This window comes from Streptopelia decaocto (genome assembly GCF_964273445.1).
Source record: "Streptopelia decaocto genome assembly, chromosome: 2".
NCBI lineage: Eukaryota > Metazoa > Chordata > Aves > Columbiformes > Columbidae > Streptopelia > Streptopelia decaocto.
The window spans coordinates 19,487,177-19,559,265 of record NC_138655.1 but is presented as its reverse complement, the minus strand read 5'-3'; the positions used below and the strand labels follow the sequence as shown (position 1 = coordinate 19,559,265).

Genomic DNA, 72,089 nt, shown 5'->3' with positions numbered 1-72,089 from the left:
ATCTAAGAATTGCAGAGAGGTGACCTGTGAACTAATTAACACAAACCTAGGAACTGGGTTGTCAAGGTCATTCTAGCTCAGTGTCAGTGGTCTCCAAGTGGATTTGGAGTGGATGTAAAAAGTAAGGCATGCATATATGTGGTTCGTGGTCTTTATTTTCCCCAATCTACTTACACAGTGAAACTTTCCAAAGGAGATGTGTAGATATATATGTGTGTGTATATATAGAGAGAGAGAGAACTTGTTGCAACAGAAGCCATAATTTATTTTAGTGGAGGATGTTTACTGGCAACAGGAGTTCTCCAAGACATATAGTCCCCATATCCACTCTAACTTCATGTGACAGATTATGTACCATAGACAACTGAGACTGAGACATTTTGTACTAGTGGTATCTTTAGGCTACATAGTTACAATTTTTTGATGCAGAAATAAAAAGTGTGTCACCACTCCACAGATCCTCCCAAGCTGCAATGCAAGGGAGATATCAGACTATAAGAGGCAGGGGAAGTCTAACAGAGGTGTTAACTACACCTCTGTGAGGACTCCAGGAACTGATCTCCTTTACTGTTTCCAGGTCTACAAACCCATAGTCATTGGGCTCTGAGACTACAACGGTCACCTGGAGATGAGTCTTGGAGTCTCTTGTGTAAATAGTGGTATTAGGACCTCCCCAACAATACAACTCCATTTCTGGATGTGTCTCAAATGGATAAAAGCATAAACAGATTTTCATACAGGTGCCCTGCTGACACTGAAGATGACTGAGGTCTCTCAAACTGCAGCATTGGGTTTCAGGGGAAATAAGTCTCGATGTTTCCCTAGTTCTTAAGGAAGGATAGCTTGGGCTCTTTTGAAGGTCTCCCAGACCTGCAAAATGAATATGAGGAAAGTGTCTCCAGGTGAACTTCCCAGCCTTTGAGAGCAGGAGTAAGCCTCAGCATGGAGTTTTTCCTGTATGCCAGAGGGGAGGCAGCAGCCCAAGTGGGAGACAGCTCTGTGGAGGACACCTGCAGTCAATGCTTCAGGAACTGACTGGGATTTCAACGTTCAGTTTGAGCCAGGCAGGACTGACCACCCAGAGGCAGCCCACACAGTACCCGGCAGCTCTAGCCATGGGCTAGCATCCTATCATGCATGTCAGTACAGGGCATAGCTACCTGCTCAGGACTGTTTCACATTATTTGTGTCAAGAGACAGCTGATGGGGAACATCTCCAGACAGTGAGACACTGTTGGTCTGTTACAGGCAGGCAGCTGAGCATGAGTGGCATTTTCAGGACTTTGGTAGGAATCACAGCCATTGCAACTTTAAAGGACTATAATTTGGATTTTTTTTAGTATCTACCAAGAGCTCTTTCCAAGCATGTTGGGCTTTTAAGGTGATAGTATGAAAGCACTTTTATGAAAGGTCCAGAAATTGAGTGATGGAGACTTGCATTCTGGATCAAATTGTGATTGGACGTAAACTCTCAGTATTGCATGAGATGTGATAGGCAAGAAGTGCTTTCAAAGAGAAGTCAGGCACCTTATGCTTCCTATTATGAGGAAAAAATCAATAGAGGTGTGCAGGGAAAAGAGTATTGCAACCAAACTTAATGGCCAGGAACACAATGCTAGACAGACAACAGGCTAAACCATAAATAAAAGTCACAGAATACCATGTTGCAAAAAGCAAAATATTTAGCAAAAATAATCTGGATGATAGTTTTGACACTATGATGCATGGGAAGTTAATGTTTTAGAATAGGTTGCATGGAAGTAATAACCTTCTCTCTAGATATAGACTAGATATAGTTTAGTTGTCAAATCTGCAGGTAAGTCTCAGGTGATGACTAGTCACCATTACAGAAATAATGTCTGAATTTGTATTTTCAGAGAAGACTACTCGGAGACAGGGGGTAGAAGGAGGAAAGAAGAGATACATTGAATAAACTATCCAGCACCTGTAAGGCAGCTGCAAAGTGAATGAGGATCACCAGGGGATCACCTTTGGGTGAGGTTCTGAAAGATAACAAGAAAAAAAGGCTGAGAAGAATAAAAAGAAGCACAGAGCTAATGGAAGACAGGAATACAAACACATGGCTAGCTGTTTATGATGGTCAATAAATAAAGAAGAATGAAGACAACTTTGAGATATGATTAAGACATTAAAGTCATTAAAGATTTTGGGAATCATGTCAGTGGCTCAAGAAGCCAAATCAGAGTCTGTAGAGCCCAGAGCATGTTGACAGTCAGAGGGAAAAGAGTCAAAGGCTTGAGAGATTAAAGAGCAAAAGAAGGAAAAGTACTGGGGTGGGTTAAGTAGGATGTGGCAGACCTTTGTGTGTGCAGTCCCACTGACATCAACAGAGAGGCATTCACTGTGGGCACAGCACTGTGTGTGTGCCACCGTGCAGGACGGGGCACTAATGAACTCTGCACACATCCTAGGGGGGAATTTGTTAAAGTGAAGAACTGAGAAAATTATCTAAGCAATAATGTGTTGAATGAACATGGTCATAGAAATACTGCATTAGTCAAAGCCAAATAAGATGATGTGGTGATGATTGAAAAAACAGATGATGGGAGTCTGGGCCACAGCTTCAGCTGTGTTGATAGCTAGGAAGAGGTGTATTCTAGATACGCTATTTAAAAGTCTCAGCAACCAAATTAATGTCCTTGAACAGTGATGAGATGATTAATTATACACTGTTCTGAAATCATATTATTTTATAGAATTACAGTTCTGTTCATTGAAAATTCAGTTTTGTGTGTTGTGCTCCACAGAGGATTCACTGGCTGTAAAAGATCTTACATTCTGCACTTCAGCTGCATTAAAGCCAAAGCGTTGTTGCTTTGGTAATATGCAGTAATTGAACTTTTCCATTCTTTATTGGGCTCCATAGGATGTGATCTGCAAATAACCTAACTTCATCATGTTGCAGAGAGAGATCTTAACATGAAGAATAACAAAGTTTATTAAAAAAAAAATATCTCCATATTCTTATAGCTGTGTGGCTCATCTCTTCTACACTGAAGTAATGATCTTTTCTAAGACCAGAGCCTCAGCAACAATATATGTTTTGGTAGCTTTACACTGAAGTAGAGAAGATATGTCTTTATTTTCAGTGAAAGAAATGAGAGATCCTGACAAGCTTTACATCTAAACTTAAAAATATACACAACCCAGCTTCCAACTCTTTATTTCCACATAAATCTTTACCTCTTTTAAATTCTTAAGATACAGTTAATTCATTATTCAAAATCTGATCTACAATAATAAATAATAGCAGACTATTGTTTGGGCAGCAGTTTTGGGCCGAGCAAAACCACTGGTGGTCCACAAAAGTGTTTGGGGGCTGGAGCCCTTGAAGGGGAGGCTGGGGGAGCTGGGTTTATTTGTCCTGAAGAGGTGGTTTGGGGGAGATCTAACAGCTCTTTCACCCACCTACAAGTAAGCTACTGAGCAGGTGGAGCCAGACTCCTTACCAAGTTCAGGTACTGAAACAGGAGAGGTTCGGACTGGGTATAGAGAATATAATTTTCCCTGCAAGGATGAATAAGCATTGGGAGAGGTCTGCCCAGAGAACCTGTGGACTCACCTTCCTTGGACAAGGCCTTGAGCAACCAAGCCTGAACTCTGCTCATCTTGCTTTCAGCAGGAGGTTGCACTAGGGATCTTCCAAGATCCCTGCCAACCTGGATGATTTGGCAACCTTATAAAAAACATGAGCTCCCAAAATAGGGGGAGAAGACTGCCCCATGCACCTTTTAGGAACCCATGTAGCCTCCCTTCAAACGCTACCTGGCCATCTGGTATCTCTGCAACATCCACAACACATATGAAACCTTTCATAAAATTGTCTCTGGTTTGAAGAAATAAAATAATTGAAGCAATTGTTCTATTTTTAATTTTAAGCTTCAATGTTCTTAAAAAATTATTATCTGTGTAAAGCCAATGAAGCAAAACTCTCCCACATTCTTCTGATGGGCTACAGAGATTTCAAACTAGGCTAATTTTAAAAAATGTCTCAGCAAAAATACCTGATGTCTTATGAAGGAAGACGGTAGATATTAAGAGACTGTGATTAGAAGCAAATTCAACTAAATTCCCTTACATATTGAGTAAGGGATCAAAGATTGTCTTCCTTCTGACTCTCTTCCCTCTCTGAAATACGATCAAACTCCACAGTTTTTGATCTACTTGTGCAGGCTTTGCTCATGCAGCACTTCCAGCAGTCTCCATGAGCATTTTGCCTGCAGAAGAACAAATTCATTAAAAATGTATGTTTTCATTAAGGGCTTGGAGAAGCAAATGGAAAGAAGAGGTAGCATCTCTAAAACTCTTGATTCCCAGATCTTTCTGAAATAAAAAAAAAAAAAAAAAAAAAAAAAAGAGAGAGAGAGAAAGTAATAAGAAAAATATGCTCTAAATGATGTGTATCCTTCTCTCCCAGTTTGAACTGGCACAAGACAACCAGTTCCTGCCTGCCAGCTGTGGACACCATGTTTCTCTTGGAGTGTGCAAATGCCAGTGGCAAATGCCAGTGTGCTCATGTGTGGATATCACTTGCTGAAGGTGAGAGCTCAAATTCCAGCTTGGCAGCTGCAGATAACTCACTTCTTTTGGAGAACAGCAATTTCAATTTGCTAGCATATGGATCAGAATATGACTACAAAATTAATGTCTTCCAAGCCAGCTCAGGCTCTCTGTTTTACAATACTTTTCATCACACTATTAACTGTAAAGCAGAGGTTTGCAACATGGATAGATGAGTTTAAATTTGCTCTAATATGGCTTTAGAAAAATGGCATCACAAGGACCTGTGGAATGCAAAGATGAAATGTGAACTGTTTTTTACATAGTTTTTATATACTTTTACGTAGATTTTACATCTTCTGCCCTAAGCTTTACGCAATCACTGCTTTATCTCTCATACACATACAAACCCACCCACATAAGATCATAGAGTAACGGAGTTTGGAAAGGGACCTTGGAAGATCATCTGTCTAACCTCTTGCTCAAAGCAGAGCTGACTTCAGAGTTAGGTCAGGTTGCTGAGGGTCTTGTCCAGCTGAGTTTTGAAAATGTTCAAGATGGAAGATTCCGCAGCCTCTCTGGGTGACCTCTTCCAGTGCTTGTCCACCCTCATGGTGAAATTTTTTTCCATATATCCATCAAGAACTTTCCCCATTGCAAACTGTGACCATTGTCCCTTGGCTTTTCTCTGTGCACCTCATCTTCTTCTAAGCTCACTTTTATATGTGAATATGTATTGTTTGTATATATATTTATTGAATTATATTGACTCACAGAATGGTTGGGATTGGAAGGGACCTCTGTACACCATCTACTCCAATCCACCTACTAAAGCAGGTTCACCTAGAGTAGAAATATATATTGCAGCTATATTATGTTTTAAACATATTTTTAACTTTTATTTCTACATTTTTACTTCCTATGTTTCTTTATCACTCACACATGAGATAAAGTATTTAAGATATTAAAAAAAAAAAAAAAAGACATCCTTAATATTGGTCCTAACCCTTCGAGACACCTACCTTGTTTTCCCACTGTTGCTCTTGATTACAGAAGGAAAGAGGAGCAAAGATAATTGGATACCTGTAAACACAGAACTGTTATCACCACGAGCACTGATGATCAGAAGTGGCTCTCAAAATGATCCCCTATTAAGGGGAAAGTTATACAATGGAAGCTTTTAAATTGAAATGTCAGAATTTGTAGAATATTTTCTTGTAACAGAAGCCTTGTTCAGCAGAGACATATTCCATGTTCAACATTTTCTCTGAATAACCTTCTAATTTAGTAACTGGTTTTGGTGATACCTTCCAAGAGCAATGTAGAGACCTTTACTGCTTAATAAAGGCTGTGTTAAATGTTGTGATATTAAGCACATGCTTTCTCCAGCATATCTATTTAGCAATAAAGTGATTGCAATATTTGTTGGAATATACAAGAAGTATATTTGCCAAATTATAATAAAGAAGGGAGTTTAAAAAAGAATTTTGGACAGCTAAGAATCCCCAGAAAAAATCCTAACAATTTGTGCAGTTAGTCTGTAGTGAGTTTCAGAAGTTAAATAATGTCCATTAATATAAAAACATATGTTCAAGACACTTTTATAATCTGAAAAATACTATACTTCTCCACCATCACATCGTTGATTACCCCTTGACTTATATATCTAACAAACAAAGCTCAGGAAAACAAATTAAAAGAGAACTCATGAGCATTCTGTCTGAAAGACTGCCACTTTGATCCAGCTCAGAAGAAAGGCTGGATCATCAGATAATACGACCCCAAAGGAGCAACAGACAGTGACACTTGTAGGAGCCAGGTGTATGATCTCACTGAGCTCAGGATGCCGGCTCTTGACTTGCTGTTGTAACAAATATCTAAGCACAAAAAATAGGGTTTTCAGTGAAAGGGCAAGAAAAGAGTTTACATTCAGTTTTGTCTGAGAAATTGCACAGGTGCACCTGAGGACGTATTTTGAGAATGTGAGAGACACAAAATACAGCTTTTAATTTTAAAAAGTGCATAAAACACACTGGAATCCTGTTTTGTTTATGGGACATGAATGCCAGCTTTTGCTTCATTGCGGATTTTGGAAAGGTGTATCATATCTTTCTTCTGGAACAAAAAATTGACTGATTTATAGTAAGATAGAGCTAAACTATAAAGGAAAAAAAGTGCAAATTTAAGGCCATCATTCTTCAGAGTAAAATGAAGTCAGAAAATAGGGCAGAGAAACTGTGATGCCTGCCATTTCAATTGTACCCCAGGGGCTGAGGGGAGCACTGAAGCCCAACGCATGAACCACAGTACATAAGTAGCTTCAGACTTCAACCATGCTTATCTTCTGTTGATCAGCAGAAAGCCCATAAATCACGTTCCTTAGGGACTCGAAGGCTTAAATAAGTATTAAAGGACTCAGTCCTGCACTGCCAGAATAATACATATGGTAATTTTGAAGACATTGTCCTCCTTTAATTTCTGCTTTCCTTGGGACTCTTTTTTCTTCACTGAGCCCTTTAAAGCAGGAGAGTAAGTGAGGCCATGCCAAACGCAGATACTTCACCTTGCTTTTCCCGAACACAACACTGAAGTTTTTAACATCTCTTTAATGGATATTTTTGGATTGGCTGGAACTCAGTGACGATTTTAATTATTTAATGTCAGCTCCTCTCTCTGGGCAAAACACAAGGTTTGGGTTTTTAGCGGCATGACAATTAACAATTAGCCAAGTCTAAAAACAGCTACTGATGATTTGCAATGGCCTCATGACACTCTCAAACCCTCCTTCACCCCAATCCTGGTTTGGCCTACAGCTGGTAGCTGAATATTTTCTGACTGATAGCTGGCTTGGTAAATAAAACTAATAATAACACTGGGCCTAAGTCCACACCCCACTGTTTAGTACTTCTGGGGAAGAGCATCTTGCACAGTAAGCAATTGCTGCGGTATCCAAATCCGTATTTTATCTGCCCAGCATGAAGGACACAGAGGGATATGGCTGGGACAATTTCAGGCAAGGGATTTTTAAACGTGAATTCATCTTGTGCTACTGCTGTTCCCTTAGCAAAGTGTCACCTTCAAAGCCTAAGATGTTTTTTTAAATATTAGGAAAAAGACACCTTATACCATATATCTCTGTGGGGTAGAAACTAAGGGCTAGACACCTGAAGAACTTTAAGGATCAATCAAGTGGAACATATTTGAATGTCTGCAACTACATTTCACCTGAATCAATGGATCTGAATCCAAAATGGAAATAACAATAATAAAAACCTCTCTCTTGGCTTGCTTCTTACTTGGAAGCTTTGAACTCAGTGGCACCATGTATCTCAGTTTCAAAGATCCTGGAGAAACAGAGCTTTGCTTCTACCTCAAACCAGCGAACATGGAAAGCTGAGACCCTATCTGTCAGAAACATTCTCAAACCTTAAATGCAAAACAAGCACAAAATGTGTATCAATATTTTCAGTCTGTCCCCCTATCCCTGACAGTATGATCTGTCAGATACTTTCTGATAGAATCTCTGGGAATGGCCCCCTCCCAAACCAGGGCTGTTATGACTCACTTGTGAAAGACACAGCCAGCAACAGTACACTCAGGCTATGCAACAAATGACTATTTTCCCCTCCTTTGCCTGACGATACCAAAACTTACATCTCAGAATGTATCCTAAGGAATTAGAAGGGGAAGGCAGGGTGGGGAGAAGGCGATCTCTACCATCCATATTGCAGCTGGGCCTCTATGCAGGAAGGAAATCTGAATTTGTTAGACTAGAGAGAAGTAGGAGGAAGAAACCCACAGCCTAGGAAAAAAAAACATGTTTGTGTTTCTGGTTTCTAGGCCTCAAAATATATACATTTACATTCATCGGTTACTGCATAAAATGTTACATGTGTCAAGCTACAAAAACATCTCAGAAGGGGAGGCCAAGAGCCCACAGATATACATCTCCTTTGGAGCAACCAGCCCATGACATGCTCCATCTGCGATCAATAAAGACAAAGTTGCTGTGAGTGAAGGAAGAAATGCATCTCTTGCTGGTTTCCAGTTCGGAAAACACCCGACCACCAGCATCTGGAGGGCAGGAGAAGTGGATGTGAAGGAACACTGAGGCTAAGGACGGGTTTGAGTATCCATCTCTAGCTCCCTGTCTGCGTGGCCTAGCCTGTAAATTACTGCATAGAAGAAAGACATAAACTTCCCAGGCTTGTTTTGAAAGAAAATGGTGAAGTTTGGTCTGTTCTTTTACAGAATGGCTGTGGGTAAGGGCAAGTGGTTACCATATTTTTCAAAACTCTTTGTTAATGGGGACAGTTATCTCCTTCATGGTGGCCTTTTGGAGATCAGTAGGGACACTGTGATGTCTCCTCATACTATGATCAGAATGTCACTCTAAGGCAATTGTAATCTGCACTGGGACTTCAACAATTTCCTGAGCAGCTCCATGGAACAAACACAGGTCACCTTCTTGGCATTTGTGAGGGAAGCAGAGGTCTCTGAATGGCTGGCTGGAATGACTTTTAATGACTTTTTAAAATGACCTTTACAAGTCAAGGATAAGAAAATGGCCAGAAAGAAAACCAGCACTAACAGTGTTTGCTGAGCCTCGCTCACCTACTCTGAAGCATCCCAGGCAGGCCTCAGAATGTGGTGTGATAACCCACAGCATGAAAATCACCCATCATCCACGCTAAAGGAAGCCCAGACTAAGATGCTTTGTATTGGTATCTGCTTCTCTAATATCATTTGGTACACTGATACGGCAAGGTGACTGCTTGCTGGGTCAGCCAAGGAGGCTGCTATTCTGTGAAATGTTAGGTGAATATTGCTGTGGTACCTCAGGTTAAAATTCACATTTGTTACTCCAAGTGTTTTGTCAGATGTTTGATGCTTAAATTTTGATCACCTGCAAGGAGGGGGTAGAAAAAAAAGGCAGGGAACAGCATATATAACCAGCCTAGCTAGATAATCTCATCTCTTCTCTTCTCTTCTCTTCTCTTCTCTTCTCTTCTCTTCTCTTCTCTTCTCTTCTCTTCTCTTCTCTTCTCTTCTCTTCTCTTCTCTTCTCTTCTCTTCCTCTTCTCTTCTCTTCTCTTCTCTTCTCTTCCCTTCCCTTCCCTCCCCTTCCCCTCCTCTCCCCTCCCCTCCCCTCCCCTTCCCCTCCCCTCCCTTCCCTTCCCTTCCCTTCCCTTCCCTTCCTTCCTTCCCTTCCTCCCTTCCTTCCCTTCTTTTTCCTCCCCTTCCCTTCCCTTCCCTTCCCTTCCCTTCCCTTCCCTTCCCTTCCCTTCCCTTCCCTTCCCTTCCCTTCCCTTCCCTTCCCTTCCCTTCCCTTCCCTTCCCTTCCCTTCCCTTCCCTTCCCTTCCCTTCCCTTCCCTTCCCTTCCCTTCCCTTCCCTTCCCCTCCCCTCCCTCCCCCCCCCTCCCCTCCCCTCCCCCCCCCTCCCCTCCCCTCCCCTCCCCTCCCCTCCCCTCCCCTCCCCTCCCCTCCCCTCCCCTCCCCTCCCCTGCAGGGCCATGTCATACTTTTTTATTAAATATGGGCAAGATGCAGTGTTTGGTACCGGGACATTTCCATTCATCTGTCTCACGTACAAGGGCATTACGACTAAATCAGAGTAGAGCTGAAGTTGGAAAGGACCTCTGGAGGTCATCTGCTCCAAGCCCCCTCCTCAAGCAGGGACATCTAGAACTGGTTGCCCTGATGGCTTCTGCATACCTCCACAAACTGTCTGGGCAACCTATGCCATTGTTTTAACCATCCTCAGAGTAAAAAAAAAAGTGGGTTTTTTTGTGTTCAGATTGAATTTAATGTTTTTTAAGTTGTTACCATTTCCTCTCACCCTGTCACTGGGCACCACTGAAAAGTCTGGCTCCTTCACCTTCATTCCCTCCAACTGGGTATTTATTTATACACATGGATAAGATCCCCCTAAGCCCTCTCTTCTCCAAGCTGAACAGTCCCAGCTCTCTTAGCCTGTTTTCATATGTGAGATGCTCCAAACCCTGAATCTTTTTTGTGGTCCTTCACTGGACACAATCCAGTAAGTCCATGCCTCTCTTGAACTGGGGAAATGAATGGCGGTTCTTCTGAGCTGGCACAGAAAGACCAGGTGAGGTGGACACAGGAAGCCCAAGGACAAAAGATCTGGGCCTGACTATGGACAGTCTAATCAGGCTGACAAACTCTCATGAACATACAGTCTCAGATGCAGCAGAGCAGAGGCCGTATCAAAATTACATGACAAATATTATTTTAACATCTAACCTGATAGAGTCTGTTTATACTGAGTCAGAAATTTGGCAGAGGTAGCTGCAGCATGTTTAATTAAAACCCAAATTGTCTGCAACTGTTTTTGCATTTGGCACTGTAATACATACAACATTGAATGAGAAGTTTACTCACTTTTATGATTTGCTTTTTCAATCTTCCAGCAAGATACTCTGCATGTGGAGATTTTTCATAAACGCAAGTAGTACCTTAACAGATAAAATGTACCAGAGCAGTTAATGAAAATAATGTAATATTTGTATTTTATATATATGTATATATCTAAAAAGCCCAAACTATGTATGGCACACATGCCCAGTATGAGACTGTGGACATACAAGAAAAATCCTGCAATACTGCGTAAATAAATTGTTTAAACAAGTAGTAGAAGAAAGCCACTCTTCGAGCCAGCCACCTGAACTTAGAAATTAGCATAGCTATGCTAAGAATGATTCTCATTGCAGGTGTCTCATATGTCTCAGGTATCATCAGCTGATACCTCAGTCAAAATAAATCCACTCTGTTTATGCTGCTGGGGATTTTTGGTTAAACCAAAACCTTTCCATAAACAGCACTGTTTTGTATACAACGTATATAAAGTATTTGTGCCTGGGTTACTGGCTTCTTTTTCTTAGAGAGACCTGGTTTGCTTTGAATAAAGCACTTCAACATTGATTATAAGGGAAAAACTTTCAAACTTGCTAGGGCAGACCTGCTCCAAAAATCATTTAGAAGTGTAAAAAGAGGAAGAGGAAAAGCCACCTTGGTGCTTTCTTGAGAGGTTAGATATTGAGGTTCAGGTCCTTGTTCTAAATGAGGGAAAACAGGGACTTAAGTCTCCTGCTGGGTGTCTCAGGCATGTGTCCAGCTCTACAGCAGACACATCCCTCTTCATCTTTTGTTTGTTTTCCTGCCAGGCCAGGTCTCACGGGTACATTCAGAGGGTGCCCACCATGCAGGATGGATGCTATTGCACACCAGGCAAAGGAACACACCGTCAGCTCTTGCAAAGCTCAGCCTGCATGCACAAAATCGGGAATCTAGCCGTGTGGGGAATTTAGAAGTCTCAAGGGTTAGATTGCAGCTGTGGAAGGCATCTCAGGTTTACATTCCAGATGTAGCCACCTAAGAAGTGAAAGAAGGATCTTCTGTCACTAATTCTTCTTGTGGGGTCACTATTGGTGACAAACGGTATAATAATTATCAGAAATGTTACCAAATTACTGTGATCCCACTGCCTGGTTGAAGAAAGATGGAGGAATGCTGGTTGGTTTTACACGTCTCACAGCCTAGTGTGTTAACTAACATGTGTCTTCCTTCTGGTTTCTTTATCAACAGTAATGATTGAAAACAAAAATTAAAAGTGAAGGGAACATCATATTCTAAGTCTTACAGGATCTGAGTAAAACAGTGCAGGAAATATCCCATAGACTTGATGCCAGATGTACAAGTATAGTTAGCTATGCTGCCCACCCGAAAAAGGGACAGACAATTTGGGGAATGCACAGTGTAGCTGGGACAATACTGCTGTACCAGCCATGGCAAGTTGTGCTGGTTTGACTGAAAGTGAACTAATTTTTCTTCATGCAGTTGGAAACCTTTCTTTTTCATAGCTAGCATGGTCATTGTTTGGAATTAGTTTGAAAACAAGATGATAACACCCTGGGACATATTTAAAGTTTTTAATTGCTGTAGTCTGAGAGCCAAGAACATTTCTGAGCTCTGCCCATGGGTGTAAGCCATTGAGGAAGGGGGACATGGATGGGGCAGATTTTGACTGACATCCAGACTGATCAATGAGAGGATTCCATCCCATTGGTGTCGTGCTTCATATTTGAAGAGAGTCAGGATCTTCCGGCTAGCTCTCTCTGAGCCAGGACAGAGACCTGCTCAGAGTTTGGCTTTTTGCCATCCTGCCATTTGCAGAGGCCTCTGGGCCTTTCTGCCTTCTTCTCTTCTCTTCTCTTCTCTTCTCTTCTCTTCTCTTCTCTTCTCTTCTCTTCTCTTCTCTTCTCTTCTCTTCTCTTCTCTTCTCTTCTCTTCTCTTCTCTTCTCTTCTCTTCTCTTCTCTTCTCTTCTCTTCTCTCTCTCTTCTTCTTCTCTCTCTCTTCTTCTTCTCTCTCTCTTCTTCTTCTCTCTCTGGGATTGGCTGTTGTGACCAGGCACTGCTTCCTGGGACTGGCTGCTTGGTGCAGACAGAGTTTGTGAGGAATTGCATTAAGTATCTTATACTCTATTTTTGATTTTTTTTATAGAGAAGGACTACTAGTAGTAGTATATTAGTATTATTTTGTGATTCTATTAAACTGTGTTTATCTCAATCCAGACATTTCTCCCGTCCCTTTCAATTCTCTCCTCTATTTGGGGTGGGAGGGGGGAAGTGAGCGAGCGGCTACCATGGTTTTATATTGCTAGCTCAGGTTAAACCATGACACATTCTTGCTTTTTGATATTTACAGGGCAATCCTAACATTGCTATAGTTTTAACACACAAATTAAACCCGTGCTGCCAGTGAAGCTGCACGTGTAAGCCAGCAGGCAGGTAGCGGAAGAGCACCAGTGGTACGGCCATCACTGTGGGCTGTGCACACCTGCTGAGGACACTGAGACCTTTCTGAGATTCTTATTGTGCCCCGAGTCCTGCAGAACAGTATCCCCATTGCTGCTGGGATCTAGATCAGGTAGCTTCAGGCTCGTATCGATACATCCTCTTATGCAATGGTCACACCTCTGTTTTGTGGCGTACATCCTTAGCTCTGTGAAAGCCTTAGATTGTACAAGCCCTGTTCGCACACAGCAATTTATGAAAACTTTTACAGGCAGTTCAGGTGGATCTAAAGAATTGGCTTAATGCCCTAATTCTTCAGTGAGCTTTGTAGCTTCTCCATTCGGCAGTCTGACCGATGCATCTGGAAGGGGGCTGATCTGAAAGCAGGTCTTGGAGTTGGAAACTCCTGACTAACACAAGAGCTACATTTCTAGTTCGATATTCCAGGCCATTTGACAGCATTAAGACACACGAGCCACCTATAGTGCTTGGAACAACTATGCTCTTTAACTTTTTATCCTCGTTTTAGATCAATCTAGCAATAATAAAATTATTCTTATGGTTCCTGGCAGGTTGCCCCAGTATGAGAAGTATTCTCTCCCTTGTTTAAACTAAGGATCGTTCAGCCAAATTTCTCCACTAGCTCTGGGAGGTTTGGACTGCGGTGACTTCTTGCTCTCGGCCATCCCCACATCATGTTATTTATTTCTGACATTTTGTATAAGAGCTCCTATGCAAATTTTAGCTTGGAGCCTTTGTTGGATGGAGAGTGAGAGCAGCAGTGTGCCATTGCCCCAGTGGCAAGCCTGCTTTGGTGTCACTTTATAAATCACCCTTCCAAATACAAGAGAAAAAAAAAATAAATACATTGGAAATTTAAAATTGGATCTTTTCTGTCATTCTTCTCTCATCACAAATAAACCAAAAAGAAAAGAAAGATGCTTGTGGTACTAGAAGCCTTTGGATTGTTATAACTACTAACCAAAACCTCCAATAAGCTGCCAACCAGACTACTTTCCTCAAGCTTATTATTCCTTTTCTGTTTCTGCCATTTAACTCCTCAACTGTAATATTTCCATACAAACAGCACGGTGTGCCCAAAATATCTTATCTTACATTAGAGAGAAAACAAAATTTTTCAGGGAGGACACTGTATCTCTTTTCCCCCATATGGCTGTAACTATGCAAAACCAAAATGGTTTCTCTCTTGGCAGGCAGGCAGGACTCCTAATGAGCCAACACACACATAACAGATAAAATTGAGAGACAAACACCAGAGCCTATTTTATCCTTGTTCTTTTCCCATCATGCTTTGTCCAGCTCTTACATCCCCATTATTACCACTTACTAAAGCAAACAGTTATTTAGAAATCACATTTCAATAAATATCACTGGCTGATGAGCCCCATGAGTTCATGCAATTTTAACACTTCTCTCCCATATTCATGGTTATCAACAATTTTATTTGTCCGTATCTCTGCTCTAATTTCCTTCTAACTTTGCCTAGTACTTTTTGATTGTTCTTAGCCGACAGCTTCTTTTCTCTCTGTTTTCCATAACATGATTCATGTTGGTTTACACTGGGTTTGTATTTTCCCCAGGCTTCTCCTCGATTTGCTATGCCCTGTTTGTTTGGACATCTCTTCCAAACACTCTTCTGGGGTGGAGGCTTCCCTCCATGACTTCCCTTCACATCCTTGATCTTCAGTCCCTGATAAAATTCCATAAGAATTCCTCAGCTCCAGAATGATAGAGCTGAAAAACCTGCAGAGGTAAAATACTGCATCTTAGATTCCCTGCTGCTCTGGGACTGTCAATTTTGGGTTGGTGCATCCTGCACAAATCAGTGGACACTGGTAGTTAAATAGATGGATCCTGCCAGCTGACAGATATTCTCTTTTGTCCTTTCTCACAAGTGTAGGGTTAACGCATAGAGGGGGTGAAAGAGGTGGGGGCTGTGTTGGCTCTCTACAGTATGAACTCAGAATCTGTAGAGCAAGTGAAGATAAAGTGGTGGGGTACTAAAATATGTGGGTTTAACCTAACACAGCGTATACCACTGTGGCTCCCCCTGCCCACATGTTCAACAGTCCACAGAGTCTGTCTCTACATGAGTAAAGCCTCATAGTCTGTTAATAAGCACATATAGGATAGCCTGTTAATAATGTTTAACAGAATTTTACTTTTTTTTTTTTTAGGAAATTCTGTTTTTAGTATTTTATCAGCTTTCAATTCTGCTGACTTCTAACGTGCCTTTTTAGGGATTTTTTTTATCGGAGCTGGTCTTGGTAGTGAGTAGGAGTGAAGAAAGAAATTCAATAAGCCTGCAGGCAATTGCTGTACTGGCAGCGTGCATTGCTTTTCATTTTGGAATTGGCATGAAGGCCCTCCAAGTAACACAAGCTCTCCTTTTTGACAGAATTGACAGCTAAATTACATAACAAGATGCAGTCGGATAGTTTTTTGGGGGGATGAGGGCTGAGTGAAGTCAAAATGGAATGTTTATTTCACATCAGGGGTATTTCTTCACCGTATTACTCAAATAAAGCACCTCTGATCCAAAAGGCTCCTAGAACACTTCACAAAAGGCAGCCAAGATTTGAAATGACATAGCTGGCTATACCAGCTTAATCTATAGTTGCACATATCAGTAGTAACCCGATAATCACAAGTGTTTGACCTCTCACAAATTCTGATTACTTGGCAGGGGAGGGTGCTGCCAATTTTTAGTACCTTTAAGCTGTGTAAGTACTTTAAGCTGAAACTGCATATTCCTTGAAAATACTGATTGAATTTGTGCAAGAAACAAGTATCTAAGGATGTCAAAAGCCAAAACAGATAAGTGCCCTTGTTTCTTCTAACTTAATTTGAACCTCCTGGAGGCCTGCATAAATTCTCTGACATTTCCCATTCTTGGTAACACTTGCTTTATATTCAAATCATACAACACATTGGATTATATTTTTTTTCCTAATAATTTCCAAAGAATGTTTTCAAAGCTTTGGAAGTTGTCTGTCCTGGGTGATTTTCAGTTCCTTCAGGCAGATTTATAAGGCAGCATGAAGTGAGAAATGGTGAAGAAAAGAAGTTGAAATAAGCCTTTTCCTATATATACAGTAAGAAAAGCGGCATGGCACTGCACAAATAGTCCTAGTTGGGTCAAAAATAAGCCTGAAGAATAGAAATAGGTTACTATCTACTCTATATACTGCTCAAACCTCCAAGTCTCCTGTATTACAAACAAAATTTCTTTGTTCTTTTCCAAAAATCATTACAAATTATTTTTTTTTACATCAAGGAAATTGTACAACACCAGGTTCACATACGGGAGAAGGATGAGCTGCATTTTTATGTAGGATAAACTCTCATCACCTTTTTGCGTCTTCAAAAATATATCAACTGGGTATCATGGGAGGAAAAATGCTTCTTAAAGCAGAAGAAATAAGGGAAACAAACCCAAATTAAGTATCAACTGAACAATTATTATCAAAATGCACATGACATTTCTGCATACAAAAAACATCCTGAAATAATTAATGAATACCCCAATACTCCAAAACACAAAGATAAAGTTGTGGTTTGGGTTTTTTTTTGTGAGATTAAACAAGAAATCTGTGTCCAAGCCACATGTAGAATCTTAATCCTTCGGTCTCGTTGTTCAATCACAACGTGGACACCTCTACACATGCAATAAATGGCTCTTCAGCACAGCACCATTTATCCTAAAATCATACAACGTCCTGAGTTGGAAGAGACCCACAAGGATCAAGTCCATCTCCTGTCCCTGCACGTGACAACCCCACAGTTCACACCGTGTGTGAACCACAACCTCTGATCGCTGAGGGACAACAATAGGTGTTCCCAACATAGGTATAAACAGCCAGTTGTCCTCAACAGTTGCTTCCACATACCCTGCCCAGGGTCATTATTAGAGGAATATGATCTGCATTCCCACCTCTCAAATACTCCTGCAGTGCATTTTCCAACCTGTGGCTGTTTCAGCCCAGCCAGCTGTAGCCGAGCAGCAGCACCAGCACCTTTCCACGCTTCTATTGCAGAGTGTACAAGCTCTCACAAGCATCCATTTTTTTTTCAGTGATAAATTCTTCCATGTACATTGGATGTTCACTGCAACAAGCTCAACAGACTGAAACAAGCTTATATTTTTATCTTGTTCACATTAAAATTTTTCATAGTGGCCAACTTAGTATATTCAGGGTTGCTTAGCCCCAGGAAGACAAGCTCCAGCACCACAAACATCTAATTCATACATGTTTTCAAACTCCTTAAGCTATGGACTATGTTTACAATGCATTATGATTTTGCTTGATGCTAAAGATCAAACCTGTGCAGTGGTCACAATGAATGTAAGGTGGCAATCCCTCACATAGCGATATTTTGGGACTCGGCGGATAGAGAAGTTCTGTGTGTACCCCCAGCGCAGTGTGGGTGGGTGAGCCGTGCTGCAGCTGGTCCAGTCTGCTATACACAGCTTGTGCTTCTACCAGGGGAGGTAGGAATTGCACACAGTCTGAATTCAAAATGCCCTCCTGTCACTGAGGATGAACCAAGCAAGAAACAAATGTGGTACTTCTGAAGATGCGTGGACTCCAGGAAATTGCTGAGGTATAACTTAGTCCCTAGCCCAGGCAGCTAAGAAACCACAGCCTTCCTCTACTTGAGCAACTTAATGTGGCTCTGGATCACTATAATTCAATGATGTTTTCGCTCTTTGAAAAGTATTGCTCATTCTCATACAGAATTAAAATATTCAGTGAGAGGCTTGCAGTTTTGCATTTCCCTATCTTTAAATTATAGCTCATTTAATCAGGGCTGCATTATACCAGTAAAGAAGAAAGTTATTTTACAGCCATCAGCTGGCTGCTCGGTCATGGTGATGAGTTGGTTTCACAACTCCACTCCTATTGCCAGTCATCGTCCTTCTGACAGATGCTGAATTCACAGACCCCTCTGCATGGAGCTTAGACACAGCTCCAGTGCAGTTTACCAGTGGTCCCATCTCAGGACTAGACACCCTGCAGCGCTGTTACCCACCAGGCCCACAGGCCTCTGCTGCAGTATTTTGATGGTAGGTAGGTATTTGCTACCATGTTGTTTATTTACAAAGATAGGACAGACACCAAATCCTCTGCTGACAGCTACAAAGGGATCAAGGAAAGCTGAGGTCACTCTTTGGCCACGCTGCGCTCCTCGCTTCACCTGGTCCTGGCTCTGACACGCAAGCTCATCAGCCGGTGCCTCCTGATGGCACAGCACAAAACCTGCTGGTCACCTGGAGCAGAGAATGATGCATCTGCCTTCCCAAACTGCTGGTAGGATTCTGTTTAAATATTTTAATGTAATATTAACAAGCATCCAATTTTGTTTATAATTATTATTTATAAGCTAGTTACGGTCAAGATGAGGAGCTTCTCACATCATTCTTCCTCTTGTACACACTATAAAAGGAGCCCATTACCAACAGGCAGCACTGGTCCACATAGCGCTACGTTCCTCTTTGAATTAAATTTTAATTTAAAAAAAAATCCTTGAATGGCTTTTGCAGGCTTAATTTTTGACAGCATTTCAACAGTAAGAATTGAGAAGACATTTACAGGAACTATTAGAAATTTTATTTTAAAAAATTACAAATATAACACCGTGTCATCTTTAAATGAGATTTTAGAATTGAAACATTTTAACCCCCAGAGAATCATAACCTTGCATGTTACATTTGCTTAAAGAGAAAACTACAATCTTTCCTTTTTTTTTTTCCTACAGAAGTAGGAAAACTTAACAATATAAATTGTAACTCATTCATTGTAAAAAGAAACCAACTTTGGTCAAAGAGTCCTTGACAGCAGGGGAAGTACAAGATTTCCCCCTCTTCCAAAAAAAAAAAAAGAAAAAAAAAAAAGGAAATCCTAAAATGTTCTTCCTTTCCCTTTTCCACAGGGACTTCTTTTAGCAGTTACTAGTTTTTGTAAAGGAGAAGCCAAAACAAAAGGCACAAAATGGATCTTATCTCCATGTAATTTAAAGAGGAGAACAACTATTCTTGGCTGTTTATAAAATATTGCTACTAATGAGATTGCTAAAGCTTAGTCAATGGAAAGTTATGACAGAATTTGCCTAAGAGAAGTTTAATCTTCTGCCAATCTATTGCAATCTCATGTTCTGGCCAGCTTCAGCTGAGAACATGCTCTGCCTGCCCTCTTTCGCTCTCCCCTCCCTGCGTAACTCAGTCATTCTGTGAAGACGTCCTCGATTCACCATGCAAGGAACACAGCGTGTTATCCACATCCATGGCGACAAACTCTGCTGAGCACACACTGAGCACCATTACGTGCATCCCATGAGAAGGCTCGAACTTCAAGATTTAGGTTCAACAAAGCTCTCCTCTCTGAATAGCTGTGCTGGCACATAGAGAAGAAAAATTGGGAGATAAATTCTTACTGGGCCACTGAAAGCAGGCAGTAGATGTACTTCACCAGAGTCACCTGGAATTTGAATGATGCATTACCCTTTCACCCATCAAAACCAGACCAGATCTCTGCAATTTAAGAAAATTATTTTAGCAACATCCATGACTACTTAACAGCAGATAAGCTTCAGAACACATGCACTCCTCTCCAACCATACAATCATCTTGGTTTTGTGGGTTTTTTTGGTTTGTTTGTTTGGTAGAAGAGCAACACAAACACTTTCACAACTTCTCCGAGGCAGAGACAATCCCAGGTGGTTGACAGAAGAACACAATTTGTTTTTAAAAAAAACCCTTATCTGAAATCAGAATTTCAGAGAATTGGACACATTACTTACACCATACTTCAGGTACCTGAGATGTCACCAGTGAATATAATATGCTCTGAAGTTGACATTCTTTTTATGATCTCGACTTCAGTGAACTGACTGACTAGTATATCTTCTGGAAAGAGACACGAATTCTCATTTTGAACTCCTGCTCAACTTACCTGACTGTGTACTTAAACCAGCAGTTTCAGTGATCATTGTGCCAGGATTTAAATGCTAGTGCAAAACCAAGACACTCCTCACCCACCACACTCCTCAAAAAAATAAAAATCAACCCACAAAAGCATTAGTTTTACATCTATAGCAAGGTGAATAAACTTCATATTTTGAGCTTCCTGGAAGTGAACAAACAAAATAGTCCCAAGCATTTACTGCATCTGAATGCAGTAAAAGAGTTGGTTTTTTGTGAGCTGGACTGAACCCTCTAATGGGGGACCCTTTGAGACATACAGTTAACTTGTTGGTGCAGGAATTCAAGTGTAGGGATGACAAAGATTCCTTCAGTGCACAATACATTCACAGAAGGTACTGTAACCATTTTGACCTGAAGTTTTCCTGTAAGGTTTACACAGGGAAAAAATTCTCAAGCCTCAAAACTGCCCATGTAACTGATGTTTCACTCAGTATGAGGGAAACCACTAAGAATTTCAGCAGTGCTACAATCCACATGTATCTTCTCTATGCATGCACACCTGATAGGTGCAAGGTAAGAAAAAAAGAATGGAGAGCTATAATAGCACAATATTGTGCTCCTGAGATAATTTTAAAACTCTATTTAAGTAAATTCTTCCTGTCAAAAGGAAAGCTGCACATGGGCCACTTCCCTGCTGTTTACAAGAAAACATTCCAATTTTATCTCATTTTAAAATTAAATAATTAAAATTCTTGAATTATTACACAACTTTTGTGATTGTGTTATCAAACAGGGAGCATGACTCTTACACAATCTGGATTGTTCTAAAGTGAGTGTTTCAGGGCCAAAATGATACAGAATGAATCTACAGTAGCACAGTGAGAAATTAAGACCAAATAATGTGCTGGAAACTACTTCCATTACTCTGCTGTATTAAGATATGTTTTAAAATAAGTTATTAGAATGCATATTAATAAATATGACACATTAAATCATAAAATAATTTAGACTGGAAAGGACCTCTGGAGGTCACCAAGTCCAACTTCCTGCTCAAAGTAGGTGCAAGTCCATCAGGATGGTCAGGTACTTATAAAGTTAAGCATCTCCAAGGGTGGAGACTCTGTAACTTCTCCAAGCAACTGGTTCCACTGCTTGACCATTTTCATGAAAAAAAGAAAAAAATTATCTGCCCTTAAAACTAATTAGAATTTCCCCATGTTCCAATTTGTGTCCATTGCCATTCATCATGGCTCCACACACCTTTAAGATCAGCCTTGATGTAAATCCTCCCATTGAAGGGACTGAAGACAGCAATAAAATCTGCTCTTCACCTTATTTTCTTAAGGCTGAACATTACTCAGGTCTCTCAGTTTCTCCTTGTATGTCACATGCTCTTGCCTCCTCACTACTCTGGCACCCGTCCCCTGGATTTGCACTAGAGGATCAGTATCTGCCCTGCATGAGGAAGCCCAAAGTTGGTCACAATACTCCAGCAGTGTTCTCACAAGGGGAATATCACTTCCATGAACCTGCTGGTTCTGCCCTGCTAATAAATCCCAGTCAGGACACTGTGGTTCTGCTATGCACATAACTCTTTCCACAAGGATACCTGCTGACTTGTGTTCACCCTGCTGTCCACCATATCCTCAAGTTCTTTTCTGGAAAGCTGCTTCCAATTTAGTCCACAACCCCTGCCTCTACTGCTACATGAGGTTATTCCATCCCAGATGCAGGACGTGACACTTGGCTTTGCTGAACTTCAAGATGTTCCCATCAGCCAATTCCTCCAAACCTGCTTTAGTTCCCCAAATTGCAGCCCTGCCCTTCAGCACATGGACTGCTCCCTGCATCATTTGGCATAGTACAGGATTCAACATGGGAGAGTAAAGATAAAAGCCTGCCAGAAAAAACACTTCTGAAGAGAGACACCTGCCATCTTCATGGGCAAATCAGTTCCTGCAACTGTTCGCAGCCAGCATTTAATCACAGACAGTAAGGAGGAGGGCTGGTGAATTAAAACAACTTTCCACATGTAGATGAGCTCCAGAACTTCAGGAGCAAACAGGTAAAAAGGTACATAGTTAGAATAAGGTGACGGACAGCCATTAAGGATCTTGGATTTTCTGGTGCTATGATATATTCTGCAGTGCAAAGGTGCTAAGGAAACCCAGGGCTGAAAAAAAAAAAAAAACCACAACCAACCAACCAACCAAAAACTTAAAACCCCTTCAAAATTACAACAGTTGAACAACAGATGGTTTGTTTGCTTCATGTTTGTGTCATGAATCTTCAGAACTTCAGATTTCGAGATAAAAGCTTTAAACGACACCAAACCTTTTGAAATACTCTCTCCCCCTGAAACAAAAAGCTCTACTCCAGAGAATTTCCAAGATTGGGCAAGACTAAAGATGAGATTCAAACCAGGAAAAATTCTGAAGCATGAGCACACAGGTCTATCCAGTTGTTCTGCAGATGGATTATGTTAGATTTTGTAAAAGGTGTAGGTTACACATGCCTCCACTCCACCAGGCTTTTATGACAAACAAAAACATGGAAGTGCAGAAAAAGATTTTGGTTTGGCCAAATTGTTCAGTGGGGATCCATTTGTTTGTACCATCTGCTTTTAGCATTTTTTTTTTAAATGCAACATTTGCAAAAGATAATAACTATAATTCCCTCCTTCCAAGCTCAGACTGTTGAGAGCAGTAGCATGCTTCAACAGAAACAAATTAACAGACCTGACATTTTAAAGTTTACACACTGTGATCCAAAATGTTTCAGAACACCATTATGCTAAAAAGCTCCTATACAACATAATTAAGTATCTATTTAAGTTAGAAAGATGCACAGACTTAAAATTAGCCAATTTTATTCAAATAATGTTAGATGGAACACATAATTACCTTTCCTCAAAAGTTACATACTTATGTGCTTTTTAGTCAAATGAAAACTGATTTTTTTACCCCCCTCTTGTCAAAATTTTTCAGTAGAAGCCAGAGTCTTGAGTAGCCCAGTTAGGTGCCTAAAAATAAATAAATAAGGATCAGGAGAAATGAAATTACTATTTTATCTGTTGGTTACTAAAATTTATGAGAAAATATTTAAAAGCTTATAATATTGACATATTGCTATAAAGCAGGAATATTGTTAATTACTGAAGGATGTCCTGTTAAGTTTAAAGCAGGTGTTGATATAGCAGAAATACATGCTGTAATTAAGTTGTACAGCCTGAGTCCCCCAAGCTAGTAGTTTCAAAAGGGAAAAGATCTAGATAATAAATACAAAAATAATTTGGCAGCTATAGTTTTTAAAGAAAATATTATCATGTAAAGGTTTAATATGATTCCCCTTCAATGGAAAAAACATCCACCACTGCTTGTCCAGCTTCCATCAATATTTCAGCCAAGTAGCAAGAAAGCCAAATAAAACTTAAAAAATACTTAAAGTTCTTGTAATTTTTTGTGTGTGTTTTGTGACTTTGTTTGTTTTGAGTATATGGCTAGGTCCTTAGTGGACCTCAGAGTCACATACCTTACACTGTTCGCCCTCACAAAGCTTCCCTTACTGTAAGATGGACAGAGGCAAAACCAGATGATCCTGTCAACTTCCTTCATTTTACACTCTAAAGTATCACTTATTCTTCTCTCACTACTATATCCAGATATTATTTTAAAAGTATAATTCCATTTGAAAAAGTAAGTACTTTCAGAAATGTCACCCTTCAAAATTAGCCCTTTTTCGGTGATGAAGACCATTTAAAGGAAGTAGAGAACCAAATGATGACAAACAGGTTAAAGAATTACATTTAAATATATCTCACAAAAAAGGTAGCAGGAATTCAGAAAAATGTAAATTATACCAACCTCAGATCTACCACTCTGATTCAATTTCTTCTCAATATTCATAGCCAACATTTGACTACGAAAAGACAGGCTTTTGGTCTTTTCAATCACTTGTTGATAAGGTGAGACTGCATTGTTGCCCATGACTACATGGCCCTAAAACATAGCAAAGATACAGCAAATTTAAAAAACACTCAGTCTTTAATCTATTGCTTTGCTTTCAGAGCTTTCACAGGATCAAAACACAAACGTCATCGGCAAAACAAACAGGGGAAATTAGAACTCACTGTTCCTAAATTAAGTAAAATATATTTAATGAAAGATTCAACAAATTCATTTGGATCTGTCTGTACAGTCTTACCAGCTTGGAATCCAATTTGGCATCTAACCGTGCATTTCGAATTAGATTGACAATCCATCTTTCTGCTTCCTCAGGAGTCATATTTAGTTTATCTGCCAACATACTAAAAGATAACAGACTTATCAAAAGGTGAAAGAGAATCCCTCTGATACTGGTAAACACAACTAGGGACTATGGAATACAAGTTAAATAAGGAGAAAATCTGGCACAGCCCAAGACTTGTAATTCAGCAAATACTGCATACCTGGGAAGCACACTTTCATTTGACTGAAATGACTTTAAAGCTTATATACATGCACTCCTGCACATCTCCCATCCCCACTGCTTACATCAAGACATTGTGAATGAGAAATTCCCATCCTGAAGTACATACTTAGTCATTCTGAACTACATCATCTTGCACTTAAATCCTGACCTGCACAATTTCAATATATTCCTATTAAACCTCACCTACAAGCAACATTCTTTGGAAAATTATCAATTAAGTAATCCCAATATAAAATAGCAGCCATCATTATAAAGAGAACAATCAAATTGCTTTCATTCTTTTTTAAATACAGCTAGCAATCAAAAAAGTTTAGACTAATTAGTCCAGGAAAGTGTTTAGTAATCAACTTCACTCTGAAGTTTCAGGAACAAGAGCTATAAGACAGTTTGGTATAGAAGATGTGACAGATACACTATGCACAAAGTTCTTGCAATCTCAAGGAGGGATGGTGGGAGAACACAAAGAACGGAAAATCCTTAACGAAACAAACACTCTTGTCCAGGAATAATTCCTTCTGATGGCATTTCCTGTGGCCTTCCAGCCAACTCCTGTAGCTTCCTGCTGGCAGTTGGCTCCTAAAGGACATTTGTAATGCTCATTCTTCCATCAGCTTTCAGACTAAGGTAACAAACATGAGGTAAGAGCCACAGACATGACCGAAAAGCCAGTTGGCTATGCCAAGTTGCACAAGAAGTCAATTTCTCACCATTTTACAGAATCTTGTTTAAGCATATTTTTCTCCACCTGAAAAAGTAATTATTCTCTTGACAATTATAAAGTATTTGCTTGATACTAATAATCTACCCATTAGATTATTATTATTAGCTCAGCTGCCTGGCTAGACTATATACTCTTCTTTATACAGTCTTCTCTCCTATATGTTCGTGATGTCTCACCCCAACACTAAAAGTAAATTCCTTTTTTTTTTTTTGACATAGATGACATGAAGTGAGGTGAATACAAAATAAGCAACCTAAAACACCTACAGTGAACTCACTTTGGTGAAATGACACGACAAACTGGTAACAAAGTATGTGGAGTCTGGCAAAGCAAGGGGAAGTAAAATCCAACTGCAGTTGCTACTGTTCACTAGAACTATAGTTGAATTAGCAATTCTAGAGAGTTAAGATAGACAAAAGAATAGAAGATATCATGGATGTAAATTTTTGTGGAATTATGAGTCAATTAGGCAGAAGACAGATGTTTCAATAGGAAGAAGCTATAAATTGCTTTACTACCTTTGAATCAGTGATGTTAAGCACCTGACATGAAACTAAAGAAATTCTGAACTCAGCACAGGGTGGGATGTATGTATGTGTTAGGGGAATTCTCATCTTTTTCTTTTAGAAGCACCAATAGGATTCAGATAAGATAACTCTTCCTCCAGATGACTGCAGGAATGGCTACTGACACTACACTGGGGATTAAGCAACCTACCTTTGGGATTAAAGTGTGGAAGCTCTGTCCCTGGAGACAGTCAAGAATCAACTAGAGAAGGCCTTCAGTAGCATAATGGAACATTGCAATTAGGTGCACAGGATTAAAACAGGTGACTTCCAGAGGTCACTTCCAACCTACAGCACATAGATTGTCCTTTTTTCATAACTTAAAGTCTCTTTGTACTTAAATGGAAGAGGGCACAGACTTCCAGAAAGAAATTCCAAGCTACAAACTATAAAGCGTTTCATGTCACCTAGCAGATAACTGTCTTTTCTTATTATGTCTAAATTTTACTAGCCCAGCTTCTTCAGAGGTGGGCTTTTTAAAAATTAAGAAGTGTTACATGAACAAACAAAGCATATATGCAGCTACCTGACAGAAATAATGCATCTCTGTACAGGTATTTTTTCCTGCACACACACTGAGAAAACTCTCAAATCCCAGAATGAAAATGACAGGGTAAAAATATACATAAAAACCTATTTTATTTCATCTTCTAGTTTTGAGATTCACAAGGCTTTAAAATTTTAATACAAAATAACTAAAATTACCAAGTAACATCTTTCAGTGAAATAAAAGTATGTGTACTAAAAAAAAAATCTAAAACTTTATCACACATTTGAAACAAAAAATTACCGTATTTCAGCACTTGTGGCAACTGGATTCTATTTTAAGGTCTCCTTGCAAGCTGTACTGAAGGAGCCAGCACCACCCAAAGTGCCTGGATATACAATGTGCAACACATATAGCAAAGGTTTTCTCCATCCTTGCAGAGGAAATACACTGAAGATATATCCTGATTACAATTATAAGGCTTAGCAGACCTCTCAATAATTTTCCAATTTGTTCCGAACAGTTAAACTGTCCTTATCAAGCACTGTGGTACAACCAGCCAGTTTTCAGCTCCAGGAATAGCAGTGCAAATCATTTCTGGACAAAGAAATACCAGAACTACACCCCAGACAAGTGTTTAATTAAAAGCATTTACACTGGCTAATTTCTCCCAAAACAAGTCTGCAATGCACTAAGAAATACTTATGCACCCCACTTAAGAAGCCCGAATCTAACAATTTCTGCAGTTTGCACAGAAATTTAAGATTTATGTCTATCATTTAAAACACAATGACCTACTGAAAAGAATCTCATTACTGATGATTGATTCCACATGCAATTACCTGAATTGATCCATGCTAGGAAAAAAGTCAATCTGAAATGTGTCTCAACTCCAGGTATATAATTTGCCTCAGTACACATCATAATGGTCATAAAATAATGACACTGCTATCTAGATTTGTGAATCACACATAACAAGGAGAGCCAACTACAACATTTTCTATCACATTTGATATTGAAATACACAATGGCACAAAAAAATATGAACTGTAAAGTAATAAACACTAAATAAATGACAGCCACCTACTCTAAACCTTTTGTTACATAAAGCTTGTGATTTTGCTGTAACAATCACTGGTACGTTATCCACAGTTTATCAGTATGCTTTGACAAAGATTTTAAGCACACTTAAGATACACCCTCTGGACTCTGGTCATTGACTGGAGTCAGATCAGAGAAGGACACTTATTAGAAAGACATTTAGTCTTCAATTAGAAAAGCTTAACCATCTAGTTTCATTAAGAACTTGTGCTTGAGTATGTGCAGTATTCACAGTACTAAAAAACGTTTATAGGAAACAGCAAGACACGACGGGGTTTTTATCCTCCAGAAAACTCATCCATAGGAGAACTTAACTATTTGGAAGAAAAAATATAAATTAATTAAAACCCCTTTATCACTAAATATGCAGTACTCTGCTTAAAGTGATTTCAGATAAACTATTAGCCTTCTTATAAAAAGGAAGTATGAAGTTTTGTTCACTGTATCTAATTCAGTTTACTATTATGACTATGCTTAAAGCAATACACCACAGTTGACTAAAATGCTCAAATCCACTGTTTGCCTTTTACATTGAACTCACTGGCTATTTTAAGCTGATATAAAGGACATAAAGAATCATTTTCCAAATGCACTGAAGATAGAGGTGTCACACATTGAAGAGATTAAAAGTAATAAGAATTTCCGTTCTTTCTCCAACTATACATATCCAGGAAAAAAGTAATCCTTTCAATAGGCTTGCAAAACTCTAAGACAATCTTCTCTCAAGTCCTTTTCTTTTGAAATCAAGCAGCGTTAAATCACTTCCTCAGAGGACCAGATGCACACATTTGCTCTGGATGCAAGCTGGTAACAAGAGTCCATTGAACTTGATCGATTTAACAGCTTTGGTTTTTGCTGTCTCAAGATCTCTGCACTGTTCTCTACCACTCAGATTTTTATAGCTTTCAGAGTTCTTTACTTTTTTTCCTTTCTAATTTAAGGGATGTGGAAATATGGGGAATGGGGGCAAAGGCCAAGTGGAAAGGGATCTCAAGCATACATAACAACATTTTCTTGCTTAGTTTCTACAATAGAAGCATCGAAGCTGATCCATTTGAAAAGTCGGTTTTTATAAAATTAATTTGAGTGAACAGACATCCTTGCTAAGAATAATATAATTTCTTGCAGCCAGATCACTCACTTTGTGCCACGGGGAATAAGATCTATTATTTTCTATTTAATTAATGAAAAAAGTAATACAGTTCTAATAATTTCCAAATAACATATCTATTAGACAGACATGTATCTGTATTTACCTAATACAAGTAAATTTAAGTAATTGCTGTATTTGCAGTTTATGTTTAGTTAATATTAACACTCTGTGTCAGTGTATGTGCAACTGAGCTCAAAATTAAGACACCTGAACTTAGGCGACACTGGCTATTAAAGTTCCCATTAAACCCAGTATCGATCTAACTTGACACCATGAGAAAGTTTTAGCTTGAAAGCACTGTTTGTTTGGGGTGGTAGACAGGGTAAAGAGAGGTTGTTTTAAAGTTAACCACAAGAACTCAGCTTTAAAATATGATTGTTATAATTGAAGTATATCACATTAAAGCTATAAAACAAGACAATTATCCAATTGTCTTTAACGAGTTTAATTTCATCTGATGACTGAATATTTTACTACTAAAATTCAGTTTGTCAAACTGTCATCTATGACTGATTTTTCTGTACTGGCATTATTAAGAAGTTACCTTACCCAATGCTGATACATTGATGGATGCGACAAAAAGTCTCAAATATAAAGAGACGGGCATTCTCAATGAAGTCCTCAAGACATGCCACTAAGAAGAAATCATTCACAAGCACCTGCAAGTGTAAGGAGAAAGGGAACATTGAGAACAAACATGGAAACAGTAATTTATTGGTAGACATGGTCAGCAAGCAAGATCAGTGAGCAGTACATCTGAAAAGAGTTCATGGTACATTCTAAGGTGTGGAAAAAAAGCTACAGACTTAGCAGAAACTACCATTGCCCTGCAGCTTGCTAGATTAAAATAGCATGCTAACATTATCACTGAGGTCTGACTCAAGAAGGGAACAAGGTCTACTGCTATCGTAAGTCTACTGAAGATCCCTCCAACAGATAAAATTTAACTTCCCCCTCATATTGTAGGATTCTCCTCTCACTCTGCAATTTGATAAACATTCTCCTTACCAAGCAAATAAGCTTACTCAGTAGTATAAGTGGACCTATAAAATTCAGATTACAGGACCACCAGTCCTATTCAGTCAAGATGATAAGGCCTTCTTAGGTGACTAATACCAATGAAAGCCAAACCAGAGGCTATAAGAACTGGTACTAATGTTCAGCTGTTCAAAATATTAACTTTTACAATAGGCAACTCAAGTGTCAGGTATTTTTAAGTGTTCATAGTAGACTAACTAAGAATTTCCCAAGAATGTGCATTTAACTATCATAATGTTATTTGACATTACTTTGCACCACTACCATTCCAGGATGCATTATCCTTCAGAACAAGCAGCAAATCCAAGCTTTTCTTCAAGCACTTCCCAAAGCACTAATGGAAAAGCTGAAGTTTGGCCAAATGCATGATTACGTATTCACTCCTTGTTCTAGAACTGCTTAAATATAATTTTAAAGCTATATCCTCACTGTTAAATCTCTTCAGTGTTACAAACCGAGTAGTCAAAAAGCACCTCCGCACACACCCAGGAATTAAAGCCCATCAGAAAACACTGTCAATGGAATCAGGCCACTTCAAACACATCAGTTAGCCACTGTGAATTTGAGATGTTTGCTTAAGGTCTTATAAATGTTATTAGCCTTACTGTTTCACACTCTCTCAGCTTCTTCTGTGCGCCATCAAAATCAAAATTAACATACAAGCATTCCACAAACTCTGTAATAGGGTCCCTGTACGTGTAGGACTCCTATAAAAAAAACAGGAACAATATTAGCAATCAAGGCCATGAGGTCACTCAAGAATTCCTTATATTCTTCAAACAAAATTTAATACTGAAACAAGTCCACACATCATCTTAAATAAAATATTAAGGTAAACTTCCCAATTCTTCTTATATAAGCTGCTTAGATGCGTGCATTTTTTCCTCCCAAGAGTCAACCAGAAGTGTAGTTTCAACATCAACATTCAGTGCTGCAATCTTCAGGTTAAAAAAAAAAAAAAGTCAGACAAGAGCTGGTTCTGTATCAAACCTCAACATTTCTTAAAATATCATAAGCCAGATATCCCTCCTAAATTCTGATTTCGAAGACAAGTCCAACATCAAATCCTTCATACTTGGAACTGAATGATCATTCCATTTACACAGACCATAGCTAACACAAATAATGCTACTTTCTACATAGAAAATACTTGAATTTATTTCAGCATCACAGGAATTACTCAACCTTCTCAACTACAAGGCAGGAACACTAGATCTATACACATCTGTGTAAATTTAGACATAATTAAATATCCTCTCGGTCTCTAATGCACATTTTAAGACAGCTCAACTCTGTATCTGTCAATATGTGCTTTTTCATACAAAAACATCAGCAGATTAAAGGAATTACTAAGATTTATTTTTCTAGATCAAAGATATTTTTCCTTCTCAAAAGAACTGTATTTACAGTCTCATCATTTAGGTTTAACATTTTCTATAGAAAAAAGGGTTTTGTTTTGGTTTTTTTTTAATGTTTTACTTGCTAACCATGTTACAGAGCTTCACTATGTAAAACACACTTGGATCAATCACCTTGTAAATTTAATAGAGATGAACAACAAACTGCTTACCTATCAGTTCAATACTTGCAAAAGTATTGCAAGTATTAGCTATCTCTAATTGCTAGTAGAGCAATCAGCCTACCATTTGACATTTGGCAAATCAGTTAATTCAATGCTTTGTTTTTCTTCTGTAGTCAAGTCACTAGTTTCACTGTCTGAGCTGCTTTAAGATCTAACACTTCTATCACTTCATGATTTAATATAATGAATGATACAGAGTATGGAAGCACTAAGAAATAAGTATCTTAACAGGTATTTCAAAAACAGAGCCAACAGTTGGTATTTTCAAAATGAACACCCTAGTGATCCTTGTTTTATTCCTAGTAATTGTGCAAGAGAAAAAACCAAAACAAAAATTGTAGAATGTTACTTTGCTTCCAATATTAGAAGTTCACATTACATTAGAAGTTCAAGATTCAAATTGCATTTTAGTTTAAGATAAAAGATGAGTCTTAACACTTCACCTAGTAGCATAAGAAGCTATAAACTTCTTTTGTGAACACCAATGCTTAAAAGCAGATTAAGAGGTGCTTAAAATTTGATCTTTCCATTGATCGTGCTTTGCATAGGTAGGGACATCAGTGCTTAAAGTGGATATAATTGATTGCTAGCCTGTAACAACTGCACTGTCACATATATATATATCATAGTTTATTATTCAAAATGTTATTACAATAATGTTTTTCTAGCATGATGGCTTGTATACAAGCTGCACACCGATTTCAACTAAAAGTCTTTGCCATAGCCCCCTTGATTGCTATCAAGCACAACACCGATTGCTCTTGTTCATGTCTATATCCACATACAACTGTGACAACGGAGGCTTTTTCAAGAAAATGCACATGAACACAAAACAATGCACACAGCTTAGTTGTTTTGAAACAAACTAGATCCCTTATTCACACTATTTCTTGTAGGGATGGCTGTAGAAGAAGAATCAGATCCAAAGCCATTTTACACATCTCACAGAATTTTCTGCATTTAATCACACAGAAAAAAAAAAAGCACAATTGAGAACATATTCTATTTTACTCATTGCTCATTGAAAGGAGGAAAAAAATGATTCTATTCTCCTACTGACTGTCATGCATTTTACTTCACAGTGAAAAGTGAGTTCAATGAGAGAAAATGGACAACAGGCATATTATTAGAAGACAGGTATCATGAAGTCTCAGTAAAAGAAGGTAGAAAATCACAGATATTTCAGTCCTTACCTGCTGAATAACCTTGACTAGATCTTTCAGCACTTGTCTTCGTTTTCGAACATCCTTATTTGTTATGACTGCAGTAGTCAGATATCTGAGGATATGTGGGCACATCGTCTGAATTGCATTGAGATACCTAGAAAGCAAAATTTACATAAAGCTCAGATAATGCGATTTTGCATCAAAACAGTATTAATAATGAATAGCTTACATTTTTAATGCAATATAATACCAGGGCTTATGACCGACCATTTATTCAAATATGGGAGGATGATTCATTTTTGTTAACCTTGTGATAATCCTTTCAGACAGGGAGAGGAAGGAGGGAAGCAAGGGGAAGAGACGGCGGCAGTGCACTGGGGAGAGTAGCAAAGGGGCTACCTCTGCAAACTAACAGTCCATATGCTTAGTTCAGGTCAACACTGGTCTGTCAGTTACAATGATTTCACAAAAGGGGTTTGCATGGGCACATGGAACCACAGGAAGTCCTTCCTTGTATCTCCATCCGAACCTGCAACTTTCCCCTTCAATCTTCCAATAAATTAGCCCATATTTACAAGTGAGAAGTATAAATTAAAATGAAAAAAACAAACATACGCCATGAATCAAAAAGGAGGTAAAAAAGCCCACTACAAATTACCAGTCTACTGGGATCATAATCCAAAAAATTCAACCGCTTTTCTTTAGTACAATTTTCCTATTCTAATACATCACCTCCAACAAGGTACTAAAAGGAGGGCAAAAACTTATAACTGATTTCTCAGCGTTAAGCTGTTCTAGACTCCTGGATCTACACAAAAAATACTCCTCCCACAAATGGCTATATAATTTTATTCTTCTCAGATTTTCCTCAAGAACTCTCCATAAATAGGTTTTGTAAAATCAAAATAGAACAATACCTTCCCCTACAGTTGTAAAAGATGTGGAAGGAGTTAAGAATCTAGTAAAAGCAGTTATTCCACCCCCCACAAGCACCAGAAAAAAACAAGACAGTTCTTCCTACTTCACTGCCCATCCTTCTTGAAAAGGAAGTAAGACCATGAAGAAATGCAGATTATACATGAAAATTCAGAAAAAGGCTCAGAAAAAAAAAAAAAAAGCGTTAATATCATTAGAACTTCTGAAACAGGTTGACGCTTTGAGCTGAAAAGAGTTCGACAAGGCTGCATATTCATCATTTGCCTTCATTTTGATTTAAAGACCCCAACACAGAACAAAACAACTTACTGTGGTTGATAGAGAAAAAGGTCAATGATATTGTCTCTCCCTTTAGGATGATTGAAAAACACAAACAAAGACCAGTGGATGAGCCATGTTCTTTGCTGAAGAGACTGCAGGGGAGAGCTGACAGACTGAAAGAAAACAATGTTGGTTTACTTCAAATAAAATACAGTTAGTTTGCATGAGAATTAATGCATGGAAACCTGTAATTGTTCAAAAACTTGTGATTTTTCCATTGGCTCCTCTTAGCTGTTATCACACTCAGGCCAAGTTTGATATCCAGCTTTTTAAACTGTCCTCTGTTAGAGATAAATCTGCCAAAAATTATAACAAAGATAAATTTTCCAATATTATATTCCAAATTGTTTGCTAAAATGCATATTCTGTTACGGCAAGAGCATAGATTTTAGTTCTCTAAAGACCACTACACTAACATAAGTTATTACTTCCCTTTTTTATCTGGAATGTTGTTTCTTGTACTCTTCAGATGTGATCTGAAGAACTACTTGACTTCTCTAGCTTCTCAGTCTTTCTTCCTCTCCAAAACCTCACAAGAGCTCTTTTGCCATACACTCTCAGACAATGATGAAACACCACAATCACTTTCAGCCAAGAAAGATGAATGTAACTATCTTCATTTGAACCAGCTGATACTACACAAATAATGATTCAGCTCTAAGTGTCTGTAATAGGTCCAAATTTCAGTAGCAGTTCAAAGACTGCAAAGCAATGTGTTGAGAATGAACTGACGTAGCAAGTAATCATCACTCTGGAGAGCATGATAACTAGCTACTATGATTCTATCCTAAAAAAAAAAACAACTTGGGAGTATGATCATAGAATCATTTCAGTTGGAAGAGACCTTCAGGATCATTGAGTCCAACCATAATGAACAAGTCAAATTTACTAGCCCATTATAACCACATAGGTTCATAAAGATGAGAAAATTACAGAAGATGTGTTAACATCAGTTATTTGCCACACAGATAAAGAATGATTCAGGCAGTGGGAGGAGAGGCAGGAACAAACCCAAAACACCAAAAGCATTTTCAACATTCTGTTTCAGGAGAGTAAAACTCCTGCATTTCCCCATTTCAGATACAGCCACTGAAACCCCATGAGCAGAGAGGAAGACTGAGAGGTCCTTAATCACTTCACTTGCTCTGAATTAGTACTGCAGCCCCGCTCTTTCCTTCCATGTTCTTGGTGCTCATCTGAACTCAGGAGCTGGTGAGAAAGCTGAATTGGCTGAAAACTATTTCCAAAACGAAACTTACTTGCATTTTCTGTCAATAGTGTTATTTTCATGTGAGAAAGCGTTATTTTCATATTTTCGTGTTATTTTCTGTCCCACTTAGCTAGTGAAAAGGTGGTAAACTATTCCTAAACAAGACTGCACAATTCAAAATAATACTTGGATAATAACAGCTCTTATTTCTTACCTTACTAACATGACAAATATTTTACTTACATTATTATCTATTGTCTCCTTTAGTCTTGTGAGATCTTCCATGGCTGCATCCCAATTCTGCATCAGAATTTCAGATGCCAGTTTTCCCCACAGAGAACTCAAAGCATTTCTGTCTGTTGCTGGAACCTATTCTCAACAACAGCAACGGAGTCATACACTTAGTATTTTTTAAAGTATTATTAAAAAAAAAAAAAGAAAAATATTTTCTGGCATTATTTTTAATTTACAAGATATCAAATTTGCATCATCCTATCTTTCCAAATGAAGCACTTTTTTTAAAAAACAACTTAGGTACAGAAGAAAAAACAGCAGTAAGGCTGCTAAAATAGAAACTAGAAAATACTATCAAAAAAGAAAAAATGAAATGGCTGGGCATCAGATGACATACTGGTTCCGAGGTTTTCCAAGGGTTTTTTTTGGTTGGTTGGTTGGTTTGTGGGGGTTTTTTGTTTGTTTGTTGTTTTTTGTTTGTTTGTGGGTTTTGTTTGATTTTTATTTCTTCAAAACACCATCTAAAATGCTTCTAACTACTAAACCAAGGTTATTACAAAGCAAGTTCCCAAAGAACCTATGACAGTAGGTAACTATCTTAAAAAAACAATAGCACTCAAAGTTCTTTCTGCTAATGCTGTGGCAAAAAGCACACTTCCTACAGAAGGGTCCAGTAGAACTGCAACTTTGCAGTAGTGAATCTCTTTCCTGGAAGGGCAGTCCTAACGTCAAGCTGTGTTAGTTTTATACAAGAACAAACTACACTTAGGTCATTCACAGTGTCAAAATCTGTTCTCAGATCAGTTACAATAGTTCTTTCACAGGTTATGTTTCTTCACACAGAACTTAAATCTTCTCCCATCTGAATTAATAATAAAAGTCCTGTATCAAGCCATTACCAGCACAAAAACACTACTTTACTTTATAAAATTAGTTATTTGACATAGATGAACATAACGCTAAACCCAGAAGGAGAGCACAAAGAATTAAGGACAGCTGCCCACCTACCTACATAACTAACTTTTACTTTCCTTCCAGGCACATGGTATGTACCTATAACATTGAAAGTCATATAGAACTTGACTTTATCATAATCAACATTTAGGCTAAGAATTTAACTCATTCCTACTTTAAACCCTACTCTGGTTAGTTATATTTTCCAATTTTGCTTCTTTAAATGATAGGCAATTACAGGAATTATTGTTATTTACCCTAGCAGCACTTGAGAGGAGACTAAAAATTAGACAGTAAGAAAACAAACCTCAATATATGAACAACTACATATTTTCAGGAATCACTCTACATATCCATGAGAGATACACAGTTTAGAAGCCATTATCTTCAAGGTAACCAAGGTACCAATTTAGCAGACACTTTTAGTTGAGGAGGTACACACACATTATGCTCGTTCCAAATAATGTAATTACAGTTATCTATTCATAATAACTGCATTCAGGCAACACAGCTGTTCTAGCTACAGTATCTGAACTTTCAAGTAGTTACCTTACATTTCCATTTGTTAATAAAACAGCACATCCACTGACCACCAAAAATAAATATACTGTGTTCAGATTCTGACAAGACACTGCAATTCCATTCTCAAAATTCACTCCAACCATTAACAAATTACATGAATTAAAACCACATGAAAAAAGTTGCTTCGCAGGATGAATCTGGTTCTACAATTCTCAATTAAGCTGTTTGTATTTCCTAGGTAGATGACTTATACTCTTCAATCCATCACAAGATTCAGCAAAAGGCAGGTGACAGTTCAGATGAGAAGCTGGCAGCTCACCATTACCACCTACTACATTCAATCCACCTGCAAGCTTTTCATTACTGTCTAAAACAAGTATTCATTTTTTGATTCCTTTTTTTGATGTTTTTTGTCATTCTGGGGTGGTGGGTTTTTTGTTTGGGTTTTATTTTTCCAGGATACATTTACAGTGATAAGTATTTCATACTGAATGTTACCACAAGACCCACAAATTTAAAGGACAGTTCTGAATTGAGTATGAAAATAACAGAATTGCTAGTTCATAGTCAAGAACTATTATTAACAGTTATTTTCAACTTTTCCTTGGTGCATAGTCATTGTCTCAAAAAAAGTTCAAAAGCATTACAATTAATACAGACAACTTACTGGTCTAAGTATTTCATTGAAAAAAACAAACAGAACAAAACAACAAAAAAGCCCACCACATGAACCAAGCAAACCACAAAACAAAACCCAAACACACCCAAAACTTACCAGAACTCTAAAGAAGTAGAGATATTCTGCAGCTCCTGAATAATTACCACATTCATACTGGAATTTTGCATACCTGTAGAGTGTATCTAGGTACTCCTGCCTAAACTGAAAAGGAACACAAAAAGAGCTTTTCTCACTAAGAAAAAAAGAAAAATGCTATTACAAGTCAAGTTTACAATTAAGTAACCTTTGAAGTCTTTAGATTCTTTGAAAGACATTGTACACAAGAAAGAAAATAGGAAACTATTATACTCTTAATCCATGCCAGTGAATTGAAGATTATACCAATACTGGAAAAAGTGAAATTGTGTATCAAGTAAAGCACACCTTAGTTACAAGGATGCAGCTAACATTGAACTCCAGCTTTATTTTTCTTTGTATAAAAATGAAAAGTTCAAAGACATTAAAAATAAATATCATTAGGAATTCTGCCTATTAGCTACATTGATATGAGACAGGCCAAAATGCTGGTCCATAACTGCTCAGAGCTGTTGGCCAGGGGGTAGGTTGGATGGAGACATTTAGAAATTAATTTTAACATATAAGAATTAATCCACTTACACCATGCTTCTCAGCTAAATAGTCAAACAGCATCCGACCGTCCCTATAATAAAAAGATAAAAAATGCTGTTTTTACAAAACAAACTGTCACCATACAACACACTACGCAACCATTAGCTGTTAAAGTACTCAGAGTATAAATTTGAAGTGATACTTTGCTACTTGCTGTGCAAAAACAACTGCAGAAATCGTGAGCCAACTATTCCTAAAGTGTCATGACAAAGTTTCAAAATCTTAAAATTACAAGAAGTTAAAATAGAGAAAGTCACATGCAACAATGAAAGTGATGAAAGGGTGGAAAGTTGTTTTAAATTTGATGGCACCCTTAGCTTTCAGTATGAAAGTTACATTCTGATTTAGAACTCTTCCCACTCTCATGTTCTAAATCTACACAAGTTACTCAAGCCAAGTGGTTTGAATTTAACAGCAGACAGGGAAAAACGGCAAAGACTAAAATAAAACAGAATTAGAAGTGAAAGTTAAGCCGCTTAGCACTGGCACACAGTGGTTAACAAGAATACCACTACCACAGCAAATGCCTGCAGAATGCACAACTATTAAACAAAAACAATACTTAGTAAGTTCTAAACATCTATGCCACATATGATCACATTTCTGAAGGTTTTTTTTTTTATTCAACATCGATAATGAAAATACAAGCATTATCTAGATCAACAGAAAGTTCGTGCCTCCAGCAGGCAAGCATGAAACTATCTACCACCAGCAAGTCCCACATTCATGACCACAGGGTTTAAAATACCCGTGGTATTTTTAAACACTAATTAACTTAGTGAATAATTTCTTATCCAGTATCTGCAATGAATCTTGATCAGCTCCTAGAATGAAATTTTAGCACACCAGCTTTTCAACACAGTAAGAATTCCGTTCAAATTCTGCTGCAATCATCTGGCAACAAGAACCACAGCTGAATTCATAAACATAATTGAATCCATATTCATAAACAGAAAGTATTTTCAATTTGGCACTTTGACTGTATGGACTGCTTTATACAACACAGAAAGAATTAATGACATTTTTTCTATTCTCTAGCCCCACACCCCACTAGGCATACTTCTGCACCTGTTGCTACCTGCTACTTCATCTCTTCTGTGCATTCTGTCATGTGCTGAAGATGAGTTGGACAACTCATGGAACTATGACATACGATAGAATGAGTACCAAGATTTAAGCGAAGATGAGAACACCAAGGTATAAATTCCTCTTGGGACAAAGGTACAGTAGAAGTGTATATAGGGGACAATTTTCCCATTTACTCCAAAATCAACTGTAAAGCTGCTTGTTTAAATAGAACTTTTGGTATAAGATTATACAGTGAAATGGCACATTGCCAAGGTAGCCAAGAATGACAATCCTCAGTAATACTCGTAGAAGCAATGAAATAGTCTCATGGGTTTCTTCCAGTGGAACATACTTCAGGGATGAGAAATACTGACTATTCCTCTATCATTTTGTAGTCAATGTCCTCCAACAGCTGCACAGAAAAAATAAAGTCAAATGTTTTGGCTGCTTCTTGAAAGAACTTCCACTTGCAAAGTCTCCTTGACACATCATCTTCTATCATTTCCCAGACTTTGATCTTCCAAATAGCACTGTCATGGATCAAAAACCATGATCCAAGGCCTTGGTAATACACAGCTCTGAATTTGCTACATATTCCAAATCACCAGCAGCAATTCACTAAAGTCAAAGAATCAAAAGTTGCTTTCTACTATCTAAAGCGCACTACTCAGGTCTAGACAGATGGACCCCAGGGGTCAGTGTTGGGTCCAGTCCTATTTAACATCTTTATTGACGATTTAGATGAAGGGATTGAGACCATCATCAGCAAATTTGCTGATGACACCAAGTTGGGAGGGAGTGTCGACCTGCTGGAAGGCAGGAGGGCTCTGCAGAGGGATCTGGACAGACTGGAAAAATGGGCTGATTCCAATGGGATGAAGTTCAATAAGGCCAAGTGCCGGGTGCTGCACTTTGGTCACAACAACCCCCTGCAGCGCTACAGGCTGGGCGCAGAGTGGCTGGAGAGCAGTCAGACAGAAAGGGACCTGGGGGTACTAATTGACAGGAAGCTCAACATGAGCCATCAGTGTGCCCAGGTGGCCAAAAAGGCCAATGGTATCCTGTCCTGTATCAAAAATAGCGTGGTCAGCAGGACAAGGGAAGTGATCCTTCCCCTGTACTCTGCATTGGTGAGGCCACACCTGGAGTATTGTGTTCAGTTCTGGGCCCCTCAGTTCAGGAAAGACATTGAAGTGCTGGAGCGGGTCCAGAGAAGAGCAACAAGACTGGTGAAGGGACTTGAGCATAAGACCTATGGGGAGAGGCTGAGGGAGCTGGGGTTGTTTAGTCTAGAGAAGAGGAGGCTTAGAGGTGACCTCATCACTCTCTATAACTACCTGAAGGGAAGTTATAGCCAGGTGGGGATTGGTCTCTTCTCCCAGGCAGTTAGCAATAGGACAAGGGGGCATGGGCTTAAACTCTGCCAGGGGAAATTTAGGCTGGATATTAGAAAGAAATTCTTTACAGAGAGAGTGGTCAGGCATTGGAATGGCCTGCCCAGGGAGGTGGTGGACTCGCCGTCCCTGGAGGTTTTTAAACTGAGATTGGACATGGCACTTAGTGCCATGATCTAATAAACGGACTAGAGTTGGACCAAGGGTTGGACTCGATGATCTCTGAGGTCTTTTCCAACCCAGTCGATTCTGTGATTCTGTGATTCTGTGACATCCTTCAGATCAACTCTCCCTATTACCATATAAACCAAATAATCTGGATTAGAATTTCCATCAAGCTGATAACCAAAACCAGTGTTTCTGAGCTGCAACATCCTCAGACATTTTAAAAGCAAAAACGATATATCAGTTCTGAAACAGAACTTGCTGCATATGAGTAGCAGGGCTAATATTTTACAGCATTAGATAAGTATTTCTATGTATTTTTTGATTGTATCTCTTGCTTCAAAACAGGATGTTTCTCATTTGCAATAAGTGCTACCGACCAACCTCTCTAGATCCAAGAAATGCTACTACGTTGAATTGCAACAAGGTAGTTTATTTCTAGACCAACTATTATTATAAAAAATGGCTAAAAAGGCAAAGCAAGAATTGAACAAGATCTCTATACGTGGGTCAGAAATTAAATCAGATTTGAACAGGATTGTGATAGAAAGTCCTTTTTTTTAAAAAAAAATTAACACAGTCCCAGTTAATAACTTGAAGGCAGATAACCAACACCAACTGGGCCTTTCACTTTCAAAGGTGTACTTCCAAAAGCTGTCAAGTGGCTTCTGGCTTTGCATAACCACCCAGTCACAAGCACATGTAACTCCTTTTCTTAATATAATTATCTGACATTAAAAATCCATGCTGAAATATAAAGGTGGCTTACCTATCCTAACAGTGCTTTTTACAGCAGAAGCTTAAGTATATTCTGCTGATATCAGAACAGAAAAAAAGCTTTTTCCACAGTGCCAGAAAGCTAATAGATTTAATTATTTCTGCTGACATCTTGTTACATGTACACATCAAGACCCCATGCACTGCACCTCACCATTTCTGCACTGACCAAGTTGTAAATTAGACGATAACAAATTCTGAAAACAATGTTCAGAGTGGAAAAAACATAGGCCAAAAGGGCTGATTAGGTTTGTCCACAAGTTGGGTAAGACTAGAAAGGAAAAAAAGGATGATACTCTGTACTTGAAACGAGGAATAAATTCTAATGAAGTTCCTCCTACTGTGGACACACATTTTCTTCAGGTGGGTTACTCCCAAACAAAAATACACCTCACCAAGAAGATTTCTGCAGGTTAGAAGAGTTTGTGCATTCAATGTTTTTCTAAGAAAATTCCAGAACAATGTTACTCTTCCATATCAATAGATGCATAAAGCTTGCCAACAATAAATCCAAGTACAGGCTTCAACTTCAAACTCAAGTCAAGCCACACATACTCTGTATGATGTGGTAAGCTCTGTTTCAAATCCTAGAGCAGGTAAGGCCTAAGAAGAGATCTAATTTTTCAGAGTTGGTTAGACACATTCGCAACAGTAATAACAATGCTTCCTATGTAAAGGCAAACAAACAGTAATTTACACTAAACAAATACCGCCCACCTCTCTGTTTCACAGCTTCACAGTTCCTTTCTCAATGACTATAGCTGAACCTTTTCCTACAAGGCCCAATTCAGGCTTAACCATAAGAAAATTCTCATAGTCCTTAAATATAATGTGCAGACAAACTCATTCTACTTTAATTACTCCTGTAAGCAAAGTAAGAGGAAACTGGATAGATCTTAAAAATATTATTATGAGCACTACCTTACAGCAACAACTTGGCCAGTTCAGGGTGTGAGGGAGGGTAAAGGGGAAGGACAGGACTCCTGAAAGAAATACATGCTATGAGGCTGAAAGCATGCTTATCCACCAGTCTTCCCAGACTAAGATAACATTCCACAGTGCTCTATGGAAGGTAAAAAGGATGGTCTCCTAGAAAAAAGAATCTGAGTTTTTTCAGCCTGTATTTCCCCTCAGAAACCCACAAACCACCCCCCTCAAAAAACAAACAATGAAAGCCCCACAATCCCCCTCAAATCAATCTTGGCCTTGATTTGACTGCACTGAATGATACCTATCACTTGTCCTGAGTTGAGTCATATACATTAAGAACAACAGAGAAGCTTTATGCACAACATGTAAAAGTGTTGAAAAAAGAGCAAATTGTGTCCAGCAATTTCTATTACCTCACCACAAACACTATTTAAACATTGGCTAGAAATGAAAATGTATCTCTTTGCAGTTGCAACACAGAGAACATTCCTATCATCAACACCCAAGAGGTACTAACAAGCCATCCTACAAAATTATATTAGAAATTACCTAGTGGACTGCATTTGCCTTGTAGTCTCTGGATCCTCGAACATCTTGACAATAGGTTCAGTTTCAGCCTGAAGCTGCTTCAGCTGTGCAACAACAGTTGTTCTCTTCTCACGCAATGCTAAACACAGAAACAAAAAAGATTTTAATGTAATGCCTTAAGTTTTTACAGAAACCAGCCTGTAATTACATGGTGCTGACAGCACATTTGAACATGTCTTCCCAATTCCTATCTCGCTTGTCCTCTCAGTCAAGTCACAAATCCAGAGGTATCTAACAATTCACTAACTTAATAAAAAGTTTCCAACATTTGGTTCCTTCCCTCCTGCATGGAGTCATAATCAAGCCACTAAAGACCCAGTATGGCTGGAGCAGAGTCTTTATTAGACAAGGTATCTTTAGGCTTCCACTAAAGAAGCAGCTACCTTTAACATATATTCACTTATGCAAAATAATCTTGAAAAAAAAGTAAACACCACTATGATACCAATAAGATTAATTTTCCTCTAACTGGTCAGGTTCTGAAAGCACATTTTTAGAATACTTAAATGAAAATTGATGGGAAAAATTTAAAGCAGCTCAATCTGCAAAGTTATGATTCAGAATACTATGCCTGCTTAATTAGAACATTAAACCTTTTATGAAAAATTATTAGGAAATAGAAGTAACAGCTTGGGTTGATTATTTTACACAGACCCAAACTTCTTCACTGAGTGCTACCAGTGTAATAAAATGAACACTTCAATAAAATTCAGAAAAGTCTATAAGCTTAAAGAAACCAAACAAAGTAAAGAAAAACACAGTAGCACCCTGAGACTGCCTGTATGAGCCAAGAAACACATGGGATCAGAGAAGCCAAGACCACATCCCAGGAGACAACAACAGTATGCAAGAAACCACAAAGTGAGCCACACACCAGGACAATTGATGCCACAGTGAACCTATTAGGCTTCTTTTGTGTTTTGAGTACACACACATTTGTAAAGGAGGTCCAAAGTGGATAACACCGTGATGGTGACCCAGCTTAAATTCAAGAATGACTTGCCTGACAGGAAGTGTTCCAATAAGGAGAAATTATCTCCAACTTCAGATGAATCTTGAGATTATAAAAGAGGAAGGGAAAACATATGAAAGAGAAACCACTCAGTTGACATACTAAGGGTACAAAAATGTTTTGTTGTGATATCTCATGGCTGTGTAATTGTGAGCTGGTCTCATAAAAGACAAGACAAAAGCAACTATAAATTGCACAGAGACACTTCTAAGTATGATAGTGTAAGTGAATTTAGCTGTAAGTACTTAAAACCGTGAGGTCTTAAAAAAAAAAAAGCATAAAATTATAAAATTCTAATGAAGCCAGCAACTCCACAAATAAAAAGAACCTGTCTGTACATACATTCTGATAGGTGTCGATGCATGAAGATGACAAAAACCAGAAAGATCTCAGAGAAAGTTAAGACCTTCCATAGAAAGCTGTACAAGCCAGCACCCTGAACAACTCACTCTGTGAAAAGTATGACCTTTGCTTAAATTAATTTTGTACTGTTGTATAAAAGCCAAGATCAAACAACAGCTAAGTCATCACATAAAAATCTTAGAGAGATGTTTGAAAAAAGTATATGAAAAACATTACAAGTGTGGAAACCATTGCACTACATTAAGGTAGAGCTCTCCCAGTGACCAAATTAATTCAACTTTCTAGAAACCAAGACCTTATGAAATTACACACTCAGTAACCTGCTTAAATAAGTGGCTGTAACCAGAATATTAAAGTCAGTTACGTAGTGAAAATGTGCTAGGATCGCTATTTCTTGTGCTGTTTACTACTTCAACATTTCACTTCTGATAATGGTAATATTCTTCTTCAACAGTTTAAAAGGGCTGGAATGAGGAAAGAGAGAGGAAGATCTATTCAGCTTGAGAAGGTCTGACTTCTTTTTAATATCAGTAGAACTGATAATTAGCCTAAAGGTGAAAGTTTCTTAGTTTACAAAAGTGAAAACGCTGGTTCTCATTATTTGTTATCAGTCTCACGTATCATGGCATATACACCCATAAACAACAGCATCTAATGCTAGTATATCAAAGATTTGGTCAAAACATTGAATCCAACATCCATAAGTCTATCAGTTCTCTTCATATATTCCCCAAGAGGCCAGCTGCTAACCCTGCAGTTTAAAGAGCCTGGAAAGAACAAGACCCATAAGCAGAAAGTTGATCTTGTACCCGATGACAAAAAAACCCCTCCTGAGTCTCTTCCTCCTAAACTGCCATGAAACCCCCTAAACCCTCATGAAAAATAGAAATTATAGAACACAAGATATTATAATTTTCTGCCCCTCTTCAAGCGCTCCTCAGGAAGACATACATTTAAGAAGTAAATAGGAAAGTTTCCAAAATAATGGAAATTAAATTTCATATTCATTATTATAATATGAATTATTATTTATTTTATTCTGGAGAAACAGCAATTCATATGTTGACAGAAGTGAGGAAAACATGCATTTTCAAAAAACACCTGTATTTCCTCAAAGTCTAAAAATCAACCACAGAGAGATGAATGCAATTACTACCTAATATACCGGATGCTTCAAGAAAAAGTTTAGTAATCTCAAGTAATTGTGCAATAGTGTTTAATTGGAGAGCAACTCTATTCGTTTTAAGTGCTTGAAATGACCAAATCAGCACTGAATAATTCACGTGTCACTCAAAGCCTACGTTCCTGACAGACCAACAAACCCAAACTTCCCAGGGTTAGGAGATTCTATTTGTTTCAGTATTGTAAAACCTTTCATTAAGGCCAAAGTTAAACAGTACACTAGTTTTTGAGTGCAACAAGCAAATTACCATTAACTATTTATTATTTTAGATAGAAACGTTGTAAAACAAATTTTACTTCTAAATGAACAGCTTACCATGTGGAATTTCATCAGAATAAAGATTTTTGTACACATCCATAGCAAAATCCACCATGTTGGTATCACTAAGGAGATCCAGTTTTCCTTGGAGTAACTCTTTTTCATTGTATATCTGAAACAGGAATTATGAACAGATTTCTTGGAATATTATGAAATATTTTCCAATTCACATTAGGCAGTTACCTTTATGGCACAGTTTATTTATAGATTTTTGTCCAATTAAATAGTTTTAAACATCAAATCTCATAGCTTTGCAAGATCTCACAGCTCTGTCATTTAGTGTGCTTACTATACAGCCTCCCTGCATTTCCAGTCTTGGCAAGGTACCAGCAATTTCCTAGTATTTATGAATGCAGGAACTTCAAAGACTAGTTAGAAGACAAGTAACATTTTCTGTTACTATTCCCTTAGTAGGAAAGGTAATCCCTTTTACAACTCCTGGGGAAAAAAATCCAACAAGGAAAAACTCTGAATATTATATATATATTTTTTTTATATATAAACACATATATATAATTTAAAAAATAAAGCTTTAATCAATTTTCCTTTCAAAGTAGTTAACACTTTTTCACAAAATAACATGCTAAACAGTGCAGGGTAATCAAATAATTGAAAGTGGATATCATAAAAGACACTCGATCAAATTTATAATTTAATTGTAGCACAGATTAATCCAAAATATGTTGTTAGATCTGTAACAGAAGACACAATTTAATTTAGCTTGCGTAATCAGATGGTGTTCTTTCAAGTTCGTCAAATTGTTTTTTAAAGTTCCTACCCTATAATTTAGCCACGAGTTGTAAACTGCTATTAGGTCTTCAAGTTGTAGAGGAAGGCCTAAACTAGAGCATACCTCAAAAACGTATTTGCATGAGGGCTATATTAAAATTCAGCACATCTCATTTACATACATCTCAGATACAGAATCTGCAGAAGTTTAATTTGGCTCAGAACACCATGTTGTTTAAGATAAATGCTACAAAAATAAGTCTGTGTCATTAACTTGAGCTGATGTACAAATGCCAAAATACTGAAAGTGCCCCAAAGACAAAAGACATCAAGCAAAGTCCATACACTTAACATGAAAACTGATTAGGTAATGTCAATGTATATATGATGAATTCGTTCACTTCTGAAGCATAAAATAATGTACGTTTTAAAGTCAAACCTTATATTATTTTACACATTTTGTTTCCATTTTAAAATGGATCAGATGAGCGCTTCAGAGAGTTTAGCTTCATAGGAATATACTTTAAAAATATGTAACAAGACCAACAAGAACCAGCACTAGGAGGGGCTTACAGTTGGTTTAAACATAAACTCGTGACGGTTTAAAATTGAAGGGTTTGCACTGACGGCTGTAACAGCACGATCAGCCGGGCCGCAGAGCCGGCGCAGGGCTGCCCAGGGTTCCCGCTGCCGGGAAGCGGGCACTAAACGAACCGCCACTGGCAGGGAGAGAATTTGCTTTTCCCTCCCCCGAACACGAGGAAGGGAAAGAAGCTACAGCACACCCAAGGGAGGGGAGCCGGCTCCGCGCTGCCTCACACGCGAGGCGCTGCGAGAGGAGCGGCTCCCCCGAACCGGCACTGGGAAAACCCACAGGCCTCGCCCTCATGCTACGCGGCGCAGAAGCCTCGAGCTCCGCCCTGAGGAAGCGAACCCTGAGTCGCCTCACGGGCCGGGCCCGGCCGCGCAGCGTCTGAAGAAGGAGACGGCGGCCGCGCGGCCCAAGCCCGTGAGAGGCGGCAGCAGCCGGTGGTGCCGACTGCCGTTCCTCCGCTCCCCCCGCTGCAAGGCCGGCTCCCCCGCCTCCGGGACAGCCACGTACCTCCTTGACGGAGAGAAATTCCAGCAGCGGGAAGACCAAGTGCCGGTCCAAGAAGTGTGCGATCTTGGTGGTCAGGTCGTACTCCGCCATGTTGGCGACAGGAAAGAAAAGAAGGAGGCGGGGCCCAGCGGCGCGCGAGGCGGCGGGCGGCCTCGGCTCTTATGGGCTCTGCGCATGAGCGGCCCTGCCGGAGGGCGCGGGGCGGCGGCGCCTGCGCAGTGGAGCGATCGTGGATGAGGGCCGTTGTCGGGGTGGCGATGTCGGGTCTGGCTGGGGGATGTGAACGGGGCCTTTTCGGGAGTTTGAGTCGTTTGCTGTGTCGGTGCGGAGGGAGTGGCTGGGCTGAATCCTAGGCTGGTTTCCGCTCCCTCGCTTGAGGTGGATGTAGGTCCTAGCTGAGTGCGGGGGGCAGCGGGGCCGGGGCTCCGTAGGGATGAGGCGGGGCCTTGCCTGGCCTACACCCTGCCTGCTTCCGGCCTTGCCTGGCCTGAGCTTTGGGCTGAGTGAAGGTGCCAGCACAGCGCGTTAGTAACTGCTCAGAGAGAGTTTGCCTCTTACAATGTGATCAACTTGATAGAGCTTGATCTCTGGAGTGGTGAATTTCTCTGAAAAGTATAGCGTAACTTTTAGGTGTGAGTCCAGCCCCACCACTTTATGCTTGGTGTGGGAGCTTGACTTGTTTTAACCTGGTCAAGACGAACTTGAGTGGGGGCTAAAACTGTCTTTGGCACCAAGTGAAATAGCAAGTGTTGGTCTGTGTTGGCCACGGTTCCGAGCTCTTAGTGGTGAGAGTGTGATAGATGAGATGCAATAAGGAGGCTGGGAAGCTGATGGACAGTGGTTTACATGGTGAAATCAATGCAGTTGTGGAAATCTATTGTTGAGTTTAGCAACAGAACAGAAATCGCTAATATTGATAACGTGGATATTTCTTGTAGACAGGGTAAGGAAAACAGCACGTTCACCATGATGTTAACTGACCAGAACATTGAAAGATATAAAAGGTGCTTTTTGCCTTTATAGTTTGACAGTTTTCTGCTGATTTTTGTCAGAACATAGTGTTGTTTCTAGTGAGTCAAGCCTCATCTTTTCACAGAAAGTGTGACTCAAGCATTTGTCACAAAGAATCTTTTCCTTCTCTGAGCAGAGGCCTAAATCATTTACTTAATGAATCATATAACTACAGACTATGTCTATGGCAACTACAGTAGCTGTTAATGCTGAATAGTGAGTTAATCTAGTTGTAGTACAGGTTAGTTTTAGCGTTAGTTGTCTAAGCGTAAATGGGAAATGAGAAATAGGAAGGTAGTACATTTACTAACGCATTCTTCAGGCTGCTAGTGATGTTCTCTCTGCCTTAAGAGAAAGATGTAAAGGCAACAGAATTCAGGATGTTACAAGCTGTTTTTCAGAGGTAAGTCTTCAGAGCAGATCAATGTTTACAATGGTAGAAGTTGACCTGTAATGAAAAAGTGCGGAAAACAATCCCTTTATCTGCAAGACAACCTTTTTCATAGTAATTGTAGACACTGCTTGCTTTAAATGGTACCTGTATGATACCTACATATTGCTGATGACATACATCACCTCTAATGGTGAAAGACATCCCCTTAGAATACTTTTCTTGTAGTATATGAGTTTAACGATGGCCAATTCAAACTTGCCGTTAGTTGTTCCTCCTTAGGGCAGTTAGGTGACAAAGCTGCCAGTGTAAGGCTAAAGCGTCCAAGACACTGTGCAGTGCTTGATTCTATCTGATGAGGGATTGTCTGCAAGAGACAAGTACAGTAATGAGTGAAAAGATGTAAAGAACTAGCTAGGGAGAGCCTTTTAGCAGAAAGATGATTACAACAATACTGCACCAAGAGGAACTGTCAGGACAATTGTTTTATCCCACAAGTGGAATATACTCTGCTGGGGACTATTGTTCTGAGAAAATAAAATAATGTCTGACTGTTTCAACTGTATGATTTAGTGAAGTAGCTATATTCGTCTTGGTGAAAATTGTTCCAAAATACATTTCATGGCAAAACAGTCTTAGCCAGTCTTAACTGAATAACTGGAAATGTGGGTTTATGTGGGTAACTCTTGCAAAAGCACCTGGCTGAGGATTTGTACAAGGCATAGTAATCTCTAGGCCAAATTTCATTTTGGACCTAGACCAGACTTGAGGCCAAAGTGCTTTAACCTAGTGGAGTGCTTCCCTTCTGGAAATTCAGTGCACTGTAATTAAGATTCTTAAGTACCAATCTGCTTAAAATCTCTAGGTTGGTTCATGAAATAATAGCCATTTGGCTACAGTTGTCTAGAAAAATATCTTAAGAAAATCAACAGGAATGTATCTTGCCTGGGCTGGCTCTTTTGATTTCATAGTTCTTAAGTAGGGAGGAACATTTGTTTAAAGGGTTCCATTTACATAATTGGTTGTACTTTATCTTATTTTTAACAAAGCGGTGCAATCCAACATTCTTTGAATTGTTAGAATTAAACAATCACTAGGAAATCATGGTAAAATATTTTACTGTCTCACATTTTCAAGTGGAAATTTAACCTATTAACTTCTTCTAGATCCTTTGACACAGAAGATAGACTATATGATTGAAATCTTACATAACTACTTGTTTATTTTTTCATTTTGGTATTTGTAATTCAAAAATAATATTTCTTTTTTCTTTTAGCTTTGTTTATTGGGAGAAATAATTCCTGCATTCCATAAATATTTTTATACTTGTTCAAATAAAAATATTCCTAAAATCAAGAATGTGACATCTATAAGAACTTGGAGCTGTCAACTATTTCTGGAAAGCAATCAAATTTACTCTACTTTTATCTCATAATTCAGCTGAGTTATCATAAAATAGAAGATTACTATGTTGATGTGCTATTTAAACTATTTGGAAAAATAAGTAAAGGAGGAAACACAAGAGTCCAAAATGGAAGTACCACGTTAAAACCTTATAATTATTTGAAACACTTTTTCTGGTGCAAGAATATTGGTGAAGAACTTGTCTAATGGAATGATAATTAAATCAGTGGAGTTACTCTCTGTTTATACTAGTGGGACTTGTATAAGCGGGTTTTCCTCACTTGAGAGAGTGGCCATATTAGAAAGGTGAGGGCAGTAATGCCTACCTGATTGTACTTTACCAAAGGGTGGTGTTAAGCTCTATCCTCAACTTCCAGTGTGTCATTTTCCATATTTTACAAATATTTATCGTATTAAAAAAAATTATGGAACTCTAATTTGGGTCAAGTGAACATTTAATTAGAAGTTGGTCAGTTCTAATACATTCTCTCTCAAGGTTTCAACCAAATATACGTTTTTGTAAAACAAGTAAATGGAACACTTTTTTTTTTTTTCCATCCACAAAGGTGATGAAGAACAGAGGAAGCAAGAGCATAATGATTTTATAACAAAAGGGGTTTTATGTGTATGTTCCACTTGTGGGGAAAAATATTCCCTTTCTGATAATTTAAAAATATAGGATACCTGTCAGAAAAAAGATTTAAGAGTTGAATCTCTTCTACATGTAGATGTTTCTGCTGTCTGACATCATCTTAAAGGATACATCATGGATTATAATATACTGCCATGTGATAGGGTTAAAATTATAATTACATGTGTCTCATATGTCTTTTGTCTTTGAGCCTGTCTATTGCTTTAGAGAATGCAGTATATCAAAGGAGCGGAGGGGGAATCTTTTACACAAAAGTAGTCTTTATCTTTCCACCCCTGTGGTACAATTTTGATTTTGTTCATCAAGGTAACAGAAAAGGTAGGAGAAAGTATAATTTGATTTGAAGATAGTAAATGCATCTTCAGTGTTACCAGCTTGTCCTATTTTGTGCTTTCAAGAGAGATTTGAGAGGCCTGTTAGAAGGCAGAACTAGATCTGGGAATTACAGAAGACTTTAGTGAGCTTAGTTGGATTGCTCAGGAATAAATGAATTTGGCTCTCTAAGTATGACATAGTGTACTTTAAATATACCAAACAAGGCAGAGGAAATTGTAAGTAAAGCTTTTTATCCCAGAGTATTGGAATCAGTGAGGAAGGGCATCATTTAATCTCAAATCTTTATTATTGGTGATGATGGATGAGCATGAAAGAAAACAGCTTTGCTTTCTGATCCCAAGTTGTTTGCAGGAAAGAGATTTAGAGAAAAGTTGTTGGACTTCAAGTATACTTGAATTGGAGATCAGAGAAACACATGAGGTTTTTTGAAATATGCATGTCCTGAAGTTATTATTCAACATAGCATTATACATTAAGAGGCACAATAAATCACGTGTTAAGTAAGAGGGGGGAGGGAAGAAATTTTCCCAGCAGGAAGTATTTTCAAATGTTATATGTCCAGGAAGTATTTGGGGAAACAAAATGTCGTATTATGAAAAAGCTCCAATACAATCAGTGTACAGCAGCTTGCAGGGAATATTATTTATAAGTTAATATATAGAAGAAAACTTGCTGATGAACAGCAAGCAGCTCTTGACTCTTGGCTCAGTTTAGGTTCAGTTATGAAAAATTAAACATTTGTGGCATGATAGTGCATGAAAATCTGAGTTGAAGGTGATACAGATATTTATATCACCAGGCTTTTTAACAGCATTTGAAAACCATCTGAATTTTATATAAACCTGGTTGTAGCCACAAGTTTAACGACCTCTTTTCCTGATACGTGGTCTTTTTTTCATCTCAGATATATTTTCTGACCGTGGCTTTAAACATTTTTTCCTCTCCTCATTGTTCAGGGCTTGAAGCTATTTTAGCTTAAGATGTTTACTTCCAAGTTTAGTATTTTAAAGTATTTTTGAAGTCTTTTTAATATACAGAAAATGGAGAGCGTGTTTGTTTCATGAGGACTTTGGTGTAAGCGTTGCAAATTGAAAGCTTTGTATTGCATGTACGTGCATTTCTTGAAACAGAAGATTTTTTTGAGCTTTTCCATGAAGGATGAGACTCTGCTACAGCTGCAGGATACTAGCTTGTAATGTTCATGGGCAAAGCAGAGTAACCAACAGCCCATAGTGGATCTGAGTACTGAGATTTATTCAGGTACTAACAAGATTAGAGTTTTTGCCCAACTAGACTATCTCACAGGCACTTGCCCTCCCCCTGAGCATTAAGGTCAGTAGCTCTTGGCTTTCCTTCCCAGCAGAGAGGTCACTGCTGGTCTGGGAACACTGGGGATCAAGTCATGTTGGATTGTGGTGTGCTACTGTTTGCAGTTACTGGCCTGGGATATTACAAACCAAGGTCCCTGAGCACCCCCTGCCAGTCATCTCCACACATACCCCTGATCTCCAGGATCTTTCCTCCAGCTGGGATTTTCACCACCTTCTTCCCAGGCCCCTTTCTTCCCTCCAAAGCCAAGTCTTCTTTTCAGGGAGCTCTTCTTTGAGGCCCCTAGCCTCTCATTTTCTCAAATAGTCTATGTGGAGAAACACAATGCATGATCAGCCTCCTAATTGGGGGTTCTGTCTCTGCATTAATTGGAGGAGTTGGGATGTGCAACTCCTTAGTCCCAGTTTTATCAAAATTTATAGCCAGACCATACTGGTTGTTGGTAGACAGCAGCAGTCTTCCCGAGAGTTCAAAAGTTCAGTTTCAGACATTCATGCAGGTAAGACCCAGTTATCAGCTGCCTGCTACTGTTCAAGTTTTGTTGTTTTTTGTTGTGTTTTTTTTTTTTTTTTTCTACACCAGTAATGCACCAAAGATGCCTGAAAATACAAAAAGAAACCATCGCTGCTCTGGGGCTTTGTCCATGGGAAGTGGGCTGAGTCACCATGCTAACTACAAGAAAAACATTCCAGTCTTACAGTGCTCCCTGTACTCATCTCAAATTAACTTCTCCAGGAGGGATAACATTTTAGGCGCATTTGTTGAGGAGGAAAATTGAAGCGGGGAGATGATAAAGACTTACTCAGAGCTAGCACAATAGATTGGTGGCAGAACCAAGGAAAGAGGAAAAGATCTGACCTCAGTCTGGTCTCTTGCAGTACTTAATTGTTGTAGGGGCCTCCAGTCGGTAATGAGTTTAAGACAGCGGAAAGCAGAATTTCTCACGGGGGTGGGGGTTGCGGTGAAGATGTTCATTTCTCTTCCTTTGTTTGAGAGCTGTCTTTGAAGGCATTGTTTTTGCACAGCTGCAGTAGCCTACATTCATTGTGATAATTGTGGGACAATATGTAGAATGGATGATGATTGATACATGAGATAAAGTTGTGTAAGAATATTACTAGAAGATCATATGGAGATAATAAATTATGCAAAGGCAGCTCAAACAAATAAGGTAAGGACAAGTTTTTTGGGGTACAACGTGGGAGATGGTACAACAGATCCAAATAGGGATAAAAATGGGTAAAGGAAACAGCAACTAAAACATTCGCTGGAACAAGTGACATAACAAGACATGAGTTGAATTATTACAGATAGGTAAAGCAGAAAAAATACAGTAGGTAGCTCATGGACAAAAAAGAAACTAATTCTTTATGTTCATGAAGAGCTCTGTACTCCCTATGCACTCTCTCATCTTTTTTTTTCCCATATCAGAAGGAGGTCTAAGTGCACTTTTTTCCTTTGGTAGGAAATCCAGGTGTACAGAAATGGTCTGGATATTTGGGGACCTGGGACCACGAGACACCACAGAGCTCACAGAGCAGTCTAGAAACAGCCAAAGAGGCAGGAAGATGCAACAGTGGAGAGGTTACTGCCTTACAAAATGCAAGTTCCTCTCAGTGTAGAATACAGAGCAGAGAGCAAACAAAGTTTGTTTGGGGTTTGATTTTTTTCTCTCTCTCTTTTTTTTTTTTTTTTTGAGACACCATTTATGCATTTGTTACCATCTCTATGTGAAGGTTTTTGAGAACCAGGTGTTCTCAGATTTCCCAGCTCTTCTGTTCTCGCTGTTAATCAGTTGTACTGTATGGCCTGGGCACTTTGAACTCTCAGCAAATTTGATTTTGAGAGCATTTTGGAAGATTTTATAACAAGGAAGTTAAACAAGTGAAAAATACTGCAATAAACAAAGGCACAGCTGGCTGCTTTAGGAACAAGCAGTGGAAAAGGAAAGTTATAGGCACACCTGTCAAATGTCTAAATTCACCTGTGGTCATGAGCTTCTCCTTTGACAGTAAAGGCAGATCAGCTGCTGACTTAGATGCTGCGATTGCCTCTCCCGATACGAACTGGCTCAGAATTCCGGTTCTAAATACAGCCTCAGTGAGGAGGGTGAAGGGAAAGGTGGCTTTCCTTTCTCAATGTTGTATGCATAATACCATATTGATCTGCACATTTTGTGTTAGTGTTTTCAGTCAACAGAATATTACATCTTAGATCTCAACAATTATTCCATCCTGACTTAACGAGACTGGTATTTCTAAATATCCAGTATCACATCCGTATAGACTATTCTCCTGTGGCATGATGTAATCTTGGGTAGTTTGATCCAAACCTGTTGAAGGCACTGGGAAGCATCAGTTGATTTCAGTGGGTTTTAGAGGATCAGAAATGATATAAGATTTGGACCAGACCGCTAGTGTAACAGAATATTACTGCCTGCAGCAGCAGAGTGTTTTCCCCACTATGCTAAATCTCCTTAAGATATTTAAAGAAATTTGTATAAGAGGTCCAGTTTTCCTTTCCCCTCCTAAAACACTGAAAACATTTCAGTTGCCTATGCTAATAGTTTACAGTATTGTGTTTCAGAAATGCAGGCATCATGAGCTGCATACAGGCACAGAATGTTATGAAACTGATGCATTTTAAGTTGTCGAAGCAGCTTTTGTTCACAGAGTTATGTGTAAAGTTTCATCCCACAGGGAAGGTGTGTGTGAGGTTTTTTTGTTTTGATTTTTTTTTGGTTGGTTATTTTTTTCAAGCGGAGTTATTAGGCCCTGAAAAATGGACTTGCTGATATAATCTGAAATAGTATTTCCTGAAGGGCCATGTTAGGAGTCTAATGAGCCCCATTGTGAGAGTCATTTGTCATTTTATCCCTACAGGCAAATTTGTAAAGGTTAGTGAAGGCTATTTGTCAAAATTAAATACTGCTTAAAATTTTGTTTCCAAAATAAAGTAGTTTGTAAATAGTACTAGTTGTCCTTTTCGGATTATTTTAGTAAAAATAATTTTGAATGGGACATATGGGGAAAAGAGTGTTCAAAGTGAAATTGTTTCTATACTTGCTTAAGTATGAAGGGCTAATTTTCTATATAAATAGTTTCCATGTAGCTTGATAGTCAGTCACTCCAATTCATAAAGCAAATACTGAAACAAAAAAGGGAATGCTAGTTTTCCTTAACTTTGTAATCAGCAAACTCTCCCCCAAAGATGGATCAAATCCTCTTTTTTAATTTATTCAGTATAAATGAATTAAATTGAAACCTGATTAGCTCACAGTTGGGAGAATCTCTCTATAGTGATTTGGAACACTTACTAGAGATTAACCCCAAATCCCAGGCCCTGTATTCTTCTGTATTTTCTAGTGGCATTGTTTGTTCATGGTAAGAGCCTTTCTTTTGGAGGTTGCTGAAATACTTATGTGCCTTTCCCCTATGTTTTAAAAAGCTTATATGTTAATATTATACTCAACAATTCTCCAGTAAGCATGGTCTGAGAAGCAGTTAGTGAGTCAATATTTATGAAGTTGAGTGTATGAGTTACACAAAAGTATTATATTCCTCTACTGCTTAGTAGTGGAATTGTAAAGTAGTAATTCCATTAGCTTGATGTCAAAGCTATGCCTGCTTCTTTTCTGCTAAAGACAAAAGCCCTTGTGAAAGTGCTTGCTCATTATCGAGAAACAATAGGATACTACTATGCAGTTGAGTATGAAAAGTTTTAGTCTTACATCAACAATATGTTAATGATAAGCATAACAGCAGCCTGTTGACATACTGAATTCTTTAGAATAATTATTATGTCAAATGTTTTTAGAACTTTTACAGACAAGTCTCTTTTTTTAAGTCCAGATCGTAGCCAAAAGGTGGCAGTATTCTATTCAATATTCATTTGCAAAAGAGTATAAAAATGCATGTATTTATTGACACTTTGCTTCTAATATCAGATCAAACTGGATGATTGTATCCTGAAAATGATGTAGGTTTATGAAAAAGACTTATTTAGGATGAAATTAGAAATGAAGTTTCTCTATTCTACCTGAAAGCTTGCAAAAAGTAGTCTGTTACATAAATTTTAAATATTAGATGGGTAGCATATCAAATGATATCTGCATGGTCACTAGATAATAACTTTAGGATCTGGGTGTTTTTATGGAGTGCTTAAGAGCGTCAGAACATTTTCTCTAGGTGTTGGCAGAGTTAACTCATTGTACCTTCAGAAAGAAATTAATCTCCTTATGTTTTTAATATGAGCCAAAACTGCTGCGTTAAAAGCAATTTGTTTTATACACCCTAGAGATATTTTATTTTTTATGAAGTATGGCCTTTTTTGTGCTGACACAACAATAAGTTGAAGAATTGTTGAAATACTGTTTTTCATGCTTGCCACATTTTTTAGCTATACACCAATGGTTTCTCTCAGAATACTTTGAGATAAAAGTTTAAATATTAGTGGGAGAGAATGCTTGCAAGTGCAATTATGTTCAAGCAAATGTTTATGTAAATTTTGATGCATAGTTATGTCAGGTGTAAATATGAAATTCTTGTAGTTACAGAATGTTTAAGTTCAATGCAGTAAATAAGTATTTTATGTTATTAAATACTTTAAAAATCACTTCTTTTTATAGCCTTTTAGAAAATCTTAAAGAATCAAAGACCTATGCCCCAAATATTGGCCAGTCTATTTTCCTTTTAATATATTTCATTCTTTTCGGTGCTGAAAAGTTTTGATAAACATCGTACGTGGGATAGAGCACAACTTGGTTCAGAGGGCAGGACCTGGGTACTGCTTTTTAATATGCTCCCATGTTCACTTTCCCATAGAGTGTAATTCACACCTATCTATCTTTTGTTATGTCAAGCAAAACACAGTACAGTTCCCAAGGGAACTGCAATTAATAGGCCTTGAGAGTCATCACTGACTTCTCTCTGTTTTGCCACTTTATTTTCTGGAATAGCCCGCTTGCTACATCTCTAAGGGCTGTTTCTGCTAAAAAGGACAAGAGACACATGTTTGTTCAAGGATCATTTTGGTGTTCTCACATTGACAAGAAAGTGATGTGAAATTTAATTATTTGTTTAATCAAATGAGGCAGAGCATTGTATCTCTAGCACAAATTCAGGAACCAGCATGAAGGTAAATAGGATGAAGGTTATCAGGTAAATATAGTGAGATGCCCCAGATACAACTAAGAGACTGTTCAGAAGACCAAAATGGATGATGTTAGTTTTTGATGAATAACTCTTTTTAACAACAACAAAAAAAAAGGTCCTAAGGAAGTGCAAGTGTGTAAATGCTGACTTTGCTAATAATGTTTCCTGCTGGGCTCCAGTGTTTGTGATCCATCTGCTTCTAGAGTCTATTCCCAAAGTGTATCTTAGAAAAACTTACTTATACAGAAAGGCCTAGAAATTTCCTGACGTTATTCTGGGAACTACTCCAGGGGATAGTGAAAACTCTGGACATATTCTTGTATAGGGATATCAAAAAGAACCATTGCTTGGGGCAGTGTGTTCCCAAGGTATTTAATATATCCCTGGAGCGGGGACTAAGTCTTCTTGGTGTGTACATCACGTTTTAAGGAAATACGGTCAGGAAGCACAACATGACTACAGCAATAATATATTTATATTACATTTAAAATACTGTGAGAGCATCTAAATCTAAAAGCAGTGTCATACACTTTAAATAAAATGTAATTGTCATAGCTGTCATCATGTGGGTTAAAGATACTTCATGCATGTGCAGTTACAGAAGAGAGAGCGAGTGATGGTGACAGTTTTCTTTCTGTATTTGAACTAGGGGGGTTTTATGCATTCAGGTGTTACTCTTTACGGTAAACTTCTTTGTGATCATATTTATGTAGAGCATTAGGTTGAAGTTCTGTCTGCTTTGAGAAGGATATGCTCTGTGTTGGGTTTGTGTGGCAAGGTTTTGGTAGCAGGGGAGCTACCGGGGTGGCTTCTGTGAGAAGATGCCAGAAGCTTCCCCCATGTCCAGTAGAGCCAGTGCCAGCCACCTCCAAGATGGACCCACCTCTGGCCAAGGCTGAGCCCATCAGTGATGGTGGAAGTGCCTCTGGGATAAGGTATTTAAAGAAGAGGAAAAAAACCTGCACAACTACAACTGAAGAGAGGAGTGATAATATGTGAGAAAGACAACTCTGCAGACACCAAGGTCAGAGAAGGAGGAGGGGCAGGAGGTGCTCCAGGCACCAGAGCAGAGATTCCCCTGCAGCCCATGGAGGTCATGGTGGAGCAGAGATCCACCTGCAGCCCATGGAGGACCCCACACCAGAGCAGGTGGATGCCCGAAGGAGGCTGTGACCCTGTGGAGAGCCCACACTGGAGCAGGCTCCTGGCAGGACCTGTGGACCCGTGGAGAGAGGAGCCCAGGCTGGAGCAGGTTTGCTGGTAGGACTTGTGACCTGATGAGGGACCCACGCTGGAGCAGTCTGTTCCTGAAGAACTGCACCCCATGCTTGAGCAGTTCATGAAGAACTGGAGTCCATGGGAAGGGCTAATGTTGGAGAAGTTTGTGGAGGACTGCCTCCTGTGAGAGAGACCCCACACTGGATCAGAGGAAGAGTGTGAGGAGTCCTTCCCCTGAGGAAAAAGAAGCAGCAGAAACAAGATGTGATGAACTGACCACACCTCCATTCCCCATCCCCTGTGCTGCTCAGAAGGATGAGGCAGGGAAAATTGCAAGTGAAGTTGAGCCCAGAGAGAAGGGAGGAGTGGGAAAGTGTTTTGAGATTTAGTTTTTATTTCTCATTATCATACTCTGATTTCATTGGTAATAAATTAATTTTCCCCAGGTTGAGTCTGGTTTTTGTCTGTGACAGTAACTGTTGAGTGGTCTCTCTGTGTCCTTATCTCAATCCACGAGCTCTTCATTGTTTTCTCTCCCCTGCCCAGCTGAGGAGGAGAGTAATAGGGCAGCTTTGGTGGGCACCTGGTGTCCAGCCAGGGTCAACCCACCACAAGCTCCCTGAACAAAGCATGGCAAGTGGGGGAAGGATTTGGAAGGTTTTCACATTAATGTGTGGGAGGTTTGCATCTGCTGGATGCATCTGTGCTCTGTACCATATATTTAGTGCTGTGGATGGCCTGTGCCTTTGCACTTGTTTCTAGGGGCTGCAACCTCTGCTCTTTAGAGAAGCTGTGGTTTCATCTTGAGCTTCTTCTGCCTTTGCCAACACCCTCTGTTTTGTCTTGATGCCAAATGCAGGAGTAGGCGGAAGGGGGGAGGCTGTGCATATGTACATGTGCTGCGCCACAGAGTCCTCATCGGGTGAGACAACACTCCTGCAGCCCTAGTGACTTATCCTTATGTCTTGACAGTACTTCAATAAAAATATAACTGGCTGGCAAATTTTGTCCTCTGTGTTCCTTCAAGAAAAGCTTGCGGGGTGCAATACATCAGCAGTTATTACTTAGATGCTACAGTGCTGATTTTTACATGTCCATAATAATTGTGAAAATTGATGAGATAGTTGCTCTCCCACTTGTCATGAATTCCCTTTTTTTTGGTGTTGTTTCTGTAGTAGATCTTTTAGTAGCTAGCTTCCCAGCAATGTTTCCAAGATTCAGTTTTGATCAAACATACTTGTTCTACTTTCAAAAAATGTAATGAACATTTAAGTGATGAGCAAAACTCGCCAAAAAATAGTTCATTACATTTGTATGCCTCTAATCAGGGATGCTTTGGGGGCATAAAGGCAGGGCAGGAGGTAGGTTCTAGGAAATTTTGTGTTTCTTAGGGGTTTTAATATTCTTTAACTCGGGCATCAAATGCATATCAGTCTACAAGGGAAATCTAATTCATATAAAAGTGTGCCGAGCTCTCTTGAAAGTCATAGGGAGCCTTCCCAGGGACTGAAATGAATAAACTGCTGGAAAACAATATTATTTATTCTGTAGCACTGGTATTTTCCGCTCCCATTTCTCTAAGCTCACAGAGCTTGAAGAATTAAATTTGGTGAACTTAATATATCTCTTTCTGTAGAGGCTTTGAGTGCCTTGTTTTAGGTGCTGCTTATTATGTGGTATGCATTACTATAGTTTTTTACTTTTCCATTTTTCTACCTAAAATTTAGAATACTTTCAGGGCAATTTTCTATTTTAGGAGAAATTCCTAATTCATAAACTTCAGTAACAGTGTACAAGGGATAAACATGTTGTTCTATCCATCCCATTCTTCCTTCAGGTATGGATAGGGAGGACTTGAAGGAGGATTTTCAAATGTAGAAGGTTATTTCTTGCCAGAGCTTTGAACTGACATGCGGTTGTGGAGCCCTTTGCAGAGGGCTTCACTGGATTGGAGCATTTGAAAGAGTGGAAATGGTGGGGTAGTGAGACAGGTGCACTGTTAAAACATAGAGCCACCTCTTTTTGCCTCCTGTGAGCGTGATTTGGTAAATCCTTAGTTTAACTGCTCAGAGGAATAGTTGTTCTTGTGTTCAACAGCCATTACTTCATGTGTAGCAATTTCTGGGATGAGTTTTTAACCCAGTTCACTGAGGAACTAAGGCTTCTGCAATCATGCCAAGGGTACCTCGGTTAGTCCCTTTGTAACAGTTGTTTAGCCTGGAGGTCAGTTCAGTAAAGTTTAAAAATAGGGTAGAGATCCCAGAAGGAAGATCCTCTGCAGTAGTTCCAGAGACCAAAGACAGCCCCTGAACCCTTGTTCATCTACAAGAGGATGAGAGAGTTGATTTTCATCTGGATTTCCTGGCAGCCAAGCAGATGAACCTTTACATGTTAGTCACCCTGTCAGGTATGTATCTAGCTGCCAGGTATGGAGCATTATGTCTCTTGTCCAACACAAAACAAATACAAGTAGGTAAGAAGATCTTCAAGATACAGTTGTAAAACATGAGTGTGTTGGGGGGTGGGAGCGGGCTGTTAGTGTTACAGTTCAGCCACGAGGCTGGAAGACAAAACCATTTTTTTCAAGAAATATTTGATTGCTGCTAATCAAATGTGTAACAAACCTTAAACAATATAATTTAATAATAATTGCTATCTAATGTATTCTACAGGTGAAAATATCACACAAGTTAAAGAAATACAACATCAAATAACTTAGTACTTTTGGAAAATTGCGGACAGTTTTGTGCACTTCTGTGCTGAGTCTCACAGTCATCCTAAATTTACCTGAAATTACTACAAATTCTACTCAATATAGTAGAACTTCAAATTGCTGGAAATCTTCAGGGAAAACTATGTTTCCTAGAAAGCCAAGACACATCCATATGGTTGATGAACCTTAAAATTTCTTATTTGATCTTTCTGGCAACGAGCCTATAATCAGTCTCTAACAAGACCTTTCTATATATCAAACTTCAGGAACTGCTGAAATAATGAAAAATGTAAAGGCAGAAATTAACTTGTTCATACTTCTTTTCCCATGGTGGTGAAGTAAAGATCTTAGTACGTGACTGAGGTGAAAGGTGTGGGTAGTGCTGCTTGAAATCACGACTCTAAGGGCCTGGCTCTTCTACATTGAGGTCAAGTTTGTAGCAGAATGGCATTCTCTACTGCCTTAAAAGGATGCGTATGTTGCTAATGCAGCCCCTTGGAGGTAAGATTAGTTACTCAGGAAAATACTTGTCTTCCCATTGGCAAAATACGTGCAGGAATCACAGCTGTTACACCAAGTACTGAAGATGTCTTCAATAGCTGTATACTCTGAGCTCAAATAAAAACTAGCTCTAGCTATTGCTATTGCAGAAGTTAAAATTTCATTTCATCTCTTTATGTTGCTCTACAGGATATAGATTTTGAAACTTTCAACTGTATATGTAGGTACAAAATGTAATGATATCCCTTAATGAAAATATTCAATGTGATGTACACAAGATTGACATAGAGGGAATATCTGTTTTTCATAGAGAACTCAATAAGATGACTGGCTGCCTGTCTTGATACCAAAAGCTCATATGAAACAGGCCGAAGCAGAACGTTTGCAGATATTTGGGTTCCAGAATATAAAATACATCTTAGTTTGCAAACTGCAAAACACTAATAAGCTGTCTTATAAAGTGTAAGAAGTAAGAGATGTTTCAAGATGCTGCCTTATGAACAACAACATGCCACCTCAGTCCACTAAAATGAAATTCACTCTTCCAGTTTTTAATCATAGAGTTCAAGTTAGCTTGAAATCCAGTTCAACATATTGATATTTCAGATTTCACTAATGGCACAGTATATTTTTCTATTTTCGTTATTTATACTGACATTAGGAGAGGTTTTTAGGCTCTGGATCAAAATACTGCTGAAACAGTAGATGGTTCATTCATTTTAATGGAACTACTCGCTGAACAAGTGTGAACAAGACTGGTTAATGTGCACTTCACTCTGTGGGCTCAAGTGTGATAGTTTTCATTGACAAAAAAAAAAATATGCCAAGGAACATCCTTCTGTTTCTGCAGATCTTTATAACAGTGTTGCAAAAGAGGAGTAGCTAACTTCAAGATATGTTTATTGAGGATTAAAATGTCCCTGATTTATTTCAAATAATGTAAAAAAGGAATTTTCTCATAGATTGAGGGAAGAGAGCACACACACACAAAAATTTCCTACCATAAGTACCTTTTTACTCACATTTTTTATTTTTTGTGCCAACTGCATATATGTAGGAGCAACTCTGATCATGCCAGGAGGTATAAAACTAGCACCAAACTTTTGAAAGAGTTTTTCATCATGTGTGTGATTGATTGATCACCTTTTGCTTTAATGTTCCTTATATAGCATTTTGCCATTGAAAGCAAACATATACATAGAAATGCAGTTCGACAAATACGGATTTATTTCAACAATCTAAACTGTTGATTTAGAAATCCACAGTTGTTCTTGTAGAAAAGCAGAAATATTTGTATAGGAAGCACTTGCCAGCATTTCACAAAACCTTTCAGAGCTCAGAAATAATGCAGTAGGTCTAACACCCTATAAAACTTTGAGCATCTCACCTTCTAGAGGACACCAGCTTGTTGGTCATGGATTAGAGCAGGCATCTACAGAGCCTGCCCAAAGTCAATAGTAGAAACAAGCATCCTACAGTTTAATTTTCTCGGTAATTTTGGAAGGTCTTTGCTCATCACACATATTTTGAAGTCGCATGTTTCTTATTTTCAGGCCAGCATATATCCTGGCTTTTCCAAAGCAGCATTAATACTTGTTCTCAGTGGTTGCAGGAGAGTGATTTTGAACTTAGGGTAAATTGTAAAACACCTCTTGCTTGCTTCAAGCACAACTTAAATGCACCTTACCTGCAGAAATATAGGAGAGTAATCCTGGATCAGATTTCATCTTGTGCATCCTTTCTGAGTTCTAAGTGCTCTAATCACTATTTTCAAGGTTGTTGGTATTATCATCATGGTGGTTTTTAGCAGTGAAAGGACACCAGAAGACTGAATTTCAGCAAGGCCTCAGGACCTGAAATTGAGAAGCAGTGGTCTGCTCTGAGACCCACTTTAATTTGCCTCAGCATCTTGAGTTTGACAGCTTCAGTCTAACTTCGCTCAAGAGAGAGATTTTTAGACACACTTTTTCTGATGTTATCATTGAGCCAGGAGGTGAAGAAATTAATTCCAGGCATATTTGTATTAAAGCAACTTTCACTGTAGCTTGGGTAATTGCTTCAGTAGGACAAAAGGCCAAAAGACTGATCAGCTGCCCCCATGCACTAGTCCTTCAGACCTTTCTGGACAACAATAAGAGTTTTGCCTTTAAACTGAAGGAAGTAGTTCTTAGCAGCATCTATTTAGAATTGCTCATGACACAGAATGATAAAACTTCTCTAAATAAATAGTAGATTGAGTAATTTGATTCACTGAAGTGCAGAGAATGCAGGTAAGAGTTGTTTTAAACATGACTGGGTAACTGAAAACAAAGGCGACATGCAGCTAGCTGGCTGAAATGGCAGCTTTCAATTCACTTTGCAAGTAAAATTACCTAAATTTCCCCTTTGTTTTAATCTGCATTTCATTTTGCGTTGTATTGTTCCGAGGAGGCATCATTAATCTTCCCCGTTATTCTGCTTTCATCCCTGTGTCCCCTGTGGCTTGGGGCAGCAGATCTGAATTCTTTTGGAAGTTCCTGATGTCGGTACATCTGTGCAGGACTGTGACTAGAAAGAGAAAAATCTGTGATGATGCCATGAGTTGTCCCTAAGAGAAAAATTCACAAAACCAAGCAGTTCTCTGGGGCTTTAGGCTGCAAGTCCCATAAAACAGTTTGCCAAATGCACATAGCAAAACTGGAATCTTTAGTGAATTTTCTTCAGCTGCACTGAAAAAAAAAAAAAAAAAATCTTTTTAATGGTCCTATAGGCAACATGGATGGAAAGATTCATTGCAATGTACTGTAACTAAGTCTCCATATCATGTAAACTTTTTTTACATGGGTAGTTAAACATCATTGTCAGAAGTCTGGCATGGTTCACAAGCAGAATTCCTTCTGTTGTCTGCTCATCAGTTCCTAGCTCTTCTGAGGTGCTGCCAGGAGAGAAGGAAATTACTTGTAGTCTGTACAAAAGCACATTGGCCCCGGCACGTGGCCCACGCCGGCAGCCGTGGGAGAAGGACACCAGTACAGGGGGATGGAGTTGCTTGGGTAGAGCTCCTCTGTCCTCTTCTCAGTGATAGTTCTGTGTCTTCACGCAGCTTTCTGTCAAGCTTTGAAATCAAACCAAGTTTTTGAAGTTGAGAGGTAGCTCAACTCAGAAGGATACGGCTGTGGTTAACTTGTGAAGAATCTCTTAAAACCTGCTGGTGAAATCTTGATGATATTGCAGCAGACGGGCAGGTTTGAAGGCAGGTTACCACTGACTTGAGCAGCATTAGACTTTCACCTTGGGGGCCTATACTTGGCCTATAATTAAAAGTTTCCAGATATTTTCAAATGTTTATAAATATGTAAATGGTGAGTGTCATGAGGATGGAGCCAGGCTCTTCTCGGTGACAACCAATGATAGGACAAGGGACAAATGGGTACAAACTGGAACACAGGAGGTTCCACTTAAATATGAGAAGAAACTTCTTCACAGTGAGGGTGACAGAGCCTGGAACAGGCTGCCCAGATGGGTTGTGGAGTCTCCTACTCTGGAGACATTCAAAACCTGCCTGGACACATTCCTGTGTAACCTCATCTACATGTTCCTGCTCCAGCAGGGGGATTGGACTAGATGATCTTTCAAGGTCCCTTCCAATCCCTAACATTCTGTGATTCTGTGATGTTGAAAATGTGAAGTGGCCATTAACTTCTGTAGGACTTTGGATATTCACACTTCAAAAGATAATTTTTTCATCTGCTAACTTAAATAAGAATTTAAGAGCCATTTTAGACTGTTAAACTTGATCTTTCATGTACTCCATTATTTTAAGGAAAGCAGTAATACCTGTCCTACCTCTAGCTACTACTAATGTGAGCACCTAGAAACCCCACAGCATTGTGTAGCCACCTAAAAATTTTCTAAAAGGGCAAATGTTCTCTCTTGTTTACCAATGAGTAGTCAGCTGGGATTTTCTTTTGTGCATGCCAAGGTATTCCCTGCTTTTGCTCTTTGGCATTGCCATCAATAAAAAGCTGAATATAAAATCTTAGTAAAAATCAGAACTGATCTATGAATATGGCATTCAACAGGTTTTTTTACCTTTTTTTAAGAGAGAGGTGATATTTGTTTAACATAATCCTTATGTATTATGGCTCTGTGGCTGTACATACCAGTGAATGTTTGAGTCTTTTTCCAATTAACTACATGATCATACTTTTAGCTTTTGTGATCCCAGAATCTTAACACCACCTCCCAGCCAGTGACCCTGTAATGAATGTTGCATTTACATTACCAAATCTCATCACCATATGTCTGTGCACACTGTGGGGCTCAGAGCAGTTGAAGACTGCAGTAGTTAGGTCTGTGAAACAAAATGAAACACAACTCCAAATGTCAGACGAGGAATTTCAGCAAAGATGATGTTTAACACTAAAGATGTTGAGGAGAAACTAATTTGAACTGAGTTCTTCATAAGGAAATTAGTTTGCTTTATATTGACAGAGGGACTGAGTAAAGGATATTCCTTTTTTTGTAAATGTACACACAGTGAACACTGGCAGACAGCTGTACAAGTAAAGAGATTTTCATTAACTGCCAGGGTGCATTTTTTTCCATAAAGCTATCCATTAATGCTTTGAGGAGATAGTGAAGATTGTTCTTCCTCAGAATAAATAATGGCAAAGTACCTATAGCCAGACACTCAGGCTGACTTTGGGAATGAGTCATTCACGTACCAATGTTAAGTGAAACAAATTATTTTCATTGTACTTCTTTGAAATGGTGGTTTAATAAACAGCCCAACAGGGACACATTTTTGGTCTAACACGCAGTGTTAGTGTCCTGTTTAAGCCTTATGGGTTTCCATTCTGATACAGTGACATTTGTTTATATCCTAAGAAGACTTACTGAAGGAGATTTTCATTTACAAACTGTTTCATACCTTGATAAACTTTTGTATATATATATGCATACATATATATGTATGCAAATATATTGCTCACATGAAGAGTGATATGACAAGGAACCATCTCTGTATATAGTCTACCAATTCTATCAAAAATATTAATTATTCACCATAAAAATACTTTGACTACAGGCTAATTTATTGTCATATATTCACAGATGCTTTGTCAAGTGACATTGGAAAGGTTTCAAGGGATGACATTTCCACCACCGTCTTTGGAAGACTCTTGATAATCAAATAGGAACATCAGTAGGAACTTTTTCTTTGATTCATGGCCTACTTTCAATGTGCCCCTTTTCCTTTAAACTGTTTTTATAAGTAAAGACAAATTACTTAATTATGCTCTGCTTCTGTTCCTCTATCCAGCTGCTTATCTGACAGTCTTCTAGTAATTTCAGAACCTGATAGCCAATTTCAACCAAATTTGACTGAGGATTAGAGGTCTCAGAACTATTAAGGTCTTACACGTTTCATGAAAATTGATATTAAAGAAAAGAGACTCAAGTCAGTGCCCTGCTGAGTAAAGCTCAGTCACAGTTTGCCACAGGGATTCTGCTCAACTGATTGCAGGTTCACACTAGTGAAGTTAAGCTGATGTGAGTACTGACTAGGTAAAGCCTTGATTGTGTAGTGAACAACAATGCTGGGTTTTAAAGTTTTTGCAAAAAAAGTTTTCTTGTTGTTTTTGCATTTGGCCTTTTCTCGACTTTTCTTCTTGGCAACTGAATTTTTGCTTCTTCAGCAAGAAGCTGCAAAGAGATTTTTAAAAGTGCGCTGGAATAGGTATGTACTGAATTTCAGACACTTTCAAAGTAGCAACCTATGTGTTAAGCTTATGGTTCAGGGACAAATAGCAGATCATATTCTGTGAGTAGTTACGAGGAATCTGAAGAAGTTATGGCTTGGTTCTCTTAGACTGATCATTAAAACTTTATTGGATGACTGATATGATGTGTTTCAGAGGGAGTTAACAATCCCTCCTGGTAATGTGATAGAGTAATTAAGGTTTGTTTTTATGGTAATACGCATTGCTTGAAATATTTTCAACATGGTTTAATTTCATTTCTTGCCAAAGAATGCTCTCATTTTCACAGCAGTTGCTGTTTTTGTCTGTAAAACTGTGTTTTAGTGTAGCTTGGAGTCCATCCTTACTCAGGCAAACCCATTTCAGATTAAGCTTTTATTGTTAATTACAATAGTTTTAATCTCAATTAGTCCTCAGTGGAAATACAAACTTATATATTTGAATAAATCTCTTTATGAAACCATTAGTTTTATCGGAGCTGAACTATCTAACATGTTGTCACCCAAAATGTGCCAGTGAAGCTGATGGGCGCACACTGCCCACCTGCCGTGGGAGAGCACCATTTCTCCCCATGTGTTCATAGGCATCCAGGCTGGTGCCCTGGTGCCAGGGATGACAATTTATAGCTGCCTGGCAGCAGAATCACTGCCCTGCCTCGTAGCTTCGCTTGCAAGACTTTGGCACATCACCATATGGCTGATGTTCCTCTCTATAGGAGTTCCTCTCTATAGTGGATGAGGTTCAAGGGGCTACAGAAGTGCTCGGTTGACAGTTGCCTGTTGCTCCTCTAGGAAGCTGTACTAACTTTTCTGGAAGTGGCTCAGCTGTCTCTCCTTTGCACTGCTGCACCTGGTGACAAAATTGTCAGATACCTTGCACTTTTCTCCACTGAGATTACAGATCCAAGAAAAGGCTTAATCCGTCCTGCTCTCCTGAAATAACTTCTCAGGTATCCAGGAGTTTCCTGTAAAGGAACTAAGATGCTCGTAGTAGTTTTCTGTTGTTAGATGTGTCTGCCATAGCCCACAAGGCCTGGCTTATAGACCATCTGGTGCAGGATGGTCATGTCCATATTTTTCAGGGCTACTGCACTCTGAAACGGACTGGTCATGTCCATAGTGTTTGACTTTGCTGAAACTGAGCTGGTGTGCTATTTTTTATGTGTTTTTCCAATCAGAGTATAATGTGTGGGTTGTACTTCAGTCTGCTAGAGTGGTGATTTCATTATATGAATATTAAGGTATGTGTTGCAGGCTCTGGGGTATGACGGAGAGGAATGTGCGGTTGTTTGCAGTGGTGTTGGAGGACTACATTAAGCAGGGCCCAAACACGGTGCAGGCTCACCCGTGCTGTCTTTTGGGAACAGTTTTTAGTGAGCTACTCACAGAGCTGCCCTTGTGTTTTGGTGTGAAGGGAGCTAGCTGATTTTCTCCAAAAGAAGGCTGGAGAGAGAGATGGGCAGGTGAGCACTACCCGGGAGTTTGTCATGGAGTGCAGTGCATACATGTCCACTGAGGTCCTCATGTGATGTAGTTCATCTGCTGGAAGATATGATGTCATGCTGGGGTATTGCATGATGCAGAGCAGCATACCCAGCTTCTGGGACACGTTTCTGGAGTGGCTAGTGCTTCCACTATAAATCACCAGTTTTCACCAAATGTGGAAGTTACAACCTTTGCTGTTTTCATGGCCGTGATCGTGAGCCTGCCCTGAAGGGAAATACTGCATGGCTTAAGGCAGCACAAGAAAGTTAAAGAACATTTTCCTTAGCTTGGTTTAACTTTTTTTATAACACCTTTTTGGGTAATTTTCACAGTTTTTCCACTTTTGTGATTTGTAATATCATACTGAATTGCCTTTGCTATTGATTTAAAACAAAGTTCATTTTTCTCACCATTATTGAATTAAACTATTGTTTCAGATGGTAAAAATAAGATACATTTGGTATTTGGATACTTCTGTATACGAAAATGTTTCCTGTCATCACTCGCTAAGCACAGGACTCATGACTAAGCATCATACCAAGGCCTGAGTTATGGAGGACTATAAGTAACGTCAAAATTCATACATACTTCCTTGGAAGCATTTCCACAATTATGTCTTGAAGCTTCCACAGCTGTAGGTACATTAACTTGTCCACACCATGGGAGAAGTGAGAACTGGGTGCTTTTTCTAAGCTTTATTATTTTACTGTGAGAAAAATGTAGACAGCATCATTCATCAGCTTGAGTCATCTTTCCTCTCCTTCACAGGGCTTGTCTATGTTAATATTTTAGTGCAAATTAGGAGTGCTCTTTTGAAACAAGACTCCCAATTGTCCCTACTGACAGTGCTTTGCTTCTCATTGTAGGGTAGTTTTGGTGCCTATGGGCTAGATTCCTTTGGATTAAACTAAACTGGAGTATAGACTCCCAGAGCACACCTAATGCACTCCAGACACAATAGGGTATTTAGTCTATGGGACCAGTCTAGAGTCCATACAGAATTATTTAAAAAACAAAAAAACAAACAACCCCCCCCCAGGGGCTGGGGGGAGAAACAACAAAAAACCACACACACACACACAAAAAACCCATCACTACCAAAGATGAAAGCAAAAAAACTTTAAAAAGTGTGTACTGTGGATGTCAGATCTTCCACACTGTGTTGTGCTCTACCGATTCTCTCCTCTCAGTCTTCTCTTGATGTAGAAAACTCAGCACACAATGCAGATGTTACAAGCTTTTGAAGAGGAGAGTATTTTGGAGTTGTGAGAAACTTGTCCACATTTCTTCCTTATCTCTTTGGAAATAGTTTCAACTTCCTCATCTCCTTATAGCACAAGAATGTATGGGCACTGTACCATCTTGTGTTATGTATGTGGTTAGCCACTGAGGCCCTCAATTTTGTCTAGACACATACTTATATCTTGTATTTCACGAAGAATTAAATTCAGTGGGTTTTTTTGTGTAGCATGATGATGGGGAAGGCGGAGAGGTTGTCAGATGTGTATCAATTTGTTCTTCCATTGATTTTACATCTGTTCCAGAGGAGTTACTCTACAATTGCACTATATTAACATTGAGAAAATTAAGGGCTATGGCTTGCTATCCCCATTTTATTTATGTGCCCCAAAATACCTTGGAGGTTATTCAAATAAATGCACTCCATTCCATTTACTTGACTGTCTGATGGCTTAATCATGCAAATAAATGTGTGGATGATATTTATTTGACTATCCATCATGTGGTCTCTTTGACTGTATGCTAAAGCATACTTTCTTTTTCCCTAAAGAAAAAAATTAAATTAAATGTGAAAAAAACCTCCCATGTTGTAATGCTACAGTTGAGATTTTAAACACACAAAAGTCAGGACGTTCAGAGTTATGACTCCCTCGAGTTTGTAGCTCAGCCATGTTGTACATGTGGTGTAGATTAAAGCGGTGATTTCCTCTCCTTTCTGTACTCCTTTCTCTTCTGGGTATTTTTTTCTTTTAGTTCTTTCATACTGTCTGTGCTGGAGCTCCTCCGTGGATGGGTGATCCTGCAAAGGCCCCAGCTGACGGGCAGGGAGCAGATCCCCTGCATGGGAGATGCAGGTAGTGCTGGTGGGGGCGCAGGAGCATGACAAGGACAAGAGCTTGGGTAGGGCTGCTGGGCAGCCCAGCAGCTCCCTGCATGGCACACGTGGGGCTGGTCCTGGCTCTGCTTTGTACTTGTCTCACAGTAGCAGCGCTATCCAAATATCCAAATATACATGTATGTGTACTTGTCATTAATCTCTTCCTTAATGCCCTCTGTTCATGTTGGTCCATGTTACAGTGGGGTAGTAACTTAACAACGAACCTGTTGGTCTTCATTCAGGGATATTCTGTGTATCACATACTCTATGAATGAGATAAGCAGAAAACACAATAACATTTCTTAAGAGCCAGATGTAG

General features: G+C 38.9%; 1 protein-coding gene across 1 annotated transcript; it reads right to left on the bottom strand.

Annotated features, from left to right (window-relative positions):
- Positions 1-23,135: 23,135 nt before the first annotated feature.
- On the bottom strand, positions 23,136-47,869 carry EIF3E (eukaryotic translation initiation factor 3 subunit E). Its single transcript, XM_082045708.1, has 13 exons — positions 47,722-47,869; positions 45,888-46,002; positions 42,976-43,093; positions 38,081-38,123; positions 37,520-37,624; positions 35,278-35,403; positions 33,813-33,937; positions 32,595-32,721; positions 30,425-30,526; positions 29,331-29,440; positions 24,487-24,589; positions 24,147-24,281; positions 23,136-23,305 (listed from the first exon to the last, which is right to left on the bottom strand). Exons 1-13 carry the CDS (start codon positions 47,809-47,811, stop codon positions 23,267-23,269), a joined length of 1,338 nt encoding a protein of 445 aa, XP_081901834.1. The 5' UTR covers positions 47,812-47,869; the 3' UTR covers positions 23,136-23,266.
- Positions 47,870-72,089: the final 24,220 nt, after the last annotated feature.

Bases quoted from the DNA above. Each gene is read 5' to 3' on its own strand.
- EIF3E (XM_082045708.1), bottom strand. From the start codon at position 47,811: ATGGCGGAGTACGACCTGACCACCAAGATCGCACACTTCTTGGACCGG. The intron at 33,938-35,277 runs GTAAGTAAAATA...GTTTTCTTTCAG, and splicing joins AGGAGACAATAGATAATAAT to TCTGTCAGCTCTCCCCTGCA. The intron at 29,441-30,424 runs GTAAGGCTAATA...TTACACTTGCAG, and splicing joins AGCTGAGAGAGTGTGAAACA to GTGCTTGTGAATGATTTCTT.